The sequence below is a fragment of the Nestor notabilis genome, unplaced genomic scaffold (genome assembly GCF_000696875.1).
Source record: "Nestor notabilis isolate BGI_N333 unplaced genomic scaffold, ASM69687v1 scaffold517, whole genome shotgun sequence".
NCBI lineage: Eukaryota > Metazoa > Chordata > Aves > Psittaciformes > Psittacidae > Nestor > Nestor notabilis.
Window position 1 is genome coordinate 11,024 of NW_009934870.1, and position 53,552 is coordinate 64,575.

At 40.3% G+C, this 53,552-nt stretch overlaps 1 protein-coding gene across 1 annotated transcript; it reads right to left on the bottom strand.

Moving 5' to 3' along the window:
- Nucleotides 1-1,820: 1,820 nt before the first annotated feature.
- On the bottom strand, nucleotides 1,821-31,590 carry MBOAT1 (membrane bound O-acyltransferase domain containing 1; the record flags this gene model as incomplete). Its single annotated transcript, XM_010017536.1, is given in 13 exon segments — nucleotides 1,821-1,953; nucleotides 3,718-3,869; nucleotides 4,883-5,015; nucleotides 6,340-6,404; nucleotides 9,111-9,214; nucleotides 12,059-12,251; nucleotides 13,848-14,031; nucleotides 16,755-16,809; nucleotides 18,990-19,045; nucleotides 27,798-27,893; nucleotides 29,855-29,932; nucleotides 30,437-30,582; nucleotides 31,558-31,590. Coding segments are annotated over 13 exon segments (1,428 nt in total), but the record flags the coding sequence as incomplete, so codon positions are not given.
- Between the last annotated feature and the right edge of the window lie 21,962 nt (nucleotides 31,591-53,552).

Genomic DNA, 53,552 nt, shown 5'->3' on the forward strand with positions numbered 1-53,552 from the left:
GAGCTCAGCTGCTCTGAGAATCCAGCAGACCTGAACACTTTCACTCACAAGTGTGAAGGATCTTACACCCATTTTCACATTAGACTCAATAAGTTTGTGATGAATAATGCCAGGCGATGACACACAGCAATTTGTTTATTCAGATCAACCTTTTAATCCCACATTGCCCTCAAAATATATTACCAAATATACCCTTCCATGAACTATGCTCTAAGTTATGAGGTGGTCACAAGACAAAAAATTCCCCCCTGAAAGGAGATAAAAAGAATCAACTTTTTTTGGAACTATTCTTGGTTTCACTGATTTGTGTCTTCCCAAAACATTAGGATTTTGCAAAATTTTAATCTGGCACAAAAATCAGAATGCAGAAAACAGCAGATTCTTTGTGCAATCACATGTCAATTAAATTACCATAAAGCAATGGTCATACCAATACTTTAACGAGAGAATTGCTTCTACAAGATCCTAATAAAAACATTCCTGGAAATCAGTCATTTTAAAAAAAATGTTTTAGTTGGTTTTGATGTGTCATAACAGCTTTTTATTGGGGTAAGTGGATTTTCTAAAAATTAAACAAAACCCCCTGACACAGCATTTTGCAGCAGTTTATCTCAATGTACAACAAGCTTTTAGAAACTAAAGCCTTAAAACATCTCTGTAAGCCAAGGACTTTACAAGCAGAGAAACTTCCATAAACAGGCCAAGCCACACGTCAAGATCATATAAGGACTTGGTCTTGACTCTTACAATGATCATATCATATATTTTGTAGAGAATGATGTATTATGACTATGATAATTACTGTTCAGGTTTCAGATTAGCGTTATCCTGCTGGAAAGTAACCACTCCATAAGATGGGATGTTTCTGAGTAGAACAGTCTGATCCATTACAAAACTTCTCCAGATTTAACCCGTAATTGTGAGCTTTAAAACACTAAACCTGCATGGCTCCTCAGTTATTTTGATACCAAAATGGAAGTGCTGCATCATGCTGAAACTGCAAAGTAAGGCTGGTGTAGCAATGAGCATAAGCTGCGTCGTTAGGGAAGCATAACTTTACAGATCACAGGGCGTATGTCCCTTCTTTCACTCTAGGTTGGGTTCCCCTCTGCCTTTTGTTTTGCTTTTATTTGGTGTTAGATTTTGGCTTAGCCAGTTGCCAGTGTTCCTGCCACCTATTCCCAAGGGACTTGCCTTGCCTTCATTGCCAGCAGGCATCACACTGAAGGATGTGAAATACCCTTGTTACCAAGCTCAGGCTGCAGTCCCTGCTCTGAAGATTGCCCAGGAAAGCCCTGCTCCTCCTTCTCCCTGCCAGGGCAGAAGTTAGTGACAGCATCTTGAGCAACCCCATGTCTGTAGTTTTCTACTTGCACCTTCTCTTTCCATAGCCAAGAGATTAAAAGCTTCCCCTGCCTACTGCCCGCAGCACCAGGCTATCAGGCAGCTGGTGTAACTCTTTACTAGCTGCTTCCTGTCTTCTAATCACAAGATTATTTATTGATTAATAGTTGCATATTTCCATAAAAGAGCAAAAATTCCTCTGTGAAAAAGTTTAAATATATAAAAACACTTCATAAAAATATTTATTAAAAAAGTCAAAATGCCCAATGAGCCTGTAAACATTGCCTCTGTTAACTGCAATAATTCAAAATATAGTCATTCAGGCTCTTTTCTGCCCTGTCCAGTAAGATTTTAAGATAAGCAATAGAAATGCCACTTGTCTTGTACTTTGACTCTCATCCCACCCAGTTTTCTTCTTTGTTTTTTTCCAATATGACAGCTTGATTTTTCAATGTTGGCAATTTGCTTTGGAGGCATCATTTATCTTTTCTTGTAACAGAGTTCAGCATGGCCTGATTCTGAGCCTTTCTTATGGAGTGAGCTTGAGGTCTGATTGACAACAAGAGCAACACCAGGACGCTTAGAATGTGCATGTGAAAATACATCGACCTGGGAACAAAAGCAGAAAGAGAATATTACATTTTTTGTGGGTCATAACATGAACTGTGAAACCACAGTAAGCCCATGCAGAATTTAGTGCTAAGAGATGTATGCGGAAAGTATGAACCTGACCTAGAAAGCACAAAAATACACCCTTGAATTTCACACAACCTATGCATGTGGTCTGCTGGTATCAATGAAAATGTTGCCAGGGATGTTAATGAGGCAAGGAATCAATCAACAAACTGCTGAATCTAAAGTCTGACAGCTCAGATAAAGCCATGTAATTCAACCCCAGACTTATTCAGCCCATCTCTCTTTAAATGTTAAAATATACAAGGCTACATTATGAAGAAACATCTTTCATGCTTAGGACATAAAACTTCTGCAAGTTTAAAGAAAAAAAAAAAAGAAAAAAAGAAAAAAGGAGAAAAAGTGACAGAAAGAATAAAAATTCATTCCAAGTGCTGAAATTAGAAATAAATCAGAAGATTCAACTTTTAACTGGGGAAGGTCAGGTAATGATGTTCACAGAAGGGCTGTGTTTCTGAAGGCAACTACTCAGAGATATCTTTATTTGGTATCTTATTGAACATCAAGTATTTTTTTTCCAAATAATTTGGTGTACACAAGATTGAATAGAAATAAAAAATTCTTAAACAAATTACATGAGGATCTGGCAGCTTGGGGAGGATGGTGTTTAGAAGCAGTATGGTCCAGCTCTTAAAAAGAGATGCACCTTTTTAAAGCCTTATTTATGCTTCTTACCATAGTTCTTAATATCTTTGCAAAGTGCTTAAGATCACTGCTAGGTGTGCAGTGCTCCAAAAACTCACGCTCTGGTCCAAAGGCCTACAATTTCATTACTTAACTGTCTTGAAGTTCAAATATTAACTGTGTTCAAAAGTCACTATGAAAAAACATTAAGGAATGAAACTAAGAAAGATTTGGAGTAATTCTTCTATGGTAAGTTTTCTGTTGAAATTAGATGTTTAAAGAAACAGGAATAGGAAATGTCAAAATCCAACCCCCTTCAAACAGACTTACTGACATCAGCTATCTTGACTACCAATTTTATGCCTTTGATGTTAAAGGAACAAAACCTTCTTAATCAAAACCTGTTGCTCTCTGTTGACAGTCCACTGTAGAATGAAAGAAAAGTAAAGCAGTGTAGCCCATTCTCGCTTTGCAAATTAATTTTTTTGATTTCTCTATTTCAAATTTTTATTAGAGTATATTTTATATACTCTGCAACACCAGTGTTCTCCTATTTTTAAGGAAGCTAGGGAAATAATCACTTCCTATGAAGTATTCAAAATGAAAAGCATACGCATTTCAAGAAGTAATGCTCTGTCAGTCACCTTATTTACCTCCTGCTGACCAATCACATCTCCTGTTCTACACATTCAGCAGTTGGAAACCTGGTCATTTCTCATCAAGTCCTTCCTACTGCCAACTCACACATTTCTTAACCTCTCCAACCTTGGCCACAGTTAGTGGTCAACACTCAACTGTTTTGAAAAAGGAAACTGAGTATGTGAAAAGACACATAAGGACACAGAAAGGCTGAGAAGTACAGATGAGGTGTTCTGCATTGGCATTATTATCATCTTCTTAAGTTACAGGAGTGCAAAAATCACCAAATTATTAAGCATACTGTTTGAACTCCTTTCAAATTTGATGGAATGCAAAGTGCCTTTAAGTGTGGTTTTGGGTTATTTAGCAAAAGCCTATGCCAGGCCGGAGAGTAAGAGTCAAGAGGAGAGGACTTACCTGTAAAACTTAATAGTGGGCTCAACAGCCAGCATAACAAATGGTGCAACAGTATAGCACACTGCCAGTTGAGTGACAACCCAGGTGACAATGTCATAGGCCATCTTGAGAGGCATTGACGAGAGGAAGTAATGTCTAAAATTGTTTCTTATCTGCAGGCCAGGGAAAAGTAAACAGAAAAATTCATAAAATAATTTCTCAGGCGAAGTCACGCAGACACATTGTAGTGTACCACTCCTCGTATCATCAGCATTAGTATTACAGAAAAGTTTATGTACCAGATAGAAAGCACTGCGAGTAGGAAGACAGATGTGTATTGGCTGGTATATCCAAGATTCCACAGAGAAGTGCCCCCCAGTTTCCTCTATTGTAATCACAGGAGCAGACTCTCATGCTGGGTATCTGGCATACATTTGGGGAAGGGAGCTGTGATTTGATCTTCCTCCCTCCTGGTTTTATTACTGGTTATCAATAGTGAAACAAAGTTACTTTAAATGAACAAATATGTGTTTATACCTGTGTGCGTATGTGCTGTTTCCTAAAGATTTTAGTTCAGCTTCATCTATGAAATCCTCATAAATGAGAAGCAAAGCACGTTACGACCGCATTTTCAGCAACCTGCTCTAGCTATAGCAGTTAACATGATCACTAGTTTAATTCACCTTCCAAATTGACCTGGTTATTTACCCAAACTCTGAAAGAAAACAGTGGTGCTTCCCAGCTCTGTACAACTGGCTGGTTCAGCCTGAAAAATCAGCAGATAAGTTTAACAACAACACGACATGTTTTCACCATTTTGTCCTTGGTGGCTCTACCCAAGATGAGGCACATAAACACCATAAACCAGTTTACTGCATCAATTGCATCCACATGAAAGAGTTCATGTTTGGGCTAATGCTCAGCTCATAACAGCTTCTTATGAAAGACTGGGCCCATAGCTGATTACACACACCATATAGGCAACATGACGTAGCAGAAGTCTGGACTCCAATATGCCCTTGAATCCCAAGCTAATTTGCCTGCATGGACATAGCCAGTGGCACTAGAAACTGTACACCCATAAGCAACTTTCCTCTGACAGCCAGGGACAGCAATGCAGCATGTGCAGAATTGGTGCTGGATAATATCCACATGGCCTTAGAAGAGAACAATGAAAGGTACATACTGCTCTGGCTGCGAGTGTGATAAGGATTCCAGTGAGAAACGTAAAATAATATCCAGGATAGATACCATGCCACAGGGCCGACAGGATAAATGTTAAAGCTGTAGGGTACCAGGGAGCTCTGTCATAGCAGACACTGCAAAACAAAAACAGAACAAGAGAACAAGTAAAGGCTGAATACAATTGAACTATGGACACCACTTCAAAACCTTCTGTCTTTTTAAGGTCCTCTGTTTTAATGGTCTTATCTTGCCTCTGTTATAGGCCATGGCGTGAAGCACTCTCCATTTAGATAGAGATTTTATGCACTGAGTATCAAAATACAAATTTTGTACAAATATTCCTGGTGCTCACAGTATTTAAATAAATAATGGGGCAAAGGACAGGTAAGACTTCATTCACCTTTATACTTCTATCTGGAATCATACTTTACCCTGTAAGAGTGAGTCAAAAGACAAAGAGATATGACCCCACCCTTCGCTCATGAATGAAGGTATTTTAGGCACTGTTATCTAGCAAATGCTGGGAACAACTGGGAGTGTCACAAGCTGTTGTGAAGTGAGGGATTCCTGCTAACTTTAGCAGCCCAAAATCTTACTCAAAAGATGCAAGCGAATAATACCGTTTCAAGAACACATCAACTGGTCTATTTGGCTATCTGAAGTTCAACTGAAATGCTGTGTTCCAAAGAAATGAGTCAAGATAATGAAGATAATGCACTTCTTACCAGGAAAATCATTTGAATCATGAAAAATAGTAGACATTTACTTAAGATGTATATATTTAACACCAAAAATAGTTACAATAACTGTAATAAATCTGTGCCTGCTTTTCAGACACCACATCGACTATACAGTGAGCTTCAATTGTGCCAAAAAGTAACAACAGACAGTTCAATGTACAAAATTTGGACCTATGCTGGTATTTATATGTGCCTTATTAGTCACGGGTTAAAATCAGATCCTCTCAGTGCTGTAAGAAGTCTCTTCTCCATCTCCTTAACAGGGACCTCCTGGCAGGCATGTTCTGGTAACTCCAAATCAGGCTACATGGGGGCTCTGAACATTTTGATTTCTCTCCAGTTCTAGCTGAACTGGACCCCAGTGACACAGCAAGGTTCATGGGAAACATAACATAGCAAAGTGAAACAGTACAACAAGAATAACTGGGGCAAACAGAAGCCTAAAAGATGCCATCAAAACTCTACTCCTTTTTATTATGGAAGATCTGAACAGTTCATTTATGCCTTTGCTGCTCCTATATAAAATGCAGGCATTTTACCTTTGCAGCAATAAAACTTTACAGCACCAAACACTCTTGTATTCCACCAACTGTTACACACACAGGAAACAAAGAAAGAAAAAGAGGCTATACATTCATGAGATTCACCAGTCAGTGGTTTTCCAGGCCATCTGTAGTTTTGGGGTCCCACAAGCATGTCACTGTTTCATTACTCTTACCGTTTTAGCCAGGCAGCTGTCTGAATGTTCCAGTTTTCAATGTACATTTTAAAACTTGTTGCAGTCTAAGAAAGAAGTTCACATGATAAGTTAGCATTGAAACCTGTAAAATAATACTTACATTTTAAATTAGAGATGAGATAGGCAGAAAATATGAATTCTAGTAGCCAACTGCTGTGCCACAGTCCATCGTTACACTAACATGTTTTGGGAGGAGCATTAATTAGGCTGACTGCGCACCACTAACACTTGGCATTTGCTATCAAATCTCACTTTCTTTTGTAAAATTAAATACAATGTTTAGTTATTTTTCAAATCGTGGGAAATCTGAAAAGCTTTCTTATTTTAAGTGCTTGGCCTTCCCTGCAGTTCCTAAACAGCATCATTTTTGGAAGAGCTATCTTGCCACCCATATGCAATCTGGACTTCCCTAGAGTGCTATTAAAACAAAGTGTTATAAAACCTAAAAGAAATTTATTGTTATTTGGACAAGGAAGGGGGAAGACTGAAAAACATGCACAAAAATGTTAGGACTAAATTTAGAAGCCAGCCCAATGCCCTGCTTGACAAACCAGTTTGGACTCCAGGGTCCTGGGACAACCTCCAGTATCTCTTCACAGCAGCAGTTCCTCCAGCTTTAGAGGGCTGCTGGACTCCATTCAGCATCAGTTCCCCTAATCCTGGACAGTTCACCTCTGGCAGTTCTGCATCCCCATGCCCCCTTGCTCCTTGCCTACTGACGGAAGCCTCTGAGCACCTCCTCACCAAGCAGGGACACAATTCACTGACACCACATTATTTTGCCATATTAGCTGAAAGCAAAGGCACACTGAAAAGATAGATTAAAGACAAAGGCTTCCAAGGGGAATATACAAACATTTTTGCAGTTCTATGCAGAATCCTGAAGGCGAGCACTTCATCCAATGCAGTAGCACTACATTTTAATTGCATTACTGCACCAAGAGAAGCCAAGGAAAATATCACTTCTCTGCCAACTAATACTGTCACTCTCTTTTGGACTCCTTTAAGCTCCCCTGTTACATTACCAAGAGAGAAAGTAGCCATTGGCTGTCAAAATCTGCATGCTGCCTAGGCTTTCAAATCCCCACCGCATTTTAACACTTTCACAACTCCTACCATGTGCTTATCTTTACTACAAATCAGATCGTTTCTTAGCCACATTTGGCACTCAAATTCACAATTCTTAAGCAATTTTACATATGCAGGTGGCTATACCTGCTGAAAATGCATTGTACAATCACACTTAAAGTCCTGGAATTGTTATTGGTACATGAAGTAACAATTTAAGGCTTACCCAAAATAATGGTTTTTTGTAGCTTCTTTCTCTCATTTCACACATGATCAAACCAATGGAGAGCACTCTGGCTTATGCCCCTGGAAGTAATTTGCCCATCCTGATCTCTATTGCCCATGTGACCAGTAAAGAACATTTTGAGGGGCCTACACTTCAGTGAGTAGAGAGGAGCAAAGGCTTCTGTTTCCTCAATTCGGCTTGACTGAAGAGCACTGCCTGCACTTCGCTTTCCTCCTTCAAGCAGAAACTGCCTTAGCCCATCAAGGTAGGAATCATCTCCTTCCCCAAAACTGAATCAGTCATTGATTCAGGATCTCAGGGTTGTATCTAGGGTGCTTCTGCCATTGAGGAGTGTAAAGTATTTCTGGCTGTGTATTCTGAACCGCTTAAGGAGAGATGTACACTGAGGATTAATTAAGTTAAAGAAGAATGACAGAGAAAGGATGTTGAAAAAGACAGAATGTATAATGATACTTCCAGTTTTGGCATCTTTCAATGAAGAATTACAGGAACTCATTTTTGAGAAGAGCTATTACAGCACATCTGCTTAGTCACAGATTATTCAGCAGTAAAGCACTCAACTTATTTTCATCTGCTTTTCCTTTTAAAATCATAACTACAGAATTACAGTGAAGAAGCTCCTCCTATTTTGAAAGAAAAGAAGCCTTTAGAAAGCAGTCCCAGACACAAACATTTTCACATCTCACTGGCATTTACAAAACACTCTTAGAAGCAAACAAACTACATTGTTTCTCTAATGCAAAAGATGGCCAAACATAAATAGCTTACGAAAGACTGATGGATGTTAAAAGTATACTGCAGTCACAGAAACATGTGCAACACGTTTTGAGAAACAGTGTGATTTGCTGGATGGAGCTTTAGATCAGCAGCCATCTAAAGTTCTATATCGTCCTGCCAGTACCCATTCAGGTTGCTCAGTTTGTACCCAGTATCTCTCCAACCCTTGCTCTTCTCCATTTACAACAGGCACTCCAAGCATACGGCAGGGATCCAGACTCTGCAAGTGTTTGTGCAATGCCTACTTGTGGCAGCCTCTTTCTCTATCACTACCCATCTCAACTGGGCTAAAAAAGTGGGAAGACTGTTAGAAGTAAACAGCATACACCACAGATGGTGGAGAATCATAGCTGTGAGCAATTTACTGACCTGCTGACCTCAGCCACAATCCACAGTAATTTGCTCATTTACAAAACATCCTATATAATCACTTATTAGCCCTCTATAAACTGTTTAAAAATGCAACCTGCATACAGAGCATGATGAAGCCTGTGTGACAGATGCTTTTTATCTGCCCAACAGATAAAATGCAAAACCTCTTCATGTTAAAGAGGCGTAACCTGGTAGCATGGACTTGCTTTCCTTCTGGCAAAGCTTTTCCCCATTAGCATGGCTATTTCTCTATGATTATGCCAATGTAGTCACTCCCTTAACTCACCTCAATGTTCCAGATATTCAAATTGGACAACAGGTCCCAGTGGAAAGTGCCTCTCTCATCAACACCACTGAATCCATAACCAGCTGCATTGTTGACTGCATCTGCTGCAATGTCAAAGCAAAACAGATCAAATCAGACTGCTGGCAGAGTCACGTTTTCTTACAAGTCAGTATAACACTAAACACACATTCAAGCCAGCTTTGTAGCAATTAGCATCCACTCCTTCAAAGAGAAGCTTCCTCTTGGCAAAGGGGGACTGTTATAAGGCAATACAAGAGTCATTTCCTCAAGAGGAAAGACGAGCTACTCCTTGGGCAGAAGAATAAATAATAAAATAACAACAGAGAGTAATCACTTTAATTTGCCTTTATTATCCAAGATAGATAAAGAGTTGCTATAACATGACTAAGCACTTTCCTCAAAATGGTACCTGGATGTCACAGCATTTTCCAGAATTAAGAACTGTAGTGTCCCAAAGACATGGTTACCATTTCTACTAGGAGTTCCAATATGGTTGTTTTAATTAAGACTTTCATTCAGAGAATGAAAAAGGCAGAGAAAGCCTTTTGCTAATCCCATTGCTCAGTGCCTCACTAAAGTATCTCACCACCTCTATATATCAAATATTGAGTAACTCTGATTACAGACTTAACTACTTTAAGTGCAAATAAAAGTTTGGGTAATGGTAGGCATTTCACATGCTGAACTCTTTGCCAAGGCGCTGGTCAACTACCTCCCCTTTCAGCCTTGCTTGGGAACCAGCTCATTACTGGGTTTCAAGATTATGCTTTCAACATGCCCCTGCCAGAAATCCTCTCTCTGAGTACTAAGAAAACAGGAGGGATTCATTATCTCTGGATCACCAGGTGCAGCCAGCACTAATGATTGTTGGAAGAAAAAGGAAAGTCAAAACACAGGTAAGGCTTTCCATTCTAGAACATTTACAAAATACAAGCCTGGTTAAGTTATGCTTTTAAAAAGTCAGCATTTATTTCGCAAGGGTGAAAACTGATTTTGTTTTGTAAATGCTATGAGTACAGACACAAAAAATCCTGGATTTGCTCCTCCTTGCTCCAAGGGTGGCAGGGACCACTCAGTATTTCTCTGGCAAAACCAAGAAACAAGAAATCTAGGGACATAATAATACAGCAGACCCATCAGTCTCTTGCTTCCTGAGCTGCTGTCTGCAGAGCAAGGTGTGAAGTGCATATTCACCACAACTGTCAGCCCTTAAATTGCTCACAAGACCCCAACTTCCACAAAGCCCAGCCGAGGTTTCCCTTGACTTGAATAGCTCTGGTTTATGGCTTTCACTGCTCCTTGGATGCAGGAGCTCAGACCCGAATAGGTTTCAGCAGCAGCTGTGTTAGGTTTGCAGCTACGTTCCAACGACTATCGCTAATGCAGCAAGAAGCTGAATTTTCTGTCTTTCCATGGATCTGGAGGAATTCAGCAGCGTGGCTCTTGTACAATAGCAGGCCTGTCCTTTTCTGAGGACAGGGAGTGCTTATCGGCCTTTTCAGCAGGCACTTTTGTAATGCCCTGGGCCATGCCACCAGGAGCTAAACTGCAAAAGGATAAAGTGTCTGCTGTTTTGCTGCCTAGATTTGCAAAGTGAATAATAGAAGCTGCACCCTCCTGTATGCAATGCATGCTTTTTGTGAACTGCCTCATTTGTAAGAGATTTCTACAGCCTCTATGGCTTAGTCATATCACAAATCCAAGTTCAGTTTATCTTTTTGATAATGGACTTTTAGTTAATTATAATGCTGGAAAAAACTGAGGCAACAATTTAACACTGGGTTGCACAAAAATAAGATTCTGAGCAAGCAATTCTTTATTCCAAAGCCTTTCCCACCCCACTCATGCCAGTCCTGGCAGCCTTCCCTTGATCTGTCAGTTTTAGTCCCAGCAATTTAATCGCAGCCTTGTAATCAATTTCCCTGTCTCTTTCCATCCCATCTCAATGACACTGCTCAGTTTCAGGTGTATACATTGCTGGCTGGGCTTTCAGGATCTCCTCTACACACAGTGTCTTTGTAATACCAGCAAAAAAATCCAGTCTCTCAATTTTCATCCTGGCCTAGAAGGACTTAACTCCTCACTTAGATGGGAAAGCTGACTTCTAAAGGCAAGAAGGTAAAATACAAGAAGGTTATTTTGGCTGCCAGTCTAGCTGGCTCCCAATAAAAGAAATTTCCTTTTTTTCCTATGATGAGTCCTCTTTCTTCTCTTCTTCTTTTCCTTACAGAGATTCTTGGGTCCTCCTCAACATCTCCTTTGTTCCCCACCTTCCCCATGGTCTCCAATCCTTTCTCTTTAGCTCTCAAAGCTAATGTGTGCACAGGACCCCACTGTGCCTTAATGCAAAACCTAACTTTACCATCCCAACAAGCACCACAGCTTTCTGATACAGATGCATGTTCTAAAGATGTCCCTAAAGGAAGAGAGAGGTCTGTTTGCACTGTAACATACTTATAAAGCCTGGGCCAGTGTGTGACACATTTTAACCTTCCAACCCCACTGACGTACGTGGTAAATTATAAATAAAATGTAAAAATCAAAGTTTAGAGGAGACAAACTTTTTTCCTTTTCCTCCCCCCTGTAAAAATTACTTTGGTACAAAGTTTTAAGTAAGATGAAATTGTTACATTGACTTTACTGGCAATCAGCTGAAAAGCAGATTTGGTGCTAATGGGAATTTGGCATAGGGAATGTCAGACAAGATAGAAGAGATTTTATGCACATTTTTCAAAACTTTTGACATCTCCCCACTTCAGCAGGGTCCACTGCCTACAAGAACACATGTACAAGAGCACAAGAACACACTTCTACGAGTACTACAGGTCTAGGAACTAATTTATTCCCCCTCATCCCCCATGTTACAGATCCCTTTCCCCATTTATGAACTGGTTACTCACAGAAATAAGTGATGTAGCTACGCTTACCTAATGTCCATGCAAAGTAATACTTTGGTTTTGCTGCCTGTGTTACAACATACAGGTAACCAAGTCTTGACAAGAAGGGTGTTTTATCAAGAAATTCGTCATCGACAATATATGCCATAGGAAAGTTCTTGGTAAGTGTCAAGAATAAAATGAGAGATACTAGTGTGATACACAGCTTGTACATCACTGCTCCCTAAAAAGCACAAACAACAATGAAACATTCATTAGAAACATTCGCTTAAGGGAAAAAAAAAGGCTCATGACATACAAAACCAATGCTCTTCAAGAACCAATAAAGTTAGCAGTGATGAAGCTGATAATAATTAATTTAGAAGAGGTGACAAAGAAAAGAACACAGTCAAAGCTTTGGTTTAATTTGTTTTATTGAGCTACCTATAGATAGGTACAAAGGACAATTAGAAATAAAAATTGGTGATGAACTTCACAAGAGACTCCTAACATCAGTGAGTGGAGCTCCTCAAATGAGAAAGGAAATAAACAAACAAAACCCTACAATGGAAATCAGAAGTCTTCCCTATAGGTACTCTCATCTCCTCTAACTAAAGACTGGATTCCTCCTGAAAGCCAAAAACAACAGTTTTCAGTACAGTCCTACTGTTCAGCTACCGTCCAGAGGTCCAGCTGAAAATCACTTGTCCTAAAAACATACATCTTACCCTCTACTGTGGGAAGGTACGCATGCTGTGTATCTGCTATGCCACAGTGCTTTCTATTACAGCTCCCTAGATTTCTATACATTATTATTGACAATCATGACAGTAGTTCAAAGCTCAATTTCAAATACACGTCAGGAGTAAACTCTCCTTGATACAGTCATAATTAAAAAGGAAAATCGGGTACGTGGGTACCATGTAGAAATTGACTGACATTCTCAAAAGACTAATAGCAGTGCAATATACTACTGAAACAACAATGTGGTTTTTGATCCCAAGTACTCATTATATATATTCTCCACACTCTGGAATAAACTGATGTGCAATTATCTTTAATGCTAATTTTAATGTTTTCTGCCAACTCACATCTAACACAATATAGGTCTTATTCTGAGTAATGTAAATCAGAAGTAGCGCCACTGAAGTCAGTAGAAATAGAAGAGTGTGCAACTGGTATTGGATATGCACAGACACATACTCAACTTCTGAGGAAGCATTCTGCACACACAAAGCTAGACATTCAGTGTCACCCTAAGACGAGGGAGAGGAATCTGGTTCTCGTGCTATGTTATCCTGCCTTACAAGCAGGTAATTTTCTAAGAAAGTTTTAGTAATATTTTAAAAATAAAAAATAAAATCAGTGTTAATAGTATGTGAAAAATGACCTCCGCATCATCTTACAGCGTGAGATTCTCTTGCAAAGAAGAAACTAGCTGGAGAAGCTAGTTTCTGATTAGACATGATTCATGTATTTCTAACATCTCCTGCAGTATGGGTGAGATTTGACTTGCGTTGCTCTTCCATCTGAAGCTGAACAGCAACTTGTCGTTGTCAGAACCTTCAGACCATTCCCATTGCTGCACAAAGGACATGCATTAACTGATGACCCATTTTGTAAGCCAAACACACTTGGGAATTCAAGAGAAAGACAGGAGCCTGTTCACCCCTGACCCTGAGATAAAAACAGGGGCCACTTCACAGGAAAAAACTCACTAACATTTACTGGGAAGATAATCCAAAAATGGCTTTTCTATTTAGTTTTTAATTATGAGATTAATCTACAAAGCTGTACTCTCCTGGCCTTTGCGATAAATCTTTGTCATTTTAAAACTTACAGTTGGAGAAGGATCAGGAAGTCTGTCATAACCCTTCTGCTTCCAGTTCACTTCTAACAGTTTCATGTGCACATGCCTCCCTTCAATGAAGGCTATATAATCCTTGTAATTGCTGCAAGGCCCAGCTATGATGCTCATAAAATTGAGGAGATAGCTTAAATACTCCAGTAAAGAAGGTCTTGACCTGTGAAAATCATCCACACACAACAAAACAAAACAAGGTAAAACACAGCAAGGGCTTTCACCAATGCTTTTGCTTTCATCAATACTGTCTGCCTCAGCCTCCAGCTCTCTCTTACCACCCTCCTCCCAGCTGAAAGCTCCTTATATCTGTTTTGGAGAAGATGAAGCACAGCCTCTCTTATATCCCAGTGATGCCTGGCAGATGGCAGTCACAACAAGGGTATCGTGGAAGTGCTTAAGCTACAGGTGAACAAATGCTACCTATTTGAAAAGTTGTCATCTTATTGCTAGAAACATTTTAGTTAAAAACAGTCCTAAATTTAAATACCCACTCCCAAACATATTGACTTGCACATTTTGAGCAGGCCAGCAGTATCAGGAGTGAGCAGTTGGTAATTGTCTTTGAACATCTGCCCAGTATGTCAGGGACCAGTAACAGCTAGTAGACCACAAGCTGAGTGACACTGGTCTCACTAAGCTGTGCCATGCAGTATCTTGCCTTCTCATGCAGACCACAGGGCAGGGAGCATTTAAGACCAGGACTCTGAGGCCTGAGAGGAGCTCTCATATGCCCTTCAGTTCAGCCTTTTGAAGAATGGGAAGTGTGACATGAGACATAGAGGAAGAGAATGAAGAGGCATTCTGTCCTACTGTGCAAATGAAGGAAGTAATTGACTGTATTGTATCATGACCAGTAAAAGGAACTGATTGGAAAAAACCCCACACAAATTAAAAGGCAGCTGAAGATGAAAGTCAAAGGAAATCCATCATGTTCATTATTTCAATTTTGCAAGTCCCCACAAGTTCCTTTGGGGTTTTACATTAGATGTAAAATGAAGAAGCTCCATTCTACTTAATACAGATCAGTGGCATGGAAAAGAATGAGGCACAGACTTCTCACCACTAGTGCAATTTGTAAAATGTTGAGCTTGTTTTATTGACGTGGCAGAAAACACTCACATCCAAATTTTGCACTGATACACTGTGCTGTCCACAATTGTCATAATAGCCACCCTCCAAGTAAACAAGGAGTCCCCAGATGAGAATAGAAACTAGAGCACAGTGCTTCAGAGCTCTCCTGTCCAAGACACAGATGGACATGCATAAACCAAAACCCACTCAAAATTCCTTCAGACCAAACTGAATTTCTAGCAGGAAAACTAAGCAACAGTTAAACATTTGCTGTTGCCTACTTTTATTCTGAAGCGGAATTAGCTTGAATAAACAGTTAGCTTAGCCAGGATTTTCTGCATTCATGTTAGTGGTTATTGTAGATGTTAGTGCCTGAATGGTATGTTCTCTGGTGAAAGCATTTCACAGAAAGATGCAGCAAACAACTGGGGTAAGGCTCATCTTTCTGTTCTGCAAAATCAGGTCCATGATTTTGGTTTCTGAGCTCTACAGTAAGATTAAAAATAAAGTCATTAGTTTCAGCTTAGATTCTGCACATGGTTGGGTGGGGAGACATGAGCAATGCATGAAGGAATGTACAGAGGATGAGTGAGAAACAAAAACAGACCAAGAACAGGAGGGAAGACAAAAGGCTGTATTACCAAAGGGGATTTAAAACTCTTCAGTTGTGACTTGTCTGCCACTGGCACTTGAGCTGTTGGCATGTACTTTTCTGTTATGAGCTCATCTACTGTACAAGGAATTAAAAAAAGGCCTGTTTGGTGAGAATTTGACTAGAATTATACGGTCACAAGGGCCCAGTGCAGTTAAACATTATGCTGTGAGCTATAAAAATAGACACAAAGCTATTGGTCATAGCAAAAGTTAAACAAGTCTCCCTACAGGATTTCTGCTTTTCAAGAAATTACTCCCTTCTTACTTTTAGAAGCTCATAGGCAGATTTTCTGGTGGCTGAATCTTCTGCCTTGGAAATGAATGAAATAATTCCTTTGGCCTTAAACAAACATTTCATGGTGAATAGTAGTTATGGTTCGAAGACTAACTTTGTAACATTAATTCTTCAAGAAAAAAAAGAAGAAAGAAATAAAGAAAGAAATAAAAATCACCTGTGTCCTGAAAGTGTATCGAGAGATCAACAAGGGAAAAAAAGGTGCTCAAAGATACAATCATGCTATCTCCTTCTGAAAAATGAGAGGACTAGTCACATAACAAGAAGGACTAGGAATATTAACATTACAGAGGGAGTCAGAAAAAATAAAATCTCAGAATCCAAAAAGTGTAGCAAAGAAAAGCAGCACTAAATGTCAGAGTCAAACCAAAACAGACTTCTACTACACAGTGGTTTGTTGACAGAGGAGTATTCTGCTTGGAAAAATAACATCTCAAAGACAGGATGAAGACAACAGCCCAAAAGTCTATATAGTACAGTCTTAGCTTGTGTATAAAAGAGTTAATTCAGCAAAGACTAGTTTTGTTGTGTGTGGAGTATACATTTAAGTCAATGAGATGTTGCTAAGTACTTCAGTGCTTTACTGACCAGCACAGGGTGATAGAGACACAAGTCTTAGATTGAAGAAATAAGAAATAAAGCAGAGAAGTTGTATTTGTGTAAGGAGGGCACTGACAGCAGCATTACAAAAACAAAACTGCTCAGCAGATAGAGAAAAAAACGAAAAACAGGTAGGACTTTCAGCTTATCGTGGGCTGGAAAGAAGCGGGGAACATTTTCATGGCCGCATCACTAAACAACCCAAACCCTAAACTTCTTTAGATGAAATTAAACAAACATCACTAGAGAAATTAAACTCTTACTTTACAGCAAGCCGATTCTGCTCAGCAGTGAGCTCCTCAGCTTGTCGCCCTATTCCTGGAGAGAAAGAAAAGTCACATTAGATCTTTCTGAAAGCCAAACAGTGAAAGCTATCCCCAAAGTCTTACGTTTGCATCCCACAGATAACTCTCTTTAGCCATAAACTTCAAGATTTTGTCACAGGCAGTTGTAATACAACTCATTTCCTAACTTTCAGGTCAAGTACACTCATGTTCTACTCCACCTCTTCACCCAGTTCCTTACCTCCTTCCCCCTTTTTCACCCTTGCTACACTTTCAGGAAGAGCAGCCATAGCATTCTCTCACACACAATGCAACTCTCAATGCCATCAACTGACAGCAGCCCCCAGCAGCCTCTACTAACAGTCCTGGGCCAGAAAAACCTCTGCTGCCAGAAGGCACCGGCTCAGTTATGCACAAGGCTCCTGCTGGGTCCTGGGTGAGAAATGGAGCATTTCACAGCAGGAGAAGTGGGCAATGGAAGAGAAACGGACTCTTAGTGAACAGAAGCTCCACTGGTGTGAACGAGCAGCCGGGCTGCCTGCTGCTGGAGCAAGCCTAAACACACATATCAGTAATAATCTGGAATTGTCCAGACTTGGAAGGGTGACCTCCTGTGGGGTCCACAAGACCTCTGGGGCCAGAGGTAGAGCACAGACTCACTGCCCAGAAAAACTATGGATAAGTCGTTTATGATGGCCATACTGCTCCTAGCTCATAGCAAATATCTCAAAACCTTCACTCTGAAGCTTAAATTGCACGTACTGTGAGGAATCCCACTGGCTTCAGCAGAACAGCTCACCATGGGATGAGTCACAGCATTCGAAGCTGAGCATGCACATACACAGCTTCACAAGATTGGGGGCTTGGCATCAATTAACAGGACTGTTCTGAACGTCGTGGCCATAATTACCAATACACACAAACACAAGACCCATTTCCTAAAAAGACTGCTGATAAGCTGCTCGTTTCTATTCTTTCCCCACTCTTTCAGTTTGCAAATACTGGGAGGGTCTGAGTTCCAGGGAAACAATTAAGCACTTAATTACTTAAAGGGCTGGGTATTTTGTTTGTCTGTTTCCATTTACGGGCAGCTGCATTACATTTTTACAAATAGCTATTTGTCACTGATGCTTGAACCACAAGCTGCCTCAACTGTATATGCGCTATATATGGAGGTTCACAGTGTAATGAGCCTTTCCCACCATCATTAATCTGTAGAATTTCTGGTTTGTTTAAAAGGCTCCTGTGTCTGCTGTTATCTTCTCCTTTCTTTCTGTTCGTTTACCTCCAATATTCCAGATGCACATCTAGGTTGCACACCACTGTGGCATGCAGCTATACCTAAGCTGACTAGCTTAAACAACAGAAGCAGAGAAGCCCCAGTGATACGAAAGTCAATGACAAGGCCAGTTAGCCGAGCTTCAAGCTGCACCTATTTTAGCTGCCTGAAAGTATTAGACCCACTTGTGTAAACCTGGCTTGCAAACAATGCCAGACCCTGCAGCCTGTAGTGTGGCCATCACCTAAATCTTACATGAAAACAACTCTATAGCAGGCTACTTACTCATATAGTCATCCACAGCTTCTAATGCAGTGGGCCTCAGACCATCAGAAATTCACATGATGATGACCGATATTTCTAGCCTTAGCGCTGTACTAGACACAGGCATTTTACTGGGAAATAATAGTGTTCTTTGTCACAGCACAACACAAGACTGAAGACAATGTTATTTTGGTTGTGACTGTGCTTCTCCCTGCACTGTGAAAAAACCTATTGAATTCCATGTCACAACCCATGGAGTACATCAACACTGTATATATCAATGACAGCATATTCTTGCTGCATTAACGTTATTGATTGAACCTACATATCAAACACAACTCTCTATTTCTTGAGAATCAAGAACACTTTCAAGGAGCTTAATGGAGGTGCACTGTAGCATCTAAATAGCAGATATGAGTACTAGCTAAAATCCAAATGGGGCCCTAAGGAGCACACAAGGGGGAAAATGGTTGTCCTTGTTACTGCAAAGACAGTTTGATCCTAGAGAACTGATCAAAACTTGAAGTTTCTGATTTTCCTCCACAAAAGCATTTTTCTTCTTTATTTGGAGCAGGTCTCTGAACTATTTCATCCACTCTGTAACTCAACCACAGAATGCGTTGGAATAAAAAGGCTGCCTTCAAAACATGGGAAGAAATTCCTTTTCTTACCATCATGTAACTGGCATGCAAGTGTTGTGATCTTCTGTGTAATTATCATCAGTGGACTATAACAAAGAAAAACAACAGTTACATATCTTGTAATACAAATTATTCCCAACTTTCTTACTGGATGTCTTTATCCTTTTAAAAGGCATAACTGTATTTGCAACAAGTGGAAAACATCCAATTAAAACTGAAGGAGGCACTCAGGCATGAGACAATTGCCTGGGATCAAAACAACCCCACAGTAGCTTGCACTGGAATTCTTAATTGCTAAACGTGCACAAAGCCTTGTTTTATTTCTCCCCATCCTGCAGCAGTGCAAACTGTAACTCAGGAGGAATTGCACCACCAGGAAATATCAGCTTCTGCAATCAACTAGGCTTCTTTTCAGGCAAAGACCAAACTTAAGCCCCATATGACACAACGGTAGAATACAGCAATGCTGCTGTAACATAATTCTGTGTTTTCTTGCTGTTACTCTCCTATTGTCTGTCTCCTCAGTGCCCTAAAAAAATGTCGACTCTGCAGATACACATGCTTATTTCCCCACATGAATAGCCCTATCAATTAATTAGGACTGCGTGCAAATACCAGAATAGCTGTCAGCACAGCAGTTTCCCATTCACTTCTTGGTCAAGTAAATGCCTTGTAGATAGCCTGTCCAAGATGTACCATCCAATGGGAATGTTTGGGCATGTGGGATCTGGAGTCTCCCAAAAACACGAGCTAGCTGTAGCTGAGCAACACCTGCAGGCTACAACCGTCCAGCAGCTTCGGTGCCAACCAAAAAAGCAGTGTAAGAATGGCCACTACGTTCAATAGGACTGTGTACGCTTCCCGTATGCAGTTTTACCAGGCTTCTTAGTATTGTGGGAAACGTGAACTGGTGTAGGAAAAAGGGGGTGGGCAAAAAAGAGCAAAACTCATCTTGGTGCATCAGTAGCTGGTCCCCATGAGGGTAAAGGGTGCAGCCAGCAGCATTCAAAAGAATAAGAAGATAGGTGGAAAACCATGGGGACAACTAACTAGTTCCTCACAGGCGGAGGTTCCGGGGCTAATTGTGGTCAATATACAGCTTCTAAGGGCTATGGAGCCCTAAACACAAAGGCGCCACTGAACATCTGTGATCTGGAAGGACCTGTGGCTACACTACCTTCAAGACCTTCACAGCCACAAGAGCCAGGAGGTTGTAATGTGTGATGAGGATACATCATTATTTTAAAAGCATTAATCGTGATATGTAAAACCAGTTCCACAGAAGAGATTCGTCTTTGCTGAGGATTAATGTGATGGATTGTGACAAATTTTCAGAGAGGTTTCTGCTTGAACACAAAAGACATCTTCATCATGGAAATTAAAACCCAAGTGTGTGTGCATGCTATGTACAGAGTTTGACTGTTATATGGAACTTTGAAAAGGTAAAGAAACACAGATGTTTACTCCAAATATTATGGCTATTCATTTTAAATATTGCAGTATGTTGTCTGGAATTCAATGAAAGAAAAAAAGCTGAAGGCTTTTTTTTTTCTCCTCCCACCAATTTCTCAAGGAAAGAAAAACAAAACAAGTGTAAGTTACTGTCAATGGTGTCTCTACCTAAAATAACAAATGTTCATCTTCTGCACAGATTTTCAAGAAATTCTGTATCATCCTTGACTAGATCAACCTCCTGGTTACAATCAAATGTAAACTCAATGTCTAAGATAAACACTTTGTAATCAAATTATTCCACTATGATGAATCAAACTGATTTTCAAGATAATTCATAGGCTGAGCATGGTGAACACAATAATATTGGAAAAAGACATTCTTTCACTCTAAGTGGTCTTATTTTTTTTTTTATACTAAATATGGGTGACCTTTTTCAGAAGTCCACATGTAACTTGCGTTTTCTACCCGAAACCAGAGAACATGCAGTATCAGCCAATTTCTCAATCAGAAACTATTTTTATAATTTCAGCAGTCCCTCCTTGAAATGTCAGTTGAAGTTTGCTCATAAACTCCAGAATAGACAGATCTGGAATACAACTGTAACACAAGGGTTTATACACCAGCTCTCTTTGGGTCATCTACATCACTGCTTGCAGCTAAGGAATGGAAGAATACAGCAATGACTTTCACCTTCCAGAAAACTCTAATATTGTGAAAAGGTCATTCTAATTTTTACTCCAATTCATCTTTCAAGATAAATTATTTATAAGCTGGTTTCACCTTTATCTTCAACATCCTATTTCTCAAAGTAGATTTTCCCATTCAGACAAAATTTAGCTTTGCTTTCAAAGATAAATAAATCCCGATTCTTTAAGCATATGAAAGAGCAGATTTTTTTTAAATCCTTAAGAGAGACAGAGGCTGTCAGTGATCCAGCAGTTCTACTGCAACAAACACAGATTTTTATTTTGTCTGTGCTTGACCTTTTAGCTTTGTGGGTGAACACTAACACTTGTTCCAAATTGGTTAAATTTGTTGCGTATGTTTCTTATAGCAAGCACTTTATGCCAATATTGAAGTGGGTAACTTTAAACCTCAGGCTCAGAGCCAAAACCATATGCCTGTAAGTGCCTAAATTTAGACACTTGTCTTAGAAAATTGGGCCTCGCACTGTAAGCTAGAGAACCAAAATGCAAACAATCTTGATATGCTGATTAACCGAGGGAAGCAAAGTGCAGCCTGCACTAAAGTCATACAACGTATAAACAGAGAAGAGAGAGGTTCTCTTCATCTATATTAGGAATTCATCGCCTCATTGACAGCACATTGTAACCTAGCAGAACAAGTCAGCCTCTCGTACACCTCAGTCAGAGAAGACAGAGAGCCTGCGTGCCTCAAGTCCCAAATCCAGGAGACATGCAAGCACAGAAGTGATGCTTCTGACACCCTGGGTGAGACGGAGACCCACAGAGAGCATCTGAGATACCTTCAGTTCTCTTTCCGGCCATCATCGTATTACACATCTACATATCTTTTCTATAATCTACTCGGGAAGGTGGAAACCAGCTGTACAGTGGCAATGGGATGACACCCTCTAAATCTTTCACCAGATCAGTATTAGATACCATAAGACACTTCACACGAAGGGTAAGCAAGGTTTCAGGTGAACAGGGAGCATCTTCTCCCTCCCTCATCCATCTACCATTCCCTCACTGAATTGATCCCAGTGCTCCAGAAGGAAGAGCAGAGCAATGCATGAGGATGCAAGTCTTGAAACAGTATTAAAAATTAGGTAAGAAAAATACATTTAATATAGAAGGAAATCAGTATCATCATTTCCTAAATAGACATGTGGGGTTTGATTTAAAACTTGGTCATACCAAAGCATTGAATTATCATTTCTATTCAGCCTTTCAGGCAAGCTCTAATTTTAAACAGAAAAAAAACGTTGCATAAGTGAATAGATAAAATACAGCATTATATCACATACAGTCACCTGTTTCCTACATGACAATATTTTAAACCTTAGACTCCAGTGGAAAAAGTCAGTAGTGCTACAAACAAGAAGGGGAGTTCATAAAACTACAAAACTTCCAACCACCTTGAAATATTGTACCAGGGAATCAATATGAAATAGGAAACTTCAACAAGTAATAATAATAAAAAAGTAATAAAAACCCAACCAAACAAAACTGTCTTTACCTTACACTAATTAATAACAAATAACCTTAAAAAATAACACAAGACAAAGATTCAACAGTTTACAGAGAATGCTCCATAGAGGGTTTTACCCCCCTAATTAAACCTTCCAACTGAAAACATACCAGCTAATGTAATTTTTAAACATGGTTTCCCTCAGTGTAATAAATTTGCCTAGAAGCACAGGCTAGTAGAAATAAAGAGGTGGGCATCAGTTGTAGTCTGCTGTGGGGATCCTCCCCGTATCACAGGCTGGCTTCTACCCTGATCAATCTTGAACGTGTATGAGAGAAAAGACGTTTACCGAGCAGAGTCTGCCTGACCTTAGGTAATCCCGTGGAGGAGTCTGGCACATGCTTGCTAGAAATAGTTTCCACTGACCTGATTTCACTAAGAGAGGAGGTGGAGTCAAAAGGCTCATTGCAGGCAAGTCTCTAAACCAGCAAACATCTATTTCACATTTATCTCTTTAGCCCTAAAGCCACAACGAGAAGTTCACACAGTTACGCTCTGCTACAACACAAACTGTGCTGCCGAGGGGATCGCCAAGCCAGAGATGCCACAACAGCTTTACCGGCAGTGGTCTCTTACTTCTGCTTTTGACAGCAAAATGAAGAAGTGATGAAGGAAAAATACTTCACTGAACACGCTTATGCCTCCAAAGCAACTTCAGTTTGGTTCATGTGGGTTTTTTGGTGAAAGGCCTCCAAAGCAACTTCAGTTTGGTTCATGTGGGCTTTTTGGTGAAAGCTCCCTAGAAGCATGTCACCTGAAAGAGTATTTACTTCTGAAGAAGTGTCCTGGGATACGCTAGATGTGCAGAACTCTCTAGCAGAGACTGCCTGCTTGAATTTTGGCTAATTCCCACATTGCAGCTCTCTCAGGGCTCCTGTGTAACCACTGGTAAGTGATCTCAGTGCAGTTTCAAGTGGACAAATGCCCAGCGGAGCAGCCAAGCAGAGAGCAGGTGTGGAAAACAGACTGACACCTCCCCCCCCCTTATTCACTCTGCACCCTCACTGCTGTACTGCCCCTTGGGACTTTCTGTGATCAGTTACCCAGAGCTGCTGAACATACCCTGCAACAATACATTTAAAAGACAAGAAAGCAAAAATAACCAACTGAACTCGCAGGACCAGTTGGTATTTCTGCACTGTGTTCTAACATGGTAACAGAAAACATCTATGTCTGTTTTCATCTGCAAATGTATTTCCTCGTAGAAAACAGCTGTTGTACCCTTGTTCCTCCCTTTTGTGGCTGATACTAAGCCACTAAGAGGGGAAAACACAGCAAGAAAGAACTAACCACTCAACAAAAATTCACTGCCTGAAGTGATGCTTGTTACTGAAGTATTAGCTTACACGTTTTTTTGAGGGAGTCTTTCAATAACCATCCCGTTCTAGACAGTTTGCTGAGAATGCTGCTGCTGTTCTGCATTTGGGATATAGCGAGTGCATAAAGATGTCCGTTCCTTTTGGAGAGTGATGTCCACCAAATTGTTCTTGTAAGAGAAACAGTTGACATCTGCAGGAAGGAAATCTGCTCGAGTCTCCCTGATAGTTCTCTCTAAGACCAACAGAAGATTGAAAGCAGTGCCAGTGTGTGTGTGGTGATTTTCACAAACCAAGCTTCTTTTCTGTAAGGAATGGCACTAAGAAACTCACATATGCACAATCATTCCCTCACGGTCACCGAATGAGCTGCAATACTAGGAAAATTTGCTTAAGCACTGCAAGAATTCAAAGAGGAAACAAAAAACTTTATGGTCTTAATAAAGCAAAGGATTAAAACAGATAGAACTTCCACACAGATGAAGAGCTCCTCGGAATTCTGTCCAGATGATCACATGCATACTCTATTTGTTCATGTAGCTTGCTAGATTGAAACCATATTTACTACTGGTTTCCAAAAATCCCAATCCGGATCCCTTGATTTATTACAAACAAATTTATCTCTAAAGCCATAATATTACTATACCCAGTCTGAGGCTGGGATACAAAGAAAAAAACCCCACCAAACTGTGTGTTGATATTACCATTTTTACAAAGTTGTATAGAAACTAGGCAACTTACCAGCATAATCCTCTTAGCATAAAGAAGAAGAAACGAGAGAGAGAAAGAGAGAAAGAGTTAGGATTTAGTTTTCCTACATACAGTGTATAAATGCCACAGCAAACCAAGCAAAATAAAATATGCATGCTTCAAAGATGATTTGAATTAAAGAAGCACAGCACTCGGTTATTTTACAATCAGTGTTCAAAAATGATTAGAGTTTTCTTTAAGAAAGTAGTCAAGAGAAAATTGCTACACTGTCACCACACTTTTTTGTGTGAAATATTTTTGTGAAATAATATAAATGAAAACTGGAAAAATACACATACAATTTGTAAAAACTAATTAAAATTAAGGTGTAGCAAACTGGAACTGGTTTTCATTAAAACCTGGCATGTAATAAATAAATAAATAAATAAATGGATTTTTCATTAAATTACTAGGAAAGTCATTAAAAACTCTTCAATGAAAAAATTGCTGCAAGCAGCTTGAGTATAGTTTGGATTGTGGGAGCCAGTGACCAGGCCTGCCTTTTGCGTGGGTTACAAGAATTAACTAGTCATCAGAAATGAAAAAGTTTCCTTACTTTTTAACCTTGAAGTGATGAGTCACAGTTTGATCTTCCATTTTCCAATTTACTTAAGACATGACTCAAAAGTTACCTTGTTCTACCCATCTCTACCTGCATTTTACAAGCTGTGTTCTCAAAATGGGGGAACTCCAAACAAACAGCACAAACAGCTATTACTAAAGTACCTCCCCCAAATTATCTATTTGCAAGCACACATCAAAAGGGTTATACAGGCAAGCTGTTAAGTGCACAAAGCAGGTCAAGAGAACAAATGAGGTATGATAGCTTTCAGCACCAACGCTGTGAAACACTCATTTAGCATTTAGTTCATCGCTTTAGAGAACTGACATCGCAAAGCTGATGGCATTAGAACTGGTTACATGCCTATTTGATGTTGATTAAAACTTCTCCCTTGAAGTTAGGTATCAGACTTATGCGATACTGAGACCTCAAATACAAGTCAGCAGATGACAGGCTTTTCATCCCCTTTTAAAGATTCCCTTCAATAAAGCGCTTTGCCTTCTCAATGCATGTCCCCAGCTACATTCACCCAAAAGAGTGGAAGGTTGAAGGGAAACGGGCATTGCTCCATGGATTCTGTCTCAGTTGCTTCTGAAGTCCTGAGGGAGGACTTGAAAGCCATCCTTCCAGCCAGGAGCCTGTTTGAATGCTCCCCTCTTACCACATGCAATAGATGTGGAACCATCAAACATGGGAGAATGAGAAGGGGTTGAGCTCATACATGGTAAAACTGAGGTCAGGGAGTATATTTTGTCCCTCTGGGTCATCACATCTGTTGAGATATGTGCATAAAGTCTCAGTGGGCAGATATAATTTACAGCTGAAGAAGACCAGTTTTAAGACAGATTGATTGCACTTTGGATTGCAAGTTTTTACTGATACCACTACAGTATTTTTATTTCATTTTAGTTTTTAAAATATACCATGAAGATGTAGTTCATATCCATACTACATTTTCCAGTTGTTTACTACTTGGCAGCTTTATGTTTGACTGAAGTTTAGGAATTGGTTTATGTCTTGAAGCATTAGGACAAAAATCAAATAACAGAGTAAGTTCAGTACCATTACTATTTCTAGCGATGAGAGATCACTAGAGAAAAGTAGCTCCATTTTCATCAAGAAAGCAGAAAATGTTGTAAACAGCCACCATTCCTCTTCTTCCATCCTCAGTCTCAGCTGGATCTCTATTTAATGTTTTCAGCGGCAGACAAGTAATACACCTCAGAGTGCATTTCTGAACACACTGCTCAGAAAAGCATGCTTTCTTGCCTTTCTCTGTCTCTCACACACACAGAACTACAGCATTCCAACCTCATTTGTAGGCTTCTTGATATGTCATGCTCTTTCAGGACATGCTTTTGTATATTAAAAGAACTGCAGAAAAAAATATAGAACTCAATTTCTCTAAATGCGTGAGTTACCCTCAAAAGTCTCAGAGGAACTTTGCCCCCACATCCCCTGCCCCTGAAATTTCATTAAATCCTTAAACCCACCACCTCACACAGACACATGCACAGAGACCACAAAAACCTTTGGTTTCCTTCTCTATGCCTATAAGACAGAGGCTTGGAAAAGGCATCAACCTACTTGTGCCAGTTTACAGAAGCTTTTCATAGTATGTTACTAATTACTCTTTATTCAGCCATTCAATTAAACAAGTGGAATACAGATTAGCACATTGTTTTCAAATCATGCAAGAGCATATCTTCTCCTCATAAACAAAATACATAAGGTTAGCTGTGTTTTTGCAAAGCATCCTCTACTGCTTCAGCGAAATCAAACAGAGACTACGGTATATACGAAGAACACTGTTCCACAGAAATGCATGGCATATAAAAAGTTGTACTATTTCTACATCAGCCACAACCCACCTCCGTGAGGGAACCCTTAAGCCCGGCACCAGCACTGAAAGGTGATTTCGTGTATGTGTCTGTCTGCTTGGGTTACCCACCCACCCAACCTCCCAGCTCCTCCAGCCACTCACCCCCTGACCAAGTCCTGTCCTCCCGCCCACTGGAGTGCCTGGGGTGGGAAACACCTTCCCAGTGGGGGCATCAAGATCAATCAGAACACAGCAAAGAATGATCCAGAGTGATGGCAGTGCCTAGGAAGGTGGAGGAGAGCAGCCCACCCCACCTCTCAGGGCAGACCACCAGGGACCAGAGCACCAGCTGTGCTCCTCACCAGCACTCCTCCAGCTCCAGCAAGCCACTGTACAGCCTCCCAGACCATTCTAGGTGGAAGTCTAGCTAACCAAGTTCTACTTTCCTAACTAGATAGTGCCTAGCAAGAAAACAGCAGAAACAATGAACCCATGCAAAAATCAGTGTTTATTTCTTCCTTCCTAAAACCAAACAAACAAACCAAAACATAACAACAAAAAACAACCAAAAAAACCCAACCAACCAAATAAAAAGCCTTAGAAAAAGCTTAATGGAAACAAAATTGCAGGTGCTCCACAGATTACAAAAATTATTCTTGAAACATACTGAATTCAACTAATGCTAATTGACACAGGACCCAGCTCGCAGACTCACTCACCCGGAAAAATCTGTAGTGAGAATACCATAATGAAATATGTATATTCGGCTTATGTGGCACAACGTGAGGTATCCCATAGCTACGACAAAGGAGTACCTAAAAACGTAACATACAGAACACATAGTTACCAACACAAGTACTAACAAGAACTAGAATTACTCAAATAGATTCTGGGCTTGTTCAGGAGTAGAGTTTGACTTTTGCAGGTTAGGTTGTTAAGAACTCTGAAGCTACATTGCAAGATCTGGCAGAAACTTTCAAAGAGGATTGATGGTTTTGTGTACACAGCTGAAACGTTACAGAGGTGTTTCCTCACGCTGGGGGTGGGAAAAAAGAAGAAACAGGACCACTTCAAGTCAGGCATTTCAATTTTAAAGTTCCCACCCTCACATATTATTTTGAAGTGTCTGACCCAAGCATTTGAAACCAAATGCTACTGTATGCACAACACTGAAGTTATCTCCTGCCTTTTTTGTCTGTGAATGTTCTTTATTTACATGTACAACTGTTCCTCAGATCTACCAGAAACTAATATTTCACGTTTTCTCTCTCCTGATTTTGTATCAAGGCAGATAATGACACAGCCTAACCTTTTCAGCTCTACATGCTGAAATACACCATCTTCCTGAACAAGCATAGAATCATTTAGGTTGGAAAGGGCCATTAAAATCATTGTGGCCAACCGAAGAAACATTCCTTAAATGGAGTGTGACAAATTCACTCTCTGTTTTTCAAGATGATCCTAAAATTATGTCAGGTAGGACAGTAGCATGACTTCATCTTAAGAGTTGAATTGACTGAGGAGTGAAAGTATTTCACTGTCTAGGTGGGGCAGATACAGCCTTCATAGAGCTATCTTCTCCCTATATTTACCCGAGCAAGAAAGAGGACACTGGGGAAGGAAGAAGTGAGTGGATACTTGGAACAGACTGATACATGAAGCAAACTAGACAGTTCAATGGAGAACTGGGACACCAGAATGAAACGCTTGCATCACATGGGCAGGCATCAGATCCTCAGACAGCCCTGGCCCTGAAGACAAGTGAAGAAAGGGTTTCCATTCCCCAGCTTAGGCTGATGTGGATGTGAGCACTCAGCAGCAGCTAGAGAAGCAGCCACACAATACAGAGACAGAAATCACCTGTAAAACATCCAAACCACAGTATTAACTGCATGCTGTTAGGGAGACCAACACAAAAGTGAAGAAGTGGGATGAACTGCCAGCTCGACCTTCTAGCCTGCTATGAAGTAGCAGTTTTACAAATAAAAATTCCTATTTGTGCAGATCAATGGGAAGCAAAAGACTCCACCTGCACAATTTTAAAAACTCCCACATGCTGAACTGTGACAGTGAGTATGATACCCACAGGAGAAGGCTCAATGATGAGCAGAGTTCTTCCACATGAACTTCCTCTTAGTAAGTGAAAGAAGCAGATACAACTAGGATGTAGTTTTCATTTCCATATGAAAGCACTTTTTGCCTTTGGGCCAAGAAGGCACTCATTTCATAAAGCACTTCAGGAGTCTTAAGTGTCTTTCTTCCTCTCAGACACTCATATAGGGAAAAGAAAGATCCCATGGTGGAGAACTTCTCATGATGATGCTGTAAGCTCCTGCTTCAAAGCAATGACAGTTCTGGTACTTTCTACTTTTCAAGCTCAAAGCCCAGTATCAAGTGCAAGACTTAATTTCATAGATCACTAACTTAAGCTGCCACAGTGACCTTATTTGAACTACCTAACTCAAGAATAAGTGGAAAATACCTAAGGGCCAAACAGCAAGGGGAAAACACACTAAACAGGATTATCAAAAGCGATTCTCAAGACACAAGATGAAGGAGAATATGACTTCATTATGTTCAAGAAACCAGAGGTTTGGGCATAAATTATTAAGCCTGCAAAAGCCAACTTTTGAGGCCAGCAATTTCATAGGGAAATGCAATATATCAATGCAAAAACCACAAATTGAGATTACAGCTGCTTCTGTAGCAGAATGAACAAAGTTCCTGCAAGTAACTGGGAAACAAAAGCTCTAGACTTACAGCCACATCAGCTCACCTGTGGATGTTGGGAATACTCGCCATATTCATAATGACATAGTTCATCATCACCAGGACAAAAAGATGAATGGAATACCTTGAAGACAATAAAGTGAGTATTTAGGTAATTTCTACGTGACCTGGAAGGGCTGGCAGTTCAGAGCGAGAGAATATTTTTCCATGCAAATGACATAAATGGAATGTCATATCAGGGTATCAGTAAACATGGATTATCACAATGACATCTTTATAGCTTGACTATCCATCAGAAGTTAATATTTATGCCAAGATGTATTGTCAATGTATTTCAGTGAAAGAAAGAGCAGCCTGGCTCAAAGTGCACATTCAAACTGAACACATCTTTTCCAAAAGAGGCATCTTTGCAGCAGGCTGGTGTGGCTTTAACTTCCAGAATAAACACCACAGATTAAACACTTCACTCAAATACTTTCACGGCTCATTTTACTTTGAGGGTTTGGGAATTGTTTAGAATAACATAGAAAGTGCCTTAAGACTAAAACGATGTAATCCAGAAAAGCCAACATGAAGTTTAAAAACATTTTTTACCCAAGCCTTGTCTACATAGTGACTACATACTCACCACCCAAAGCAGAAGACAGCAAAGTATATTCCAAAGAGGGTGGCAAATGCATGGCGAACAGCAGAGCTGGCATGACTGGGACCCAAGTAAATACGAAACCAAAATGCAGCGAGAAGTGCAAACAGTTGACAGGCTACAAAATTGATCTGTAAAAGACAAACAAAACAAAAAATGGTTGTGATTCTTGGAGGAAGAGGGGAAGGAGTCTCTCCATCCACAGAACAATAAAAAGTAGAGCCAGGAAAAGGAGGAGGAAAAGTGAGAGCAATGCATCTTTTATTTCTTAGCATTCTGACTTGTGAGCCCAAGCGATAACTTTGCTTAGCCAGTGACAGAAGGGATTAAAGAAGCATGTATCCACCCAAAAACTCATACAAGAGGACAAGCAGGTTCCAGTCATCCAAGGTAGGGGCAGGCTCTGGGCTGTTCCCACTCTCCCCAGGGCAGGGCTCTGCTCTGCTGCCAGCAGCTCTGGCATGCCAGCCCGAGCCATGTTCAGGGGACATCAACCCCTTTCTGTCTTCTTGTTAGGAGACAGAGGCCAGGAAGCAGACCTGGACTCTGAAGCATTGCCCCAGTGCCTGACTTTCTACGCGAACCCCAAAACAAGGGCAAAATCAACACTTCTGGTGTGATGCTATTTTGCAAGCAACAACTCACAGCCTTCTTAGCTGAAATCCTCTACTTCACAGCATCCTCCAAGCTGGCCTCTCAATTGACCATTTTTTCGAAGTTCAAGAGTGCAAAGAAAACAACTTTGCTCTGCTATCACACAGACATCTAAAGGAAAATGCTTCTCAATGGTTCTTTGGCATGTCTCTGTAGAGCATGGGAAGCAGTCTGGCCCCATTGTAAAGAGAAGCCAGTGACAGTGGGAGTACAAGACAGGTAGATTTGGAGGGCAAGCAATCTGTGACTAGAGGCTACTCTTATCAGACACAAGGACAAGCAATAGCTTCGGTATCCTCAGAGCAAAACCAACTCCAACCTGCATTCTTCATGTCACCTTCTCTTTGACAGCCTCAGCAAAAGTCCCAGAAGTCAAAGGAATAACAGAGCTCAGAAACTGCCTATAACAGAGCAATATAGCATGATGATACATCCCTAAGCCTAGCCTGGACCCTAGACAGTGGGAGTTAAATTAATTTATTCAGCTGCAATCTTTTCTTTTACAAAGGAAAAAATAAACAAAAAAAATCACCCTGGGCTCCCCAACAGCAAGTCATCCTGGACTGAAAAAAATAAATAGGCTGCAACATTTAAGCAATCAGTTGGATTAGAGGATTATCCAAAGCTGTCAGTCCAGGACAGGATGAAATATCTCACTTGGAAATGCTCTGACATGCTGGTTATCCAGAGGTGGTTGGATTTGGGCAGGCTTCTTGTCAAAAACATTTACAATGTGTTTAACAAGATGCTACAGCCCCAAACTGCTTTCATTCTGGTGGACTACATCCAGCACAGTGCTGTACAAGCAAATGCGTTTATTAAAGGTTTGTTGGGTATGTTGCTGCAGTTCTTTTATTTCAGTGATGCAGGCAGCCATGCGATAGATTAATGCAGTAATTTAAATACTTGGATATGCTGAATTTTAGTTTTTTAGAGCAGAGACAATATCAATTTATTTCTTGTTCATGTAAGTAATCAACATTTATAACAGATAGTATCATAGAACTACACTCAAATGGAAGTAATTCTCATTTTCCATGCAAGATTAAAGAAGTAAGAGAACAAAATTGCACTGGTCTCACAAAAGCCCAGATGCTGCAATACAAACCCCAAACTCTCATCTGGTCTATTACCATACAGTTCCACTCAGAACACTACTTCCTCCTCCCTCCTCTCCTTCCGCAGCCAGAGGTACTACAGAAGTAGCTGAAGAGAGGATATGCCCTACAGGGCTGCTCTGATTGCATCCTTTCTAAACAAGCTTCTAAGACTGATGGATCCCAGTTCATCAACGACAATTCAGTGAACCTTAATCCCACTTCAGCCTGCTTCATGGTCTTACATCCAGTGCAGCAGCTCAATTTTGTGGCATGCAGAGCTCCTCTGATTCAGTATAAAGAAGGAAAGTGCAGATACTCCAAGAAACTTGATGTGGCTGATTGTTTAGAAGACAATACCCACTTCTGTGCAGCATCGCTCATAGAAGCTTTATGCCAGTAAAAATCATTGAGATAAGCAGCTATTTGCTTTTTACTTTCATTCAGTTCTTGTATGTTCAGTTAAAAATGCTGGGACTTAAGAGGTTCACACGCACAGCAAAATGAAAGTGCAAGACCCCATACACACTTGTAACAGCATTTACACAGCCAAGGCAGGTAAGTGCAGCAGCAGCAGAAAGCAAGCAGCAGACCTCATCACAATCTAACACACCATATATGACAGCACAGCAGCCTTGCATACCTACACTGTTGCTTGCTACTTGGTGCTGCTTGGATTAAAGTTAGCACAGGTACACCAACCATGCTACTACCACATCTTTAATTTGTTGTGCAAAGGAACCCAGACAATTTCTTCTCCACCGTGTTCTTGCAAGAGTTGCAGTAAAGCCTTGTACTAGGATAAAAGCAGAAGTACATGCTTGCCTTACATTTCAATCAGCTTTCAATTTATAAGTGTTATTTCTGCAGAGCAGCCAAACATAGAATCATAGAATAGTTAGGGTTGGAAAGGACCTTAAGATCATCTAGTTCCAACCCCCCTGCCATGGGCAGGGACACCACACACTAAACTATGTCACCCAAGGCACTGTCCAGCCTGGCCTTGAACACTGCCAGGGATGGACTATTCATAATTTCCTTGGGCAACCCATTCCAGTGCCTCACCACCCTCACTGTGAAGAACTTCTTCCTTAGATCTAACCTAAACTTCCCCTGTTTAAGTTAAAAGCCATTACCCCTTGTCCTACCACTAGAGTCCCTAATGAAGAGTCCCTCCCCAACATCCTTGTAGGCCCCCTTCAAATACTGGAAGGCTGCTATGAGGTCTCCACGCAGCCTTCTCTTCTCCAGGCTGAACAGCCCCAACTTTCTCAGCCTGTCTTCATACGGGAGGTGCTCCAGTCCTCTTATCATCCTCGTGGAAACATCAGAGACCCAAAGTACTCAGCAAGCAATCATGTCAGAATACTAGTTTACTCTTTTTGTAATGAATTAAGCTAGAAAGTACCTTAGAGGAATGTCTACAACACACCATTAGAAGTTACAGATACAAGATTCAAAACCCCACTTTTTCAGGATCCATGACAGTGGCACAAGTACATACTAGGATTCCTCAGGGTCATATGAACGTTACATGACCTACCACAACAGCATCAAGTGAGAAGGCTGCACCCAATGCATTGCCTGGGAGACCAACCCCCAGATGCAAAAAAAAAAAATGCAGTCTGAAATGCAGAAAGATAAGACTTCTGCTCACTGGCTGAAAACATTCATGCCTTTGCTCTTCCTTCTGCACTGCAGCCACCGTAACTCTTCGGCAGCTTTCCAGGTTCCTCTCCTCCATGGCCATGCTTTTCTGACAGGCAGCAGTGCTGCATTTAGGCTTTCAGGTTTGGGGTCTTTTTGTGTGTCTCTACAGTAACGCATACACAATGCAAACAACATGATCAGTTTTAAAAGATTCATCAGAAGAGGAGTTGGAAGAGGGATGCCAACGAACAAGAAAACCAGGTAAATACAACAGTTACTGATAAAACCTTTCTGTCATCCTTGAGGTATCTAGTATCTGTCAGAAAAGAACATTGGGAAATAGTGTTGGAGAATACTTCTTTTACCTGTCTACCTATAAACTTGCACTCAGAATGTGAATGCACCAGGATGACCTCTGATTTCTGTGGGGTTAAGTCCGAAGAACAAACTTATCTATGCAGTGTTCACTGCAAAGTCTAGCTTGCAGTTTACTCCAAGATTGACTTTTAGAGGTACTGAGTAATTGCAGAATACTTCTGGAGATTACAGAATTACAGAATCATTGGGGTTGGAAGGGACCCCTGGAGATCACCCAGACCAACACCCCTGCCAAGGCAGAGCCATCTACAGCAGGTTACACAGGAATGAATATCTCCAGAGGGAGACTCCATGACCCCCCTGGGCAGCCTGTTCCAGTGCTCTGCCACCCTCAGTGTAAAGTTTTTCCTCATGTTGAGGTGAAACTTCTTGTATTTTAATTTATGGTCATTGCTCCTTGTCCTGTCACTGGCCACCATTGTAGGGGCTGGCACCATCCTCCTGGCACCTGCCTTTGGGATATTTATATGCATTAATGAGATGCTCTCTGTCTTCTTTTCCCTAGACTAAACAGGGACAGCAATCTCTCCTCATAAGAAAGATGCTCCAGACCCCATGTCATCTTTGTGGCCCTCCTCTGGACCCTCTCCAGTAGCTCCTTGTCTTGTACTGATGAACCCAGAACTGGACACAGTACTCCAGATATGGCCTCACCAGGGTCAATTACAGGGGGAGGATCATTCCTTCTGAGTTTACTTGAGCCAGGTTGAAATCTTGAATAAAAAAGGCCAAATCTTTTCTTAACTATAACTTGTCACAGAGGGGGAGGGACGTTGGTTGTTTCTTGAGTATGAGGAATGTAAGACAAATGTCCAGTAGAACTGGGGTGCTCCTTTCCATATGGTGAGAAAAAAATCCATTCTGCCTCGCAGGCTGAACTCCATATTTAAAACTGAGCACCAACTCTGGTAGCAGACAAGATGTGGTCTGTTCCTCACAGAGTAAGGAGGATCTCCAAGATATCAAGTGATATGATAGCTTTTCATATGACTACCACCTTTTATTTAGTTATTTACATGTAACATTTCAAACACATGCAGCATTCACATACATACAAAGACTGCCAGTTCATCTGACAGTGACTTTACTACATTCCGTTTAACATTAATTTTATTCTCTACTCTAAGTAATTAAGTTACATAATTTCAAGTAATGTTGTACTGCATAACAAGTGAAGTAAGTCACACTTTCCTCCCTTTCCCTTCCCAAAGAGAAAAGGGTTCATATTGTTCTCTTTTGGTTATTTCCACTTTTGCTAAAAGGACTTTGTAAACAGTAAACTGAGGGCTTCTGAACGTTGATGGGTTGTGTCCACAGAAAAATTACATGGAAATAGAAATTATGAGAATTAACCTTTCTCCTTCCAACTCAACATTATAAACTATTTAACCTATGTTTTTAGGTTGCCACATTTATTCAGTGTTGCCATCAAATTTTTGCATGTGGTTTCAACTTTGCTAGCAGAGAAGAAACACCTTTGCTTTTTACAGTCATTTTCTTCCATGCTCTAGTGAGCAAGATGTAATAAAAGCAGGAATCGGAGCACATGACATGTTGCCAAAACAAGATACTATCTTCCTTTCATTTTCCATGATTAAACATTGGAAGACAGAAAGGCAGTCTCATCACAGTATCCTGGAACGACATCTGGAAGACGTGTATCTGAGTCACAGCCAGCTGAAGACAGCCTTGTAATGCAGAAACAAGATATCTGCACTTCTGGAGACAGAAAATTTGGAACAGCTCCAGCCAACTGGGTTGATCATTATCATGTCTGGTTAAGAAGTTCTTTAATATCTAATAGTTTGGGCTTTAAAAAAACAGGTGGTTCCAGAGCATGTAAACACCAGGTATGAACAGTAAGAAAAAACCAAAACATAGTTCCTCCCTTTATCCATTCAAATTCTATAGTAGCAATCACTCAAAGTGAAATTTAGACTACAAATCTGAGTTTTATACAAAGCTAGCAATCAGGTCAAACCAACCAAGCAAGCACCTATGATGTTGACACTAGCATAATCAAACATAGTAGTTTCAAGATCCCCCTATACTATTATGCTAAAATCAAAGCCCTCAAAGTACACGAAAGGTTAGTTCCATATGTCTCAATCCTTTGCATCTTCTCCCATTTGTAATAGGGTGAAACCAACTTGGCAAATGTTGGACTGGTACAGCAGGAAGGGGAAACACTAACTCCTAGGGACCTGGATCCACCTTTTCAGTCATCTCCATCAACAGGCAGGGCATATTACATGGCAAAGTCATCTCTTCATCCTCCTAACCATTCCCAGAGGAAAACCATAAGACTTTCTGCTCTTTTATTAGGTCTCATTAACCACCTGCAGGTGGGCATTGTCAAGAGCAAAAGCCAGTTGGCAAGTCACAGAAGTCCAAAATACCTGGCATTAAATACCTGTGTCTTGAAATCTCAGCATTTGGAGGACAAGGAGCCGTAGTACATTTCCAAAAGGAAACTAGCAAATATATTGTTTGGTACACCAAAAAGTAACTGAAAAAAAAAAAACCCACAAAACTCTTACAAGGAGAAATTGGAAAGTGATTTTCCTAGTTTAAAGTTCTTGAGATGGGGAACAGAAAATACTAGAGGAGGCAAAGCCTGACTTTATAATTTTCCACTAAACCATCACAAATAGTCTTGGTCACCGCTTACCATAGTTCAGGGTAGGCTGCTAATCACCCACTTCAGGAAGCTTCAGTTGCCCCAAGCCATGCATCTGCAAATATTCCTATTATAAAAAGTGGTAACAGACATTTGAAGGTAACTAGATCACACTCTTGGAAGAGATAAGTAAGTTTAAGCACATTATTAAGTAGCAGACATAAGTCTGTTATTTCAGTGCTTTTAACATTTTCCTTATAGTTAAGTATCAGGAAGAAATTTCCTGCATTCTATTTTGACCACAAAAATACTTTGCTTTTCCTTTACTACTTTATTCCTCCCTTACACTAGCAGAAAAACTGATCTCATTTTCCAAAAATCTAGGAGGATACAAAAATTGACCACGCAGTTCTCTCCAAACTCCAAATGGCAATTAAGTCTGTCACCCAAACTGGACAGCCCTCTGCAAGCAAAATTCCTGTTAATGTTATAATTCATTCACTATGAAAATCACTATAAGAAATCACACTGCTAACTTGCCATTTGTTGGATGACAAGGTGCTGATGTGTCCCCCAAACTCTGGACACAGAAAAGGCATGCTGCACGTTCACAGATGTTCACGGAGGTACAAGTGTGTTACCACACAGCCAGGCTGCCAGAATATTCCCAGCTAGCACTCAGGTCCATGCCCACTTCAATGTGCAGCAGATGATGCAAACTATCCTCACATTATAGGTATCACAGAAGATACCTCTACCAGGTCTTGTACTTACCAGCCAAATGAAAGAATAAGGCATTAAATCTGCATTTTGTCTGCTGAACAATAAAAGTATACGAGCAGAGGCCTCCTATGGTGACTCACTATAAAGATGAAGTTGCAGCTCATGGTCAAGAAACTGTATTTGCTGCTATCTGCTAATGACCCACTGAGCATTAGTTTAAAGGCTGCTACAAGGTTTTTATCTGGTAAATTAGAATTTCTCCTTTATTCACAAACTTACCACAGATCATCAAACAGCTGCTTTCAGTATTTGGAAAAGCATAAATAACTACGTTAATAGAGACTATTGACAGCAACATCAATTCCTTCTCAAGTCAAACCACTGCCTGTGGAATCCAACAGTGCTTGGGTAGTATTTTGGAAAGGGGATGCCATAATAAAGCATTCCACTTTGCCAGATATCAGTCCCATCTTCCAGGATGATGTCTTTCTTGCAAAGAATAAAGCAAGAACTACAGAAGTGAGATAACTTGTTTTCTCTGTTTAAAAGATTATTTTGCACATACAACAAAAGTCATTCAGCAAATAACACATTTAACTTCACTTTGCTGGAGACATTTCTACTTTGATGTTGAAAAATAGACTTGCCCTTATGATAGCATTTCATAACATCCAAATTGTGATATTTTAAATGGGTGTGTTAAGAATGAGAGGTGGAATATTCTTTAATCAGATCATCTCAAAGATATCTGATACTTACTGAAATTTTTCAAAATATTTTGATCTACCAGACTGTTTTTATGAACCGTAAGGACAAATATTTTCTGCAGAGATCACTTAGCTCTATGCAAGGGAGGAGACAAACACTCCAAAATAAGAAAGCGATATCACAGAAGCAGTGGCAAGTTTCCCACTGCTAGAATTTTGACTTAGGATTCCATGAAGGAAAAGGATTCATGTAACATCATCTGTGCAACTCCCCTTATTGCCCACAATAGTATTAATTTACATAGAACTCAGTGCACCAAGAGCCAGCACAAACAAGCGCTTGTGAAGAAATCAGAATTGACTGTCACTTGCAAGCTGCTGTATTTTCTGTCTACAGCCAGGCACTGTGAATTGCAAACAGCATGGATCAGAGGAGACAAATTAATTTACACTGGTGAAATACTGATACAACTACTCAAAAGTCACATCTCCAATTTTATACTGAAACAACTCATTTCTCTGACTTTGAGTTGTAGGAGTCCTGTAGAAGACTTTGTGGGGGACAAAAGCAAAGGTTTGAAATCAGAATTTCTTTTGGGGAGCAGGAGGAAGAGAGAGAACGCGAGTATAACGCACGACTAATTTAAGATTATTGTCCCTCTTCAACAGCAGCACTAAATTCTCATAGCCCTGGCTTTTTTGTTGCTGTCGCATGTGGAATATGGAGTTGGCAAAGCAGAATATGCCAAATTGACAGTATTTTGGCCTGTTTTGCTGTTTTCCTGGGTAAATTCTGCTGTTTCCCTACTTACGGGTCAAATATCCTTCCATGATTTAGACTATAAACTTGAAACAGATGTTCTTTCTGGATTACTTCTATGAAGCCACTAGCACAATAATCACTACCAGGACACACAAATGCAGCTATAGAACAGATTAAACCCTGAGTCATCAGAAATTTTAAAGGAAAAACATTCAAGTCAAAAGTAAGCTCGAGAAGTCAAATCTACATCATAATGCTAAGTCACACCCCTGGACACTTACCTTTGATGGCTGATAAATTTAACATGTGGACCTGATCCAAAGACAGCTTTAGCTTACTGTCAGCAGCTCATACACTGAACTGTAATGATCCTGATGTTGGACAGGACTTTAAAGTAGTGATCATTTATGCACAATGGTTCTGCCACTACTCAGTAATTACTGTTCTCTCAGCAAGTAATGCCAAAACATAGCATGATGAAATTTCATTGTACCTGAGATAGCCAGCATTAATTCCTACTTCTAATAGAAGCATCAGTACAATTAAACCAGCTGGAGCCTTTTTTTAAACCAGAATGCCTTTAGGTTGTTAGGAATGCTGCCTTGTTTCTTCAGACCACTCAGCAGTGAGGTAGCATGTTAATTACAGTACCTTTAACCCCAAAAGAGTACTTTAAAAAGAATAATTTGACATACATCTGTACAAGTACAGTTGCATGGTATAACATTGCAGACATGCCTAAAAGCAGAGCTACAGCCAGCAGGTAAGAGCATGGAGGATATTTTAAAGAGAAAAGGGAAAAGAGGAGACGTCATTATTCAAAAAGGAACTTTGGCAGGGGGAAAAACTCAAAACAAAAAAACAAAACACCCAGCACCAAAATCAAAAAACACCACACCCAAGACTACCAGCCTTGATTTTCCAAAAGCTTTCAAAGCAAGTAGAAAGCCACAGAGATCTTGAATGTCTCATAGGAAATATGTCATCTTGTACTGCCTATCCTCCTTGCTTATGCATAGATTCATACTGATACAGCAGGAAGAGCCTGACCTTATCACACTACTCCATCACTCTAGCCCTTTTCACAGGGTCCATTCAGAAGACCCAATTTGAGCATATGTAAAATTAGGAGACAAATGCTGAAGTGAAAATGAACAGAAACAAGAAAACAACAATTCCAGAGAGTAAAATACAGCAAAGCAGAGACCTGAGTGTTTGTAAAGCCTCCTCTGAAAGTCCCTAGAGCTCCGATGGTGGGAACACCACAGCACTGCTTTCCTCCTTTCTCTGCCATCTGTAGGGCTTTGACAACTAACTGGAGCTTGCATCCTTAGTTGTCTTGATCATTAATTGAATACACCAGTTACCCATCTTTTTCTCAGAAGCAAATTCTTGCTAATAGATATTGTTCCCAACTGGTCTTTTTGGGCTTTCAGGCCTGATGATTGTCCCCAAACCACAAACAACTATTTTCACACAGCCTCTCAGGAAACTTGCTTAGCCCCTGCTCTCCACCACCATCACCCTCATCCAACACAAACAGGGGGTCAGCAATAAAAAGGAAGCAGGACCAAGACAGGTATCATCAGACATCATCCAGCTCAACTTCATCAGCCTCAAGCTCTAACAGCTCAGACTTCAGTTCAGTTTCTTCCTTTCTATTCTTCAGTACGTAAGTAGCAGTGCTAAGAGCAGCATCAAAACAGATCTACATTTCCCCCCTGACTCAAAGGTTTCATTTTTTAAAACTTAAGCTACACCGCAGCAAGTCAAGCACCTTTTCACTTTGTCTATGTAATTGATGCAACTACATAGCTGATTTATTTAAAATGCAAAGAAGGAAGACAATACAGACCTATGCATATGCCACCCTGCTGGCACATATTTCTGTGGCTTCAATGTAAGTTATATTCTCCAAATACCAATAGGAGTTGCATGAATGTCGGAATGATCAGATCCTTATAGCAATGTTTCTAAAGTCCCAATTCATAAACATGTTGAAATTTCATCATCTGCACATATTCACCAATTTAAGAATAAAATAGGAGGTTTAAAGTGCAATTCTTCGCTAGAACGGGAACTGGCACATCTAAAATAACTTGACCCGTTATTGCTGTTGCAATGTCTGTGCAATTCTATTTTCAGTTCCTTTTCTATAGAAAAATGTGTCAGTGGCCTCTAAAAATACACACCAGTACAAACAGAGCAGTTTTGTTCACATTATCCCAGTGATATCCTAGTAAGTGCACACAACAGGAAGAAACAAACATTAGTAAGGGAAAAAAAATGCCAACTTCACAAGTTACTCTAAACCAAAACTTGGACTTTTTTTTTACCCACTGTAGACATTGTAAGCAGTGTGTTAAATTTAGGCACATTATCCTTGGAATTAAGTGGCTTGATCGAAGAAGGCTTGGACCTTTCAGACGTAGCAATGGTATTATATAAGAATTTAATAGGACCTTACACACTGAAAATCTGGAACATCCTGTATTTAAACACTTAATCATGCTCATACAAACTTAAAAAAAAAGGCACCATAAAACCTAGCATATTGGGACATACTTTAAAAATTTATGCAAGGACTTTGATATAGAAAAGGGTAGAATTTATCTGTCCTTACACTGATGGGGATACCTGAGCTAGTCCATCTAAATTTCTTTTATTGTCAATGGGGAAAGGAGGCAATTCTAGGTTGCAGTTCATCTAATCCTAAAGCATGAATCTAAAACAGGTACTTCTACTATAAAAGTAATCTAGATGAGTAAGTTTAGATGTAGAAATGTACAATACAGACTTCCAAAGGCGAACAGTAGCCATACTACGTGCATTAACTTTAACAGAGCAAAAAGCTGTCTTTGGACTGTGAAACTGGACTTCCATTTAATTATAAGAAATTAAATTTTCAAAGATGATCCACAGTTCCTGGTGCTTCGTTTTTTGGTTTACCACTTAAAGACACCATAAAATGGTATGATATTCCAGAAACTGGTATTCTGCAATAAACTAAGCCCGCTTCAAGTGTCTGAAAAAGAGCTAGGGAAAAGAGGGGAAAGAGAGAAGGAGTACCAATCAAGGAGGCACTTTGGAGGAAAAAAAACATAATTACTTCCAGATATATCTACTGCCAGATATGTGTGGAAGAGTTTGAGAGCAACAATGCTCCTACATGGTGTGTGAGGTCAAACACATCCGATTTCCTGCTTCTGCAAGCAGGTGCTACAAACCTCAGTTCTTCCTGCCCTTTTTCTTGTCTAAGCAGTTTTCTGTCTCTGAAACACCCAGCAACAGCACTTGTAGAAGAAGAGAGGGAGAACCTTTGTGAACAACAAAGAAAATGCTTACAGTTGAGCTCAAAAACATCACTTCAGGGTACATCAAGATAGAGAGATGAAGAGCTGTGTTCTTCTGCCCATGCTCCAACCTCTTAAAATAAGGGGCACAGATCTCAGGGTGGTACCATGCCGTTTGCAAGACTACAGAGCCACAGAAATTAGCAAAAGAGGTCCAGAAAGTATTCCCAGCTGCCTTTCAACATGGAACTCCCTCACAGGCAGAAAAGAATACACAAAGACTTTGGGAAGCCATCAGTAAAGGACAGGAAAATCTGCAGTAATCTGCTCAGGCTTTTTCATTTTGTAGAGATAGTAACAGTCAACTCAACCTGTGCAGATGCCCAACTGGGAGTTTTTTCACAAGAGGAGAAAAAGCAGTATGCCACAAAAGGAGGAAATATACACATAATCACCTTTCTTTAGTAGTAAACTTTAGTCAGAGCCATTTATTTGACTGGGAAAATCAGCTTATATTTTGGCAATTATCTTTGCAAACATAACAGTCAGTAACTCACTCTCTTTTTTTCCATAAGCAATGAAAACTTTATATTCTGCAGTTGCTTGCAGAGTACCCCATTTACAGTGTGGCCTTTGATTCTGCTGGCAAGCAGATTTTCTAGATAGCTGTTTTCTTTATTTCTTAGCCTATTTCCGAAGAGCTGTATGTGAGTTGTTTTGTTTTGGGTGTTTTGTTTGTTTGCTTTCAACTCACGCACAATTATCTTCTTTATTCCTTTGCTGTAACAGTGACTGTGTAGAACTAGCAACGCTCCATAACTGACAGTTTCAGATACTCACTTTCTCAATCATGAGATTTCACAGTCATAAATACTGCTCGTCTCTATTTTTCTACAGATTAAAAATAAAACGATTGCTCTATGCTGTTCAATACAAGATGTGTTTATCCAGCCCTCATTCATGTGGGCTGCAGACTTATTTTTAATGCCTTCAGAACTGCGGCAGGAAGAGAAGCCACCAATAAAACGTGTACAGTGATGATATCCTGTTGTGGCTGGTTTTTCCTTCCTTATTTCTACTTGGAATTTGCAGCACAGTCACTTCATGCTCGTTTATTTTGGATCTTGTACCATACAAGAAGACAAGAACATAATCCCAGCTGTTCAGTTATGCCTGTGTTATAATCATCTTACATCTACAGCAAATATCTCTGGAAGCTGAACTTTGGAGCATGTCTAATTTTAGGTACTCAAATTTAGACACTGCTGAAAACAAGTAACTTGGAGATGACAAGCACTTGGGAGTCTGCACAAGCCAAACATCTCAAACATCACTAAACTAAAATATCTGGAAATGATTAGTACCTTTCCTAAAAGGTCATGTTCTGATTTAATTCCAGGGGCTATCCCCTCCAAAATAAAATAAATAAAAAAAAAAAACAAAAAAAAAAAACAAACCCAAAACACAACAACCCAAAACCAAAAAGCTTTTCCTACTTTTCAAACTTAGCAACCAAATCAAAACAAAAACTAACAGGGAAACACACAGCATGAGCAAGTGTCAAATGGTGAATAAAGACATGTAAAATAAGCAATTAAAAAAGAAGACATACTTGGATTTTGACATTAATTTCATTTGTACTGTACTATCTTTGAAGAAAAAAGTATTTAATTTCCTTGCCTCATTACAGTCATGCTGCTTTCTTTATACATCCCCCACTAGTGTTCAATACGTCTATTTGCACACAGTACAGCAGAACTTTGGGTTGTAACACTGATATTTTCCAAAGATAACTGCCATATCAGAAGGACAGAAACCCACCCACGTCCGTATTACTTAACCACAGTATTATATTTTCCCCCAGTACTCTTGCCATGCTATGAGTCAGCAGTAGCAGAAAGTTAACTTGATTTCCTTTACAAAAGACAGCAAAATGTTGCGCTACAGCAATAAGACTCGTTTTTTTTCCCCCTATAACAGTTTGGGGGAAAAAAAGGAAAGAATGCTTTTACATTGTACAATTATTACAGTGATACTCCTACTATGCAGAGACAGGCAACTTATTGTCCAAGAAAGAAAGTACAGCAACAAAATTCCAGAAACTCCAAGTGAGATCTTCTCAAAATACCCTACAAACTTGAATGTAGCCAGGGGAAAGAAATTCAACAATCCTTTAAGTTGCATAAATAATTATAACTTCCCTTTCAAACAAACCCTTTACACACAAAGCCTAAAAAAACATGCTTTAAAAGAACTAGGACATTGCACGATCCACACAGCTGGCATGCAAAATTTATTTCCATCTCTCTTTCTATCTCAAAGTTTTCTACCACTAACATCTGGCTATCTCAGAAGCACTTTGGGAAAGCATTTCAGGTTTGATTTTTAGCAATCTTGAGGTATCTCAAAACACGCATGAAGTTTTTCCCACTGTTACTGCACTAGGGTGCAGAGTGTGGTAGTATTTTAGCTTCCCTGATGCTGGAAGGCACCCAAGCAATGAGCAGCTTGTACTTTACATGTGACGAGAGAGAGGAGACACAGAAGAGGATGACCAGGGACCTGGGTCCCCACTGACCGCTCGAAGTTTTTCCAGTCACAAGCCAGTACTTCCACCTGCCAGCAAATAAATGAGGATAGACATCTGCCATTCAGGGTCTTCTGAAGTGGTTCAGTACGTTGCCCTTGTTAGTGACTATGCTCAAAACCTGAAGTGTCAGAGGAAAAGGTAAAAGAAGAGGCATTTACAGAATGAATTTTCTTCTAATAATCATTTAAACCCTAATTCAACTCTATCCAAAAAACCAGGAAGCCTGAAATAGTTAGGCAAATGAGGTAGTGTCACACACAAAACGCGTGAGTGAGAAACAGTTAGATAACAGAGTACTGTCAGAATGCTATCAAAGGATGAAGGCAGACTACACCTGCTGGCATAGTCTTTTCAAAGAGAACATGCAGATCACAATACCTCCAAATACAGGTTTAAAGATGTGCAGCATGAACTGAAAAGTGAGGAAATGCTCAGCATTTGGACAAAAAAAAAAAAAAAAACACAAACAAACAAACCAAAACTCAACAGTTAGAAATCAGAACAGTCAAGAGGATAACCAAGAAGGAAACACATGGCAGAGCATATAAGGGGCCAGTTAATTTCTCTATAAACTAATAGCAGGCCAGCTGTAGCTTGGGCACCTTGAAAGTGGGCTGTTGGAGAAGTGACCTCTCTTGGGCATTGGCTGATCTTCCCTACAGACATCTGCTGCTTCCTGCTATATCACCATGTGAAAAATCCTCAAGTAAAAAATCCAGACTTGAGTCATGCCCTGGGAGGGGATAACGACTAACAGACCCACTCACCCATAACGGGAGCAACCATGCATGGGATCCCAAAAGCATCAGCGATGCTAGTGGCAAAGCTGCCAGAAACCAACGCCTGCTTAAGGACCCAGCAAAAGAATACATACTTCCAAAAGCTTTCCCTTTTAAGCTATTAAGTACCTTACTCTAGCTATACATGTTTTTTCATATAAACATCGAAGTCCATGCTGGCTCTGGCCAAGTTCTTGGCCTTAGCAGCATCCTGTTGAAACAGGTTTCACAGTCCAGTTCTGCACTGCGTGAAAAAGACCTTCATTTTAATCACCACTGAATCTGCAGCCTTCTAATGTTATCACAGTTTTCACATGGAGAAACACTGGGAGGCAAAAGGGAAGAAGTCCTAGATCTACTAGATCTATCTCATTTATGCTGCTCATGTATACTTCCACCATGACCCCTCTAACAGTCACTTTTCTAAAGCACACAAATCAGTTCCTTCACTTCACTTTTGCATGTTTAAGAAGTCTACCCTGAACTTTCTTCTCTTTTACGTTGTTTGCGTTTTCATTCTGGTTTCATGGCAAAGAACAGCTACAGTCATCTTTTGATTGACAAGAGCAACTACAACGGGACAGAAACATAATCATGTCACCCATCTCCCTCTGCCTTGGACCATTCCTTGTTCTAATCCTCATTTTATTTACCAGTTAGCATCAGCAGAACATCTGTAAAACTTTCTTTTTCCAACCTGCTGAGCCCATTTTCCTCTCTGCAACGTTACATTTGTGATTGGGAACTGAAGCCCTAGCAGATAAGTAGCAATAAAGGTAAAAAAGTTACAGTCTCTGAATAGAAAAAAAAAAACCCAAACAAATGTTTCTTCTCTCAAGAGGCTACGGTATTTCACAATGTACCACAGCAATATGCCTACACTTTCAACATACTCATAGAAAGTAGGAAAAACCCACCCATACACTGAGTGCAGTGTTATTGTTGCTGTAGCAACTACAGACCACAATTTTTTGCCTCAGGAGAATTAGCATGAAAACAAACATACACAAAGGCATAAACAGCTGTGGGTGCTAACGGTGCCTACAACTCACTGTGGATGTGTAATGCTGCCATCAAAAACTGGATTAAATTCAAAAAGTAAGTCTTTTGGCTTCCCAGTCGTTGTCTCCAAACCATTTGTCTACACTTGTTTTTCACCTTCAGTACAGCATAGCTGGCAAAACACCCTGAGAAACCCTGCCACATAAGAAGTTTAAATGTAAAACAGCTTAAACTCTGCTTGTGAATGAACAAAGTAGTTCTAAAACTTTCTGTCAGATAGATATATCACTGATCTATTGGCTGGAATTTGCTGATATAAATACTTACAGCAAACCGTAGGAGCCAGTGATTTGAACCTGCCCTCTGTGTGTATGCACATGAGATAAATAAAGTCAATACTGTACTACTCTTTAACACTCCCTTGCACTGGTAACAGGAAAAATCCTACTTTCACTAGTTTATAAGGTCATTTAAGCTAGGTGTAAGAGTTAATAATTAAATCTTTTCTACTGAATGGTCCTTAAAAAAGAAAGTTTAAAATAAACCCAATAATTGAGCACAAAAACAAGCATGGAAGCTATTCAAGAAATTTCAGCAGCCAGGGAATTCTCAAATGTCTCATTTTTTGCCTTGTCATTTTGCCTTCCCCATTCCTGCCCTATCTGCATACCAGTTACCAGTGCCAAACTGCACTTGAACAAGAAACCACAAATGAAGGAATTGCTCAAGTCCAATTAGAGCTTTGTCACAAGACCAGGACCCATAGAAGAAGTGAACGCTCAGCCTGTGCACGACAGTGAGCAGCTGAAGTTTATTTCTTGGCTTGAAATTGTTATTTATCTCTTTAGTATTCTGCATGCAGTCCAAAAGACTGATCTACAGGAGTGTTTTCTGGCCTCTTTTTCCCTTCCAGGCATCCTCACCTGATGCACTCACTGAACTTGGAGACTGCAGAACATAATCTCACACTGATAAATAATTGTTAATGCTGCTGTTCCATAGGACTGACAGGTTTTTATCTGGGATTTACCAGGCAGATACACACCCTCAGGTCCATCTGCCCTTTGCATAAGTCATGTAGGTATGTAACCCACATGCTTTCAAGCAGCACCCAACCCTCTACGCTGCAGTGTCGCATGAGTGTCACCCAGTCCTCAAATCCCATGTGGAGAAAGCATCCAGAAAGAGGGAAACCAAGAATGAAGCATTGTTCTAATATTTAGTATTTGTTTTGTCTAAGACCAGGTAGCATGCCAGCAGTCATGCTGTAGACTGATTGACCAACTTTCTTAATAGCTTTCATGGTAATGACTACCGTTTCCTGCCCCTCCCCTCCAAAAATAAAACCAACAAAAAAAAAACCACAACCAAGCTGTTAAAGCTGTCTAGTTAATATTTTCAATTTTGGTTTAAAAAGTATTTTCATTCAGGTACTTTACTAAAACTTAGAAGAATGATTGAGAACAAACTCTTTGGGAATTTGTAAATTTTTGATTTATTTGATTCAAAAAATATGCTTACAGGGTTGGGGTTGGTTTGTTTTTTGGGTTTTGTTTTTTTTTCCTACATTATCAAGCTCTCCTTTTTTCTAAGCCTGAAATTTTCTTATCATGAGGGAAGACCTAAACAAGGTAGAAAAAATATTTCCCACCCAAAATCCAATTAAGGACGTAGCATACTCTAAGTAGCCCCCCAAAAAAGAAGTTCTAAGAAAACATTTTACTTCAGAAACCATTGCTTGTGCTTTTGTTTTTGCTTTGGTGCTCACCTACAATTTTGCAAAAGCTGTTTAAAATGCCTTAAACCAGGGAAAAAAGGACTGGTGAAAACAACTATTTCCAATCAAGACTGGAAGAAGGGAGAATGATCAAATCCCACCTCACCCCGGGGAAAGGCCACCCAAAGAGTTTCCCCTGGGCCATTTTTCTCTGCATGCCATTCTCCCCATTGGCAGAAGCAGGACAGGCTGACCCAGCTGGGCCCCGTACAGAACAGGCTGGATTCCACATTGTCAGAAGTGACCAAACAAGCCTGACCAGTGCCATGCTCTGAAGAAACCACCAGATGAAGGTCAGAGATTTCCACTATGCTTATCTTCGCAAATGCTGTGGTGCAGCACGAGTGGGTCTGAACAGCAAAACAGCTGAGGATGAGGACCTCTAATTCCTGTGACTTGTTGTCTGGAGGGTCTCACTTCAGAGGAGCTGAACTGTGGTGCTGCGGACTCTTCAGCAGCTGAAGTACTGCAGGCTCCTGGGGCACATCCTTTGGGTTCACATTCTCAGAAAACAACACTGTGTAGGTGCTCTAGGGCCACTTCACATAGAAAGTGTGCACAGTCAAGAGATTCATTCTCAAAGTGCACTCCTCATCCGAACTACATGTTAACATAAACACGCCCTCTATTAGTAAAGGACAGTAGAAATCTATGCTTAAGGCTGTGCTTTTATGAGCAAGCCTGAATTTCTGGAAGCTCTCTTTAAGTACCCTGTCTAGTCTCCCTGAGCATCCAAGAGTTGAGGTTTGATACCCACAGGGTTACCTGTACTTACTAGGTCACATGCAGAGCAAATTTTTTCACTCCAAAGAGAAACACAGCCCATTGACATCTGACTTTTTACTTGTTTTGGGGCAAGTACAAAAGGCTGGATTCACCTCCACGCTGATGCCAAGCCAGCACTGCAGCCTCCCCTGCCTGGGAATTACCAGCACCACTTGCAGTCTGGCAAGTCTTCCTCAGGCGCTGCCCGTTCTCATGAACAGTAACAGGAGCCAAGGAGCAGCCAGGGCATTAAACACTGTGCCAAGCTGGCCAATGCATAGTAAATCCTAAGCATCAGGGGCTCCCCTGAAAGCACAGAGCCAGCTCTGTGCTCGATGCCTAGACCCCTAGGCTGAAGCCCAAGAACCTTCGTCACTAATTCATGTTGTCCCAAAATAGCTGCAGAGCACCACTAAATTGGTGCTGGTGAGATTAATGTGCAGAAAAGGTTTTGGGAAACTTTATGCAGCACTTCAATGTTTATTTTTCCAGATCTCATTTAACACAAATGAGAAGGAAAGTGCTTAAAATGGGAAAAATTGCAAGTGGCCAATTCCAGTTGCACTTTTGTCCCTTGCCAAATAAAAAACTTAATAGGACAGACTTTTCAAGGCATGAAGGATGTGGAAATATTTACACCCGTAATATCAACATATCAGCCATGAGGTTCAAGACTGCAGTGCCAAACTGAGCAAGAACACACTGAAAAAAGCAGCACATGTTCCCAAAGTGAAGGAAAATGTGTATTATTGCAATTGTTAGTAAAAGCTGATCTGAACAGAAAGAAATGTTTTGAAGACAGCCTTATTCTTTGGGAAGTACTATACCTCTGTCTCAGGACTCTCTCAGGAACATACAGAATCTGGGCCCTGCACAAGTACATGCAACAAGTTAGAGAGTAGATTCGCTCTAAATGCTCAGAAAAGCCATGCAGCCCACCAGTACTGTGAACTGCCCTGCTTGCAGGCACCTGTTTAACTACAGACCCAGTTAAAGAGTCAGCAAGGCTGTGCCTCTGTTATTTAAATCAAGTGCTATGTCCTTCATGGCATTATACTAAAAAGATTTCTTTTAAGGAAAACAGTTTTACAAAATCTGAGTACTCAAAAGTCAAAAAATATCAAAATTGAAGTTGGTTTTGGCAACCTGAGTAATACCTTTCTATAAACATGTTTTACAATGTTGATTTCAAATCTGATTTTTGCTTACTGTTTCAAATAACTAAAGGTTACACAGCTTTATTTTTTGCAAATAAGGGTGTCAGGCAAGGAGGCATTAAATCTGCTGCAATTCAGAATGAAAACATAGAATTTTCACTTGCAAAATGACTGGCCTTAGGAAATTAAACCATAGCACAGTTCATACCAAACATGGACAGTTGTTGCTGTTGCCTTAGAGTAGCTTTTTTCAGGTAAAAATCAGATACTAGCCCCACTTACGTCTTCAATGAACTTCTATCTTCAGTTATCTTGTTTCAATCTGTAACAAATTACCTTTTTTCCTCAGTATTACACTTTCTAATACCTCTACTGACAACCATGAGAAGAACCTCAAAATGTCCAGCCTAGTTGAGTTCCTAGAAAGATAATTTTTCATTTGGCTTTCCACTGCCCAAAAAGCGGATTAGAAAAGTCATGCAAAGAGGCTTGAAACTAACACATCTGCTGACTAATTAAACCAGAAAGCGTAGAAGTAAAACTGAAGTCAGACAGCAAGAGAGCTGAAAAATGTGAAATTTAACAAAACAAGCCCCAATTTGGGGATCAGAATTCATGCTGACTTTTGTAAAGGAGATTTAAACCAGTTCAACAGCATGCTTTGGGCAGAGAGCTATCCAAATTCAAGGAACGGTGGGACGACATCACTAATACTTCAACTATCCCAAGACTCAGAGGCATGTCCCACGGTCCCTCCCCAGAGTTAGTGTTTTATTTAAACTGCTGCCAAAACATAACTATGCAGACCAGCTCCAATGAACGGATTAAAATGAAAAATAAGGCATACAACCAGCAGCCAAAGCATCAAAAATAAGAGCTTAAATGCACATTTTTCTCCCTTGGGTGAACACGGTTGGCCTCATCAATGAAAACACTGAAGATAAAAGCCCTCCAATAGAAACATGAGAAGATGTCCCTATATTTTTTTGAGAGAGAGTCTCCTTAAACACAGAACATATTTCCCTGAAAGCCAACAGACTTGGTACCGTCTGACACTGGTCAGGGTGAGGCCTGTTAAAATGTAAGGTCTGTTATATGGCATTTGACCGTCTACATTTGGGCTTACTTCCAAGGCAATAGGTAACCTGGGCTATCACGGGTACTGCAAAAGTACCTTGAGAAGTGAAACCTTTAAATCGTATGGCTTAACCCTTTGAATCTGAATTACTTCTAGAGATGCCTAGAGCTTAGGATGTCATGGTAAAACTATGCATGGATAAACGATCATAGAATCATAGAATAGTTAGGGTTGGAAACGACCTCAAGATCATCTAGTTCCAGCCCCCCTGCCATGAGCAGGGACACCACACACTAAACTATGTCGCCCAAGACACTGTCCAGCCTGGCCTTGAACACTGCCAGGGTTGGAGCATTCACAACTTCCTTGGGCAACCTATTCCAGTGCCTCACCACCCTCACTGTGAAGAACTTCTTCCTTATATCTAATCTAAACTTCTCCTGTTTAAGTTTGAACCTGTTACCCCTCGACCTACCACTACAGCCCCTAACAAAGAGTCCAAATGCCATTAAACTTGTTTTAATATACTTTTAAATAGTACATTTATTTATTCGCTGTATTTATACACACATACTCTTTGTTTACAGGGAGTACACCATTAAAAATTTAATGTTTAAATTCCCATATCTCACTGATCTATGGTAGAGGACAATGTTCCAAAATTGGTGATTTAGAGCATATATGACAAAGAGGGATATACTTTGTCAAAAGTTACTGTATACTGGAGGAATGACATTCCAGAATCAGTGATTTGAGGTGTACATAAGGAAATCAAAAAACACAACCAAAACTTTTTTTTTCAAATGCTGCTGGAGGTGCGTCATTGACGTAGCCAGATATTTTTAGAACACAATTCAGCTAAACTTCAAAGTCTGCTTTCCTGAGATATGAGGATGAATTGAACACAGAGTCTTTTCATCCTTTCAAGCTCATTAATCTTGTTACTGAATATAGCGCTTCTCAAAAAAATAATATTTCAATGCTAAATTCAAAGACAAATCATCCATTGAAGAGACATGCAAATATGCACTGGAATGATAGGATTATTTTAGCATCTAAAGCAGAAAATATTGCTATATTCTCATGCAGTACACCGTCTACTAAATAAAACGTGAACAGTCTGTCAGGTACACAGCACAGATATGAATTGCACCTTCTGTAATTCTGCACTGGTTTTAAACCCAAGTTGTAAATTTTTAAAATGAAGAAAGCCCCCAGTGTGAAACACGACATTTTCATATTCATCCATGCTTCACATAATGAGTGATACGCTAGCTGGTTATTACATGACAAAACATCTTCCATGACCATCATTACAGCTTTTCTGCCCCTGCTATGAAAGGGTAACGATTATGACTTTCATTCTTTCATTTTTCCAGACCTTCAACTCAACTTTTTTCTGGTCCTTCTCGTAGACCAAAATCTCTGTCACAGCACAGACCATCACCATAAAAGAAGGGACAAGTCCTCTCTGCGCTTAACTTAGAGACAGATGCACACAGCTTTGACACACCACAGTGATCTGGAGGGTCTAAACTCCACCTGTGCACCTTTGCCTCTGGCTCTCTGGGCACCTCTCTGCATTTTTGAAGGCTCAGGGCCAGCCACAGGGAACTGCCAGCCACGCAGGGCTGTTGCCATCCAACAGGCCAAGCATGAGGACACCAACATACCGTGACAAACCAGAAATTACCTCCCCCTGCTGCAGCCTAGCCACTGAGTAGAAGGCACAGAGAGCCTGCTGGCACTGAAATAAGGAACTCATATAAAACCAGTCCCTGCTCCATGTGGGCTTCATACCCAGCAAAACACAGTCTTTCATATGCAGAGCTCCATTCTGTGCAGAGGAGCGAGTGAACTTTTGCCCCTCAGCAAAAGCCCTGTCTCATTAAAGTGAGCAAAGTAATCACCCACCTGGCAGAAGAGCTCTGTGAGAGTGTTTTTATTTTGTTTCCAAGGGCATCAGCACTGAAGGTCAGGGTTGAAACTCCTGTCACTTGAGGGGACTGCAGTGACACAACACTTCCACACAGCGATCTGGGTATTTCACACTTAAGGGCAGCAGGAA